We start from the raw sequence: 72,089 nt of genomic DNA, 5'->3' as shown, positions 1-72,089 counted from the left end.
CCATCTTTTTATTCCTCAATTTTTTAATAATTTTCATGTTATTTCTGATTGTGATGCTTGTGCTCATTCTAAGCACACATGTTTGCCTTTTTCCTCTAGTAATAATAAAAGTTCTTTTGCTTTCAATAGAATATTTTGTGACATTTAGGGTGGCTATCATACTTCTTCCATTTGTGGTTCTCATTATTTTCTCACTATAGTTGATGATTTTTCCCGCTCCACTTGGATCTATCTTATGCGTTATAAATCAGAGGCATATACCAATCTCATACATTGTTTTGCCCTTGTTCAAACTCAGTTCAGTACCATGGTAAAAAAAATTCGCACTGATAATGGACAATAATTTCTTTCGCAAAAATTTCAATCTTATCTTCAAAATCAAAGGCATTATTCATGAACGTACCTGCGTTGAAACTCCGCAACAAAATGATGCTGCGGAGATCAAGTACAGACACCTTCTAAATATTGCTTGCAGTCTTCGCTTCTAAGCACACTTACCTCTAAAATTTTGGGGAGAATGTGTACTCATTGTGGCATATCCCATTAACCATACACCGAGTCGCATTCTTCAAAATAAATCTCCTTTTGAACTTCTCTTCAATACCAATCCAAATTACAATCACCTCCGTGTGTTCGGTTGCTTATGCTACACACAAACCCTCCGTACTCATTGAGATAAATTCTCTCCCCGTGCCTCCAAATGCCTATTTCTTGGCTACCCCATTAACCACAAAGCATACAAACTCTACAATCTCAACACACAAAAAATCTTATTTTCTCGAGATGTCACATTCCATGAAGACATTTTTCCCTTTCAAGATCTTCCAGATATTTCCCATCCCTCCTTCCCCATTCTCCCCTTACTCATTCCCAAACCTATCCTCTCATTACCCATTCCCAAACCAATCCTACCAACCCCATCCTCTCCTCCTTCTACTACCACCACGGACTCTCCTCCTCCCTCTACTTCTCTTCATCCTCATCGCACTACTTCTCGCCCAGCTTACCTCCAGGATTATGTTTGTCCGACTTTACACGTAGGGCCCACGGCATCATCACTCACTACATCAACCTCAAGTACTGCTCACCCTTTATCTGTTTTTCTTTCATATTCTTGTTTCTCATCTTCTCATCTTACTTTTTACTTGCTCTAACCTCTTTTGTTGAACCTTCTTGCTATTTCACTGCCCTTCGTCATTCCCATTGGCGTGAAGCAATGTCTAATGAACTTCGTGCCCTTGAAGCCAATTCTACCTAGACACTTGAACCCCTCCCTCCTAGTAAAAAGCCTATTGGTTGCAAATGGGTCTTTAAAACCAAACTCAAAGCCGATGGTTCCATTGAAAGGTATAAAGCTTGTCTGGTTGCCAAAGGTTATACTCAAGTTGAAGGCCTTGATTATCATGAGACTTTTGCTCCTGTTGCAAAAATGACTATTGTTCGGTGCTTGCTAGCTGTAGCCGCCGCTCAGCAATGGATCATTCACCAACTTGATGTAAACAATGCCTTCTTACATGGTGATTTTGATGAAGAAGTATACATGACACCAACTCCTGGATATTTCCCTAAAGGGGAGACTCGTTTCTGCCACCTCCGTAAATCCTTTTACGGCCTCAAACAAGCATCCCGCAACTGGTTTTTTAAACTAACCACTGTGCTTCTTGATTCAAGTTTTACTCAATCTTAAACAGATCACTCTTTATTCACATTGGTCAAAACCACGAGTATCACCATTGTGCTTGTCTACGTTGATGACATTCTAGTTGCTGAAAATGATCTTTCCCAAATTGAGACATTCAAACATGCACTTTCTACCAATTTCGAAACCAAGGATCTTCGCCCTCTCAAATATTTTCTTGGTCTTGAAGTTGCTCGTTCACAAAAAGACATCTTCCTTAATCAATGAAAATATGCTCTTGATATTTTGATGACTGTGGTCAACTTGGTGCCCGGATCGCTTCCGGAACAAAACTTGAAGCTCACAAATCAAGATGACACTCTTCTTTCTGACCCTAGTGCCTATTGGTGACTTGTGGGACGCCTCATCTACCTGACCATCACTTGTCCTGATATTGTCTTCGCAGTGAACATCCTCAGTCAGTTTATGCATGCCCCTCGCTTTCTGCACATGCAAGCCGCCACTCGTGTTCTTCGATACATCAAAGGCAGCCCAGGCCAAGGCATTCTCTTTCCCTCTTCCAATAATTTACATGTTACTGCCTATACTGATTCAGATTGGGCTAGCTGTCCTACTACTCGTCGCTCCACCACCGGCTATTTCATTCAGCTTGGCACGAGTCCTATTTCATGGCGCACTCAGAAACAAATCACAGTTGCTCGCTCTTCCATTGAAGTTGAATATCATACCATGGTCGTCACTACTTGCGAGCTCACATGATTAAAACAACTTCTTGCTGATTTTGGTATTTTTCATCTTGAACCTTTCAACTTACATTGTGATAATCAATCTGCTCTACACATTGCTCATAATCTTGTACTATTCCATGAACGTACCAAGCATATTGAGATTGGTTGTCATGTTATTCGAAATCAGATCCGATCTGGACTCCTCACTGCAGTCCATACGTCATCACATGAGCAAATTGCAGACATCTTCACCAAAGCCTTAGGTCAATAACCTTTTCATCATTTCTTATGCAAGTTGGGCATTACGGATCTACATGCGCCAACTTGAGGGGGAGTATTGATACAATCAAATCTGCTCATTCTCAAGATTCTAAATATCACAAACTCAGCCATGGAATCATCACCATAATTCTAGGAATAGCCATTAATTTGTAAATATTAATTATTTCCTTATCTTTATTTATTTCCATACTTAGTCTAGCCTCTTGTATCTATTTAAACAAGAACATATAATTGTATTTAGTAAGACAAAGAAATAAAATCATTTTTTTGTTATTTACATTCTTGACAGAAATATCCAAACCTGACCCTGCATTTGTACTAATTGGTATGAGAAGAACGTACTACTGGAACTTAATATTTCAGAAAATATAGAAATTGAGAGCAGTGCTTCATCACCTGGGCATCCTTTCAACGCACCCGGCACCAAAACCGTTGAAAACTATTGTGACTTTCATGACTTTATCTGCAGTAAATTTATCATTGTGTCACATGCAGCAGCATCACCTGTAATCACAACATGGTCATATCAACATTAACAATGACAAATACAGTACCGAGAAGATGCTCTTTGTTTTACGTTTACGATTTCAATTGAGGTTAGGTTTAAAAATCAAAGGGGTGAAAAAGCTAAAAATTAAATAAAATATTATTAGAATATTATTTTTTAATATTATTATTATTTTAAAATTTAAAAATATTTTAATTGTTTGTTATATTTTATAGAACAATTTATAAAAATTATAATGATAAAATGATATATATGAAATGAGATGAAATGGATTAAGACTAGCTAGCAATCCAAATCGAGCAGGCCAGGAAACTTCTCAACTCAACTAATTATTACAATTTTCTCAAATTTTTATATAAAATAAAATAAATAATTTAATTTTTTAAATCCTTAAATAAAAATAATATTAAAAAATATATTTTAATAATATTTTATTTTATTTTTAATTTTTATCTTAATTCATCTCATCTCATCTAATTTCACACTACAACAGAATGTATCTTTTGTGACAGAGGAAACTGTCACCAAAAAAGGGCAAACCGTCACTAAATATATTTGGTGACGGTTTCAAACCGTCACCACGACCGTCACCTAAAGTGCATCACAGAAAACATTTGGTGACGGTTTACTGTTCAACCGTCACAAAAAATATTTTTAGTGCCGATTGGAAGTGTTCCATTCGGTACAAGGTTCGAATGTTCATGTTTTTGTGACGGTTATAAACTATCACAGAAAATAACGTTCGAACGCTATACCCGACCGATTGGCGTTCGAATGAGAGAATTTGACGTTCGCTGAATATCGTTCGAACGTATCATATTTACATTCGGACGTTAACCCGATCGATTGGCGTTCGAATGAGAGAATTTTACGTTCGTTTATTATCGTTCGAACGTAATATATTTACGTTCGAATGTTAATGCGTCCGGACGTTAATTACAATAAACGTTCGAATATTTGTTCGAACGTAAACGTAAATGTTCAAACGTAGCGCGTATAATGTTCGGACGTTATTTTGAATGTAAACGAAGGAGCGTTCGAATGCAAGTTCTTTGTTCGAACGTTAATCGCTTTACCGTTCGAACGGTTTGTTCGTTTTAGCGTGAATACGTTCGAACAATTAAATTGTATTTACGTTCGAACGTTTGTTAGAGTGTGAACCAACGTTCGAACAATTTTTATTTACATTCGAACGTACAGATCAGAAATACTAATTTCATAAAATTTAAAAACATAATACCAATGTTATCATATTACATACCCAATTAACAATAATAATGTCTTATAAAGCACAAAATTAGATATTAAAACTAGTCAGAAATATTGATAAAATTTATTTCTTCTTTTTCCCTCGCCCACGGGGATTCTGTTGCAACGACATAACACGCTCCATTTGCACCATCATCTCTCGTTGCACTTGCTCTTGCACTTCACTGCGTATTCTTTCCTCCTGGTCTCTCTTTTGGTCCTGCAAACGCGTCTCTAAATGAGACTGTCGTTCTAAGAGAGACTCATATACTCATTCTCACGCCGTGCAGCTTCTAAATCTGCCGTAAGATTATTAATTTGTGAAGCCGATGAGGTTGAGGATGAACATTTATGCTTGATAGATCGTCCCAAACCTCTTGCCATACTAGACTGCGGCCCGAGCACTTGTGTGAATATGTCTATGTCACTAGGAGAGGATTCCTCAGAAGCCGACTGCATCTCCATTATTTTTCTCTGCAATTTAAAAGGTAATGATCGTAAATAATTTAGTAACGTATTAAAAGAAATAGAAATAAGAAATAAACTATTAAAATGTTATATAAATAATTTATTGAACAAAATTAACACTGCTTACATAATTATCTGCAGCGACAGGATCCATCCACTCACTATGCTCATTAGTGTGAGCAGCATTATAGACATGAATGAGGGAAAAATTTTCAGGATCATCACGTTTCTAACAAAGCGACAATATTAGCAATTTTAAAAAGATAATGTTAGTACTTATCAGAAAGAATATCAGGAAAATAAATGAATTCTATAATTTTTTAATTACCATTTTTTCAGCAAGACGGTGGAATGACCTTGAACCGGCACGATAGTGGACAGTCAGAGCGGATCTATTATGTGCATTTGTAGAACTCAAGAGCTATAAAATATATTAAAAATATTAATTGTAATATGTATACATATAATATATAGAACGAATATGAATGTAAATAATTAAAAGATATAAATATAAAATACCTGATAATCTGGAGATGCGAAAAGATCACAACACTTTCTCCAATCATCTAACTTTATCTGCTGAAAAGGAGACTGCGTAGCCTCTTCCAACGTCTCAAACTTCATGAAGTGGTCATGACATCGTCCTTTGTGACGTTGGAATAGTGTAGCCATCAACTCATTCACGGTTCTCAAATCCTCGCTACGGCCAATGTCAAGGTTGAATTCATCCTAACAAAGGAATCAGGTCAAAAATATAATATATTAATCTAGGTGAAAAAAATGTACTGAAAAGTAAACTCACCAGCACATGACTACGAATGTGCTCCTTAATCTCATTCGGAACATCTCGCCATGAGCGCACATAAAATGGAGCATAAGCTCGAACTACTGTGCCAATATAGGAGGAAAGCGCTGCTGCACAATCATCCACTCCTCCAGTGGAATATCAGGAATTGTGACCTTCAGTTTACCGTGCCTTGTATTTTTTTCAAGAGAGATTCCACGTGTATAGCCACGACCGCAACGTGCAGATGCATCAACTACATGATAATAGATATACTATAATTAAAATTATATAGTTATTGAGAAAAAAGTATTAACTATATATATAATTATCAATGACAATATTTCCTTACTGGTAGGTGTCGACTGGCTGTTGTTCTCTTCTGTGTTAGATTGATCTTCAGGAACGGATTCCTCGAGTGGAGAGTCCTCAATGGATTCAGGACTTGGACTTGGCCGAGGCACATTTCTTCGTGCTCGTTTTGACAGCATTCTTGAAAATAATTAATTATATCAAAGAAAATTAATTAGAAGAAATTATGAAAATTGAAGATATTTTATAGTCACCTAGCTATATGAATAAAATATTTAGTACTTTTATTCTTCATTTTCAGATGAATTCTCCATGCTTGTTTCAGAATCTCCATTAGTAACATCTTCATCATCATCATGCACCTCTTCTTCATCGTCCTTATCCACCTCCTGCCCGGATTCTGATTCGTCTTCATCTTCTGACTCGTCTTCTTCTTCTTCCTCCTCACTTACTTGAATTAAATGATCATTTAATACAGACGGGTCGAGATGGACGGGTGGGACATCATCTCTACATAAGGGGAGTAACTCAAGTGCACCGAGGTCAACAAACAAGTTAATACCCTCTGCATCTTCCTAGTATGCCTCAACAATCGGAGTGTCATCTTCATCTCCACTATTCTCGTAATCTGCACTCGTTCCTGCTTCATATATATTTCGATGAATAAATTTTTGTACGACTCGCCAAGTTATCTCTCCACTATCTTCATCAGCACTTTTCATTGGATCAATCAAGTAATAGACTTGGGTAGCTTGACAAACCAGTACAAATGGATCATCTTCATACCATTTAGATGCAGTATTGACACTCGTAAAGTGATTATCCCTATGTATCAAAACCCGACCACCGTCTAGATCCCACCAATCACATTTAAAGACATATGTTACAGACCCACCCAGATATTTCAATCCGATGATATCACGTATGACACCATAATAGTCAATATCATCTGTTCCATGACTCCCCTCGACCAACACACCACAATTTTGAGTCTTTCTATTACGTTCACGGTCCAAAGTATGGAATCTATAATCTTGAACCGTGCATGCAGTATATCGAAGTGCTCTATTTGAGGGACCACGGGCCAATACATACAATTCAGAAGAAATTGATCCGAGATCACTAGCACGTTGTTCCAAAATCTAACAATTGAAATAGTATATATTTATTATTTCATTATCCAGAGTTAAAAATTTCACAATATAACATATATATAATTTTAGGTTCATACACATTCTTCAAACCATCTGGGAAATTCTTCCTCGTGTCTTGCCTCTATATTTTCTACGCCTTCCGTCCTAAGTTTGTCCATGTGGTCACTGTTATAACATGTTGCAAAAGAAGTATATTTTCAGCACAACAATTATAATTAATTTTAAGAAAACTATAATTATTCAAAGCAATGAAATGACATACCTAAGATAATCATCAATCTCTCGGCAATTATTTAGCACATACCACCAAACTTTACCCAACTCTCCATCAATTAAATCGTAACCTGTTTGTGCACCCAATGGTCGTACATTCTGGGAAAACACTGATAGCTCACGAGGAGGCGAAGTAGCAAGATCAGCATTTCGCTCTTGACAATTAAATCGTGTCTCAACACCACGAAGATATAGAGAGCAAAATGTTAACCATTCATCGTATATATAGGCCTCTGCTATTGAATCCTCAACTTTGGCTTTATTCCCAACAGTGCGCTTCAATCGACCCAAATATCTTTCAACTGGATACATCCAACGGAACTGCACCGGTCCACCCAGAAGTACCTCTCGCGATAAATGTATTGCTAAATGGACCATGACATCAAAAAATGATGGTGGAAAGATCTGCTCGAATTTACATAGTATAGTAGCAATGTCTTCTTCTAATTTCGACAACACATCTCGATTTACTACCCAAGCGCACAAATCCTTGAAAAACATACAGAGTTCAGATATGGTGACACGTACATTAGATGTCAGCTTCCCACGAATTCCCACAGGTAATAACTTCTGTAAAAATACGTGACAATCATGACTTTTCAATCCATTGATTTTCCAATCATCAGGACTCACACATCTACCAATATTTGAAGCATAACCATCTGGCAACTTCACACCTTGCAACCATTTGCAGAAATCCATCCTCTCCTCCCTCGTCATTGTAAAACATGCATGCGGCATGACCACCCTATTGCCTTCCACCCGCAAATACAGATTATGTTTAATTCCCATTCTCTCAATATCTTTCCTCGTCTTGATCGTGTCTTTCGTCTTTTTGTTAATACTCATCAATGTACCCAGTATATTATCACAAATATTCTTTTCTATGTGCATTACATCCAAACTATGTTGCAACTTGCATGAAGACCAATACGACAAGTAAAAAAAAATACTACGCTTTGTCCAATTCAATTCTGCTGCGCCTCGTTTTCTCTTGTTCTTTCCCCGAACCTTTGCCAAAATTGTTCACTCTAACATGTTGCAATTGTTCCACTTTCTCTTCTCCAGACAACTCTTTTGGTGCAATCCTATCCTCTACTCTCCCATCAAACTTGGCACATTCTCTTCTCCATGCATGATTTGCAGGTAAATAACATCGATGACCCATGAAACACAACTTCTGAGAATATTTTAGCCACTCACTAGCAGTTTCTTTATTACACGTCGGACACGCTAACTTCCCTTTCGTACTCCAGCGGGAAAGATTCCCATACGCCGGAAAATCATTTATGGTCCACATTACCGCAACATGCATCTGAAAAGATGTCGACTTAGATGCATCATAAGTTCTAACGCCTGTTTCCCATAACTCTTTCAGCTCTTCAATCAATGACTGCATAAATACGTCAATATCATTCCCAGGTGATCTAGGGCCAGGGATGAGTAAAGTTAACAAAAAGTTTGGCGCCTTCATGCACCTCCATGGTGGAAGATTGTACGGAATCAATACCACGGGCCAAGTGCTATAACTTGTACTCATATTCCCAAAAGGGTTGAATCCATCAGTTGTGAGTCCCAGGCGCACATTCCGAGCTTCTATCCCAAACTCTGGATACTGATTATTGAAAGACTGTCACGCAAGTGAATCAGCTGGATGCCTCATATATGCGTCATTCTTAACTCTTTTCTCCTCGTGCCACCTCATATCATGAGCTGTTTTCTTACACATATATAGTCTTTGCAACCTAGGTTTCAAGGGAAAATACTGCAACACCTTAACTGGCACGTTTTTCTTACCTTTTCACCTCGACTCTCCACATACAGGACATGTTTGTTTCTCCTCGTTCTCCTTCCAAAACAATACACAATCATTCTTGCATGCATGTATGGACTTATACTCAAATCCTAATCCCTTTCTCAACTATTTCGCTTCATAAAAGTTCTTGGCCAATGCAGACCCTTCGGGAAGCACCTCGTTAAATAAGTCCAATACCATGTTTATTGCTTTCGTCGACATCCCACACAATAATTTAATGTGAAGCAACCGCACAATAAATGACATTTTGGAATGTTTTGTACAACCTAGGTAAAGCTCACGCTTTGCATCTTCCCACAGTGAAGGAAAATTTTCACAATCAGTCCCTACTCCACCACTTGAGGCATTGTCGTTAACCTCATCCATAAACATCCCAGCTCCAATGTCACCCAACATCTCCTCCATCTCATCATGCTCATAATCATCATCCAAGTGTCGCAAATAATCCTAATGATCGACCAATACATATGTTGACCCTTCATACGGCTCACCATGCAGTACCCATCGCGTATACCCCAGATCCATACCGTTCACAAATATATGATGCTCTACTTCATCCAATCCTATCGCACCCAAATTTTTACACCCTCGACATGGACACTTAATGTAACCATGACTATCAGCAGAGGCCCGTGCAAAATCAATGAAGGTTCTTACTCCACGTGCATAGGGTACGTAATCCTTTCCAAGTCTATCGTCCAGAAGCATCCAATTTTTGTCCATTTCTAAAAACATCTATATATTAATAACACGTATATTGAAAATTCACATGCATGTCATGCTCCAATTCTCATTACTTTTTTTATAAGGTAGTTGGTCCTATCCCATTCGAGATTATATTCTCCATATTGCACAAATCTCGTCACTCTACTAATTTTCACGTTAGTAGAAATTTCGGCAGCACCTCCCCATAGTTCTCCAAGTATACATGTTCAAATGTCGGCATTCTAACCCTACGAACAGTATACCCGAAGAACAATAGAAGAAGACACCGAAACTTCATATTAAACATGGAAAGTAGCGAGTAACAAAAATGTGCAATACAGATAATATAATCTCAAACTGTACACACTGGACAATTCAGGAATCAGTGGACACATAAATGTACACTAATTCCCAAACGGGTCTAAGGGTATTTATGCAATGTCACACGCATCTAGCAAAAAATCATACTAACAATATCTCCTTGTTGTTTACATTAACAATGTCACCTTCAAGTAGTGTTATATTGTTAAATTAAAGAGAGATAGAAGATTATGTGACCCTAAGTTTCGTGTCTTGTACACAACGAGGGAGAATTATCTTGAAGAAATGTTTAAATTTTAGTCTAATTACTTAACCGTCACAAACTGTCCGACCTTGACAACTCTCAAGGCCGGAGAGACTATGACAGTCAAGCAATTAAATTGAAATTCCAACATTTCTTCAAGATAATATTCCCTCGTTGTGTACAAGATCATCATTCTTAAAGTATAATTTTAATTGTTATACTTAATTTCAAAAGTTATACTATAATTTTAATTATTATAATTAGTAAATAGTTATTTTAATTGTTATACTTAATTTCAAATATTATTATCACATTTTAGTTATGACAGTCAAGCAATTAGACTAAAATTTAGAGATTTCAATTGTTATATATAATTTTAAAGGTTATTATATAATTTTAATTATTATCATTCCACAATTATAATCTTAATTGTTATATTTAATTGAGTGAGTTATTTATTGCTTGTAGACAATAAGTATATGATTTTTATACCTACATCTATTTGATCCTTATTTTGTTTCTCTTTAGTTTATAATAAATAAGTATATTTACATATTCCAACTCTACTTATTTAGTAGGTTCAAGACTTTTTTATTGAAGAGTATTTTAAAGGTTATATTATAATTTTAATTATTATCATTCTTAAAGTATAATTTTAATTGTTATACTTAAATTTCAAAGGTTATAATATAATTTTAAATATTATAATTCTTAAAGTGTTACTTTTATTTGTTATTACTTAATTTCAAATATTATTATCAATATTTAATTATTACTATTCTTAAAGTTTCTTATTTTAATTATCATACTTAAATTTCAAAGGTTATAATATAATTTTAATTATTATAATTCTTAAAGAGTTACTTTTATTTGTTACTACTTAATTTCAAATATTATTATCACAATATTCAAATCCATATGACAACATATTCACAATAACTCACAAACTAATTACAAACTATACAAACAATAATCAGGATATATTCACAAAACATGTATTAACAAAGCTTAAGGACAATATATTTGTAACAATGTAAACATATTCAAACGTCATTCACAAATAATAATTTAAATTGCTCAAGTCCATATCACAATATATTCACAATAACACACAATATATTCACAAAATAATATGCCACATGTATTAACATATTCCTAAACTTGAGTAAGCAATAAACATGTATTAACAAAGCCTAATGACAATATATTTCTAATAATGTTTCTTCAAAACGTCATTCAAAAATAATAAACACAATATTTCAAATTCATATCACAACATATTTACAATAATTCACAAACTATTTACAAACTATACAAACAATAATCACATTATTTCAAGAGTAAGCATAAAATCACATGCAACAACATATTGATAAAGTTTAGAAATATACCTAGTACTCACAATGTCCTAGCCTCTTACAAATCAAAATCTTCCAACTTCCCAAAACAACCAATCCTTCAAAAAAATACAATACTAATTTATTAGAAATATTCTATAACAAAAACACAATATAAATATCATAAAATTCATAAAAAGACAATAAATCAAAATTTTTTCTTACCAAGACTCAACTCTCTCTCACTCTCTAACTCAACTCTCTCTCACTCTAACCCTCTCTCTCTCTCTCTCCTGCAGAGCCTCTGGCCGAAACAACTACCAACTCTCTCACTCTCTGTTGCGCGCATGGGAGAAGAAGAAATGATCCGTTTCTCCCGTGCGCGTACTGATTAAGTTCTAAAATTATTAGTTCAAACATTCGAACGTTTTAGTTGTACGTCCGAACGTTATATTCTAAAATTTTCCCGCCCAGAACGTTTGGACGTTTACAATACACGTTCGAACATAACCTTCTTCTGATATAACATAAAATCTAGCGGGAAAGTTCCCGCACTTTCCTCATATATGTTCGAATGTATCACAATTTTTCGTTCGAACGTTCGTAGATTTTCAGATGAACGTTCAAACATCTAACTTAGACGTCCGAACGTACATTTCATCAAAGTGTTACCATATTTGAGCGGGAAATTTCCCGCACTAATTTAACTAACGTTCGGACGTTAACAGATTTGGCGTTCGGATGTACATAATTTTCTGGTATTTTCATCAAATAACGTTCGAACGTATAGTATAAATGTCCGAACGTCTGAATAATCACACAGATACCTTAATCGAGTGGGAAATTTCCCGCCTCTTAGTTTAACGTTCAAACGTTAACTTGAAAGGTTCGAACGTACTATTCCTACTATACTTATTAAATGATAACATAAATCATGTATATGATATATAAACTATACCATATATATATAAATCAATAGGATATATATTAAATTGTTACTTATTAAATTCTTTATTATATACTAACTTATAATATAATATATATATTACATTGTATATATCTATAACTATATACTACATTGTATAGTATGATAGCAAAATACTTTAAATGAGAACATAAATGTATATAATATATAAACTATACCATATATATAAATCTTAAGATATATATTAAATTGTTACTTATTAAATTCTAACTTATATACTAACTTATAATATAATATATATACTACATTGTATATATCTATAACTCTATACTACATTATATAGTATGATAGCATAATACTTTAAATGAGAACATAAATGTATATAATATATAAACTATACCATATATATATAAATCAATAGGATATATATTAAATTGTTACTTATTAAATTCTTTATTATATACTAACTTATAATATAATATATATACTACATTGTATATATCTATAACTCTATGCTACATTGTATAGTATGATAGCATAATACTTTAAATGAGAACATAAATGTATATAATATATAAACTATACCATATATATAAATCTTAAGGATATATATTAAATTGTTACTTATTAAATTATTTATTATACACTAACTTATAATATAATATATATACTACATTGTATATATCTATAACTATATACTACATTGTATAGTATGATAGCATAATACTTTAAATGAGAACATAAATGTATATAATAAAGAATATTTATGTATTAAATGTATTAAATCCATATCACAGAATATTCACAATATTCTTACAACAATATTTATACACATATTAATTCATCAATAAACACCATAAACTCATAAACTATTCACAAAATTTACAAACAATAATCACAATTATTTCAAGAGTAAGCATAAAATCACAACAACATGTATAAACATATTGCTAAACTTTAGAAATATAACAAGTACTCACAAACGTCAAACCAATTAATTTAATTGTCAATAATATTATATAACATCTTAATATATAACATAAACATTTATAATATAATATATTATAGATATTATTTTTGAAATTAAATTGACAAACATTCGGACGTAATTATTATTACGTTTGAACGTTCTGTGTATATAAGGCCAAAACCGAACGTCGAAATGATGTTCTCATTCACGTAATTATCATCCGTTACGTTGCACGCCGCCACGCCTCCGTCACCGCAGCCGTCAACTCCGCCACAACCGTCACAAAAAGGTAGGCATTCATCTTTTATTCAAATAACATGTATTTTATTGAGATTTGGATTGAGTTTTGTTTAAAATCGGATAAGTGGTGGCCGGATTTTCAACTCCATTTTCCGGCACCACGGCCAGCCATTGGCTGAATAGTCACCGTAGAAATGTTTCTTGAAGTGTATACTTCATTTCTACAGTGACATTTCGGCATTTAGAACCTTGTAGAGAAATTTTCGAGATTCCAATAATGGCTGAGTCGACTCAACTCTGCGTCGAACGTTCGAACGTTCGAACGTTCGAACGTTCGAACGTTTCACCAAGACATTCGAACGTACGACGTTTAAATTACAGAGCCGTTACGGCTTCTACGTTCGAACGTAACCTTCTTACATTCGGACGTCATATTCATCAATTTTCATATCTAAACGTTTAATGTATACATCAGGACGTACTACTTTTTAAATATTATTAAACGACATACGTTCGAACATGAATATTTTACTTTCGCACGTAAATCACATACGGTCGGACGTTTAATTATAACGTCCGAACGTAGTGATTTTCTACGTTATTCATCCTTCGACATTCGGATGTTCGTATTTACGTTCACACGTAAAACAAATACGTTTGAACGTAAAACATAAACGTCCGAACGTACGTCAGCCAATATTTATTTAGTGTTTATGTTCGAACGTCTATGTTGTACATTTGAACGTATATGTTTTACATTCGAACGTAAATTTATTTACATTATTTTACGTGCGAACATATAAATTAATGTTCGAACTTTTATCTTTAATGTTTGAACATAAAAGACAAAATGTTCGAACGTTAATGCAGAGCAGCTTCAAATTAATACAAAAAAATGCATTAATGTAAATAATTTTTTTCCTTTTCTATTTTCAGGATATGGCTCTTCCACTGCATACTAGGAAACGAGGGAGGGAAGGAGCCACGTCGGACACTGCCCGTATCGGAGCTCGTACTGTTATGGTAGAGCGAGAGGTCCTGATTAATGAGTTCGACGAACTCTGTTGGCAGCAGACGAACCTGAGAGATGTTTTCCTCAGTAGAGGCTGGGGAAATATTTGCACATTGAGGGGGAAGGTGTACCCCTCAATGGTTCAAGAATTTTATATGGGGATGTGTGACATGCCTCAGGATGCATCCTCTTACACCATGACTGTACGCGGTGTTTCCATTGAGGTATCACCAGATGTCATCGGCAAGCGCCTTGGGATTCGTCGAGGAGTTGAGACATTTGCACACTCAACACCCCGTGAGGATGTAGGCACTTATACATCATCTACTTGCCAGGCATTTGAGCCAGCATCAGCCAGAGATGCAGGCCAGTCAGAGGCTGAGGATACTGGCGTCGAGGCTCAGGATGATGACCGAGACAAGGATTTCTACATCCTCATCGGGAGGGACCGCATGAAGATCGAGCGGAAGAACACCTTCAACCAGAACCATCTGCTGCATTTCTTCTGCATGTTGCACCTTATTGTTGCAACAAATGTCGATCTCGTGTCTCATAAAACCACATTTAGTCGGCTTCGGGCACAATTTTTTATACGAGTGGCACGTGGAGATCCTATAGATTTGCCATTGCACATCTTTGAGAGGATCCATTACAAGGCGAGCATCGTCTCCATGGATAATCTCCCATACGGTGTCCTAATCAGCCGACTATTACTTGCATGGGGAGTGCCGACCCAGCCAGAGGAGCGAGTCAAAGATCAAATGAGCCCCATCGACATGACTACGCATCGACGTAGCATTGGACAGGCTAGGGGACGTCAGCCACCCCTTGTAGAGGATCTAGTTCCTCCGACGTAGCCTGAGCCAGGTCATGTCGGGAGTAGTAGTCAGCATACGTCGAGCACATCTGCAGGAGATGTGCGGCCTGCTTGGGTTGATGCGGTCATCTCACAACTGACTGCGCATATCAATCATAAGATCGATCGATCGCTAGAGGCTATATCGGCGTCTGTTGCCGAACTCACCCATCGTGTAACTATCCTCAACGACAAGGTTGATACCTTGACTGAGGAGGTACAAAGTTCAACTTTTGCGGATAACGTTATCATCTAACTGTTGTTTACTACATTTTATTAAATCTTGTATTTTATTTTTAATATTTGTAATGAAAAATATTATTGAATATTTCTATCGTTTGTTAATTTCAATTTTTAATCTTCTTTGATGTTATATTTTTCAACTTTAATACTAAATCACTGCATTTCAAATATATATAAACATAAATATATATTTATATATTACAAATTGTGTATATATAAATATATACAATTCAATTTTTTAGACTTGTTCACAAATTATGCACAATAAAAACCACATAATTTTTAAATTAAAGTCATTTAATTTAAATTTACAATGAACGTTTGAACGTTATTACTTAACATTCGAACATTGGTGCAAACTTTTTACGTTCGAACGTTAATTAATAACGTGCGAAAGGTTGCGCCAAAACATTTTATGTTCAAACGTAAACAGACATAACGTTCGAACGTATATGTGACGTTCGAACGTATATTTCCCATACGTTGGAATGTAAAAAAATCTCATTCTATCTTTAGTGACGGTTTCCAGAAACTGTCATAGAAAATGCCTTTTAGTGACGGTCTATGGACTGTCACAATTTCCCAACCGTCACTAAAAAGCAATTGTGTTGTAGTGTCATTTCATACGTGAAAACAAAGAAGACGGTAATAAATACAGTACATTAATATTCAGTTTTTCGTACTTTTCAATCCATGATATTACAAATATCAAAACTATATATAGTAAGATGTGTTCGATTTAGAAACCAAGGTTTTGAGAGTCAAACAAAGCATATGGCTGGTGTTTGTACTTATATTAAAAAAAAATGACTGTGGTGCATATATATATATATAGCATGGCGGGCGGGTTAATGTTTATAAAAAGCAACATTGAAAAGTTTCTTACCAAATGATGAGTGCTGCATTAGGGACACAAGTTAAAGAAAAAAACAGATGACGACGTACTTTATCATGCTGGGAGAAGTAGTTGTTAGAGATGGTGATTGCAGTCGATGCATGGACTACATCAATGAGGCCGTCGGTGCAACGTGCGAGGAAGCAATGATCGATCCAAACATTAGAAGACGCAAAGATAGCAATGGCATCTCCGACGGAGCCTTGACGACGTCCAACATGTGTCGGACTATCCCTGACAAGGCTATCTTTCCCGGGCTTACAGTCATGGCAACTAATCCCATGTATGTATAATAACGTGGCTAACACCTTGCACCGTGATGCATGGGCCTTATGCAATCTCCACTTTAGCACCTCTGCCATCTATGGTCTTGAAACTATTCATAATAAGCTCGTTCTTGAGCTTAATCACCATGTCCTTGGCAAAAATGATCCAAAGTGGCTTTTCTTGGATGACACCATATCGAAGTGTACCTGGTTTAGGGTTCACAGGGTCATCTTCAGAGAACGCGCCCAATTTGATTTGGTGTGCCAGCATGCGTCTATTACGTTCAAAATGTTTGTAGTGAGCTTAGGACTGTTGGAGATTGAGCTCAAGGGTTGTGGGGTGTAATCGGCCGCTTCAGAAGTTGAAGCCAAGTGTGCTAGAAAACACGAAAGCAATATGATTATTCCTAGGAGATCAAAGGCCATGGCTAGCTTAGCTTTTGTGGGTGTGAGACAATTATGAACAGCATGAGTGAAAGATCAAAGAGTTTAAATAGGGGTTGAGAATGTGGTGCACACGATTCATTAATAGGGGTTGATTTTGCTTTTCGAGCTGTTATAATTTCGGGCAGGTTGACATTACTTGCCCTATACATGATCAGTGACATCACACGATATTGAACATTTACATAAGGCCTAGCTCAAGTACTCTCTAGGAGATGTTTAGATTCGAAAATGAGTTGAGATGACTTGAGATGAGTTGAAATAGATTGTGAATAGTAATGAATAGTAGTGAGATGAGTTGAGATGAGCTGAGATGTCCTACGAATCCAAACGTACCCTAAGAGTACTACTTCTGGCCTATTCAATTCCCTGAATATATAATAATAAATGGTGACATGGAATTGTTATTTGTATACTAATTAATTAATTTATTATATATGAATGTCAACGGCCTCGTATGCATGGTTGGGATCGAGCTGATCCGATTAGTTATGATCTCAACATGATTATCATTATATATGTCCACGTGGTGGTCATCAACCTTATTTCCCAGTTAATGTTTTTTTTTTCTCTAATCTTTTATTCTTTTTTTTTCACTAAGGCGCGTATTATAAAAAAAATTATTTGAGACGGATTATTTACTACGATGACGACTATTTGTAATAAAATAAATTTATTTTAATAAAAAATAATTATTTTCATTAGAAATAACTGATTAGAAATAAATAATTTTCTTATAAGAGTGGCACCGCAGCTTGTTTCTTGTAATTCTTTGAAAAATCAAATGATCAGACAGTCAGTATGTACTCGGCCAGCAGTGATGGATATGAGCACTAATAAATTATATATGCGGCCAATTTGCGTCGAGATTAATTACAAATAAATAACAAATTCGGTCAATTAGTACGGACCAACAACAGTAGTCGCAGTACTATTTTACATGCAAGGCAACGATCGATACCATGATCATCTAGCTAGTTCAGGCCGGTGAGGTCAAATAATTATTTGTTCATGATCTTCAGACAAATCAACACTGAAGTGCTAGCTTAATATATATTACACGGTATTAATTAAATTGTTATAAGCCCATAATTAGTATTAATTAGTAGATCAGTTGTACGTAATTAATATTTTCACTTTAGACGTTATACAAGTTAGTTAATTAATTAGCACTCAGCTATTTTCAAGGCATATACTTCTTCATTTCTCTCTCTAGGGAAAACGCTCTCTACCTAAAGCTCAAAAATCTTTTTTTCTCCATCAATAGGGTTTCGGCTCCACCCACCCACCCTTTCCCCATCTGTATAGTCCGACACTGCCCTACAATGTTTTTTCTAATTTTTCCTTCTTTTTCCGACTGTAGCATGGAGAAGCGCCAATTTATTACTTTCCGGTCACCCATGAGCGCCACGCGCTGCACCGCATGACTCTACAATCGCTGATCTTTCTGACGCAAAAGCAGATCGTCGAAAAGAGTAGCACATGCATTTCCCGTGCAGCCTAAAGCAAGCATAAGATCCACTTGCCACTACACTAGAGAGAGCTTGATGCCACTATGCGTGGCATCTTTGTGATCAGCAGCCTCAGATCTCTTAGATTTGACCAACCTCCACTCTCCTAGTGTGGCACGTGGCCTTCACGCGCCTCCACAATTCTTGGTAGTCGCTCGCTGGCAACTCGACGCTTCTTCCGCTTGCTATCTTCCAATGTTATCACTCTTCCTAACCAAGGATTGTGGGAAAAAGGTAGTGAAAGTCCCCTTCAGTCAGTCCAAATCAGCGACATGTAGCATAAATCTATTCGCTGTGGCTTCCAGTCATAATATTGCAATCCGTTTACCGGACTGTATCAAAACTGGTTCAGGCGGATTCCCCTTGTGAAAAATGGGTGGGGGTTAAGTCATTAGCCGCAGATCCCTTTCTTTTTTCTTTTTCTTGCAATATTGTACTAGTTGGTTTTGGATAAATGCCGGCGCCTCCCACCTTGTTATCTCTTGTATCATGTAACTGTTTTATATATTTAAAATATGTTTGCATAGAAAAAAAATATTAGCATAAGTTATAGTACTAGTTGGTTTGTCAAAATTAGAGCACTACTTATTAAGAGCAAACTCTGTTTGTGTACGTGTGTGTGTTTAGACTCGTGTACAGATTCATGATTTGATTTAATTATGTAGATCTCCATTTTTTACACTTCAATTAATCTAAATCATTTTTTTCTTCTAAATATTAATAGTTTCTTATATACTACTTTTGCATTTACACACATATATGCAATTAATCAAGAATTAAGAGAAAATGATCTGAAATATATAAAACGAAAAATGTTGAGATCTAGATATATATATTTATAACTAGCTAGCTACCCAAAAGTTACGAAATTCTATAAGGGAGAGTTCCTTAATTCATAACTTAATTTAGAAGATTTTGGTTCCTAGCTAATTCATGAAGTGATCAATCAATTAATTGTTAAGATCTAAATTAAATAATAAAATCTACCCGTTCTTATCAGTTTAAATTTTAAAGATAAGTGGTGATTTCACATGGTATTAAAGCAAAAATTCTATATTTGAATCTTGACTCTACACTTTAGTATCGTACACTACAAGAAATTAGACTTTTAGGGACGAATTAAATTTCATCCTTAAAAGTCATTTTTGGATACGAAATAAAATGCCTGAGCTACTAAATTCGTTCGAACAAAAATATATCCATTCGAACAAGATATTTTGTGACGAACAAAATCATCTCAAAAAAGGAAAACCGTTCAAACGGAACAAAATAGATTCGAATATGGAATTAATGTCGTTCAAACAGTACATAATCTATTTGAATAATAATATTGACGGGAAATTAATTTATTTTTCCCGAGGAAAGTTAATAACCATTCAAACTTAAATTTCTTTGTTCGATCGGAAATTTTTTTAATTAATTTTTTTATCAGTATTGATTTGTGCATATACTTTTTCCATTAAAGTAATAAATATTTTTTCATTAATTTGTTATCATTTCCAAAATATAAAAATGTGTATATATTATATATTATGATTTGCAGTGAGTTAAAATATTTATAAATTCATAAATTAATTTTATGTAATTAACTTCAAAACTTTATAGTGATTTCTTTTATGCTAAATTTATATAGATATAACTTTAAAGATAGTATCATTTTTTATATTATCATGAATAGCAAGTAAATTGAAAAACATAAACAAAGTAGTAAACACGAAAAATAAAAACCATACTAATAACTAAAACGGTCATTGGGTCCTTGGTAGATCAACATCCTCTTACAACATTTTAATAGATCCTTCTAGATCCCTAAACTTCTCCATGATGGACTCAAGGAACCCCACAAACAGAGCTCATACCTGATCTAAAGTAGCCCCAAGAGGCTGTCTCTCAATAGCAGCAACACTACTAGAAGCTGGATCTATGGGAAGATAACTAGGTTGTTCTGATGCAGTCTTCCGCAAGTGCCCTTTGCTCTTGCTGAATGTGATCTTGTTAAGGGGCCCTATCTGTGGTGACCTCCGCTTAGTGGCTGACACTGTAACCCCCGATCGGAGTAGGAGGTTATTTATCTGCAATGTAAATGGTAGACTACCTCCACTAGAAAAGCGTGACTCCGATCGAATGCGAAGGAATAAATACAAAGCTAGATCAATGGGATCCCCCCATGCTATTCACAGCAAAAATCTGGCTCGATCGATCCCGAAATCTGTTTTGTGTTTTTTCAGATCGATGTTATAGCCAACAATCAAATTAAACATTCTAAAAAATGTTATACAATCGGTCTGTCGGATCACCTTGCTCCCATCATATGGAGGAGCCGATGGGTCTTGCACAAGCTGACGCACCTGATCGTCTGTGAGACCATCATCAGGTTGATCCTCATCCTCACTACCATCTGAACTAGCATCCGAATCTACATTCAGGGCTAGCGTGGAGGATGTGGCCGGTGTGTCGGAATTAAATGGTGTAGCCGCTGGTCCCCGTGTAACCACTGCAAGATATGAGTCGACCACTCGCGGGATGTCAAGAAACTCAGCAATAATGCGGGGAGAGAAATTAATACTCACTCCCCAGACTGATAAGGTGTAGAACATAGCACCAGCGCTAAGTTCTCCCATGGCACGATAGAACTCACTGACCATCTCTGGATATGCAATCCCCCCGCTGCTCATAGATCGATATCTATCTCCGCTTGGTGAAGATCGATTGTATGCTCCGTCCCTCCCATGAAAGATCAGAGAAGTCAGACAAAATGACTGGATGCTCGACAAGTATAGGCCTTGTCTCCTAAGCATGAGTTGCTCCACTACTTTGGCTGGGCTGATCTCTCGTACATTTTCTTCAGCTGGATGCCATTAATATACTGGATGCTCGACAAGTATAGGCCTCGTCTCCTATGAATAGACTGTTTTGTTCTTTTGAACGTATTTATTTTGTTCGAACAAACTAATGCTATTTGGCAACTAAGTGTTCGAACGGACTAGTGTTAGCTCGACTGGAAAGAAGCCAAACAGCCATGATTGAGTTGACTCAGCCTCAAACTGAAAAACTTCATATCTAGATGTTATCATTTGTTTTAATTGGTAGAAATGATTAAGGAGTGAAGCCCAATCATTGGTACAGATTATTTTGATTTATTTCTACGGAATACACCAAAATGGGTGGATTTCGGATTCGAAATCCATACCCCCCAAACACAACCCCTTCGTGCAAAAAACTAAACAATAGAGGTGGAGAGTTGACCCATACCTCTTAGTAGTTCAAATGTGGGGTTGCTATGGTAGTTGAGAGGTTGTTTTCAAGGTGGAGATAAGGAGCGAACTTGGAGGCTCTCGGCGGTTGCTAGTTCGAATGGGAGAGTTTTGTGGAATTGTACTACTATGTCTATAATGGCCGTGGCGTCTCGTTCAAACTGGATAAATATCCGTTCGAATGGTTATTATATTACTAATAGTAGTATATAATAATATTAATATTACAAAGTATAAAAGTATAAAAATAAAACTAATAATTGTATTAAAAAACTTTTAATTAATATATTTAGTATATTATTTGTAAATATAGTTATTCTATTATACTAAGTACATACTAAGTACTTAGTATAATTACAATGGCTTAATTATATAGATACCATATATAAGTTATGATAACTATACAAGTTAATATAATTAATATAAATATAGATATAGTAACTATTAGTTATATAGGTACTACAGTGTAAGTATTATAAGTTATGATAACTAGCTATACAAGTTAATATAATTAATATAAATATAGATATAGTAGCTATTAGTTATATAGGTACTACAGTGTAAATATTATAAGTTATGATAACTATACAAGTTATCATAAGTACTATAGTTATTATAGTTACTATAACTACTACAATGCAAGTATTATAAGTTATGATAACTATACAAGTTATCATAACTATAGTAACTAGTTATTATAATTACTAGTTACTATAGTTACCATAGTTACTAGTTACTATTATATGTTACTGTAACTATACTTATTATATTTTATATTACAAGGTAGTAAGTTATATAGTATATAGTGAAAAATTAGAAGACCAAAAGTGTATATATATATATTAATAAGTAGTATATATTAATAGTTAGTATATTATATAAGTATTATATTAACTATTAGACTTGTAGTACATTATATATTATCAATTATAATATAAAATAGTTGCTATAATATATACTTATTATAAACTATATAATATTAAAATATTTTGTGATTGGTTCGAACCCAATAAAGTCTCATTCGAACGTTTTTATCTCGTGGAATGTTGTTGGAGGGAAACTTTGCGCCAAATACTCTAAATGTTTGTTTATTCGAACAGGAAAATTCGTCATTCGAACGCACTGGTCAAATAGTGTTACGAAAATACCTTTTGAGTTTGTCTACATTTGAAGAATATGCTAATGAATATTCAGATTTGTTAGTTCGAACAACAAAATTACACATTCGAAAGTGAAATAAATAGCAGCAGATTTGGCGCATATTCAAAATTTTATTATTCGAATGCATAAATGTCCAGTTCAAACCGGACTTCACAGACTCAAATACCTCAACCTCCAGTTCATTTTCACAGTTGATGAAAATTTATTTGGAGGCAGAGCACGGCATCCTATTTTGTGTGTGAGAGTGTTGTGGAGAGAGAGAGAGGAATAGACTTAATGGAATAAGGGATTCTTGAGAGAGAGAGGAGAGGTTTATAAAAGGTATTATTTTTTTGTTCTATTTTTTTTTTTTTATATTTCAAGTTTCATTAATGTTAGTTTATTACACATGATTAGGTTTTCTCATAATGTGTTTTATGCTTATGTAGGTATTGTGGATTGATACTTTTGTTTGGATTGCTTAAATTCAAGGTAATATTTATAATTTTTAGATTTTTGATAATTTATAGTTTTTAATTAATTATGTTAAGATTTTTGGTATATTTATGTTTGTGTTATCCCATTTAAAATTGGCACTCTACCAATATACATCTTATAAGATTGTGATTGTGAAAATTGTGTTTTGAAGCAAATCTTTTGTCTTTGATTTGTGTCTGGAATCTATGTTTGTCCCGTTCGAACGTAATAATTTTAGTTCAAACGGACCTTGTACTATAAGAATCTTGTTTGAATAGCATCCTATTAATTGCTTAAATTATAATATAATATAATTATATAATATAGTAATTGCTTAAAAGGAGTATGCACAAGGGGTGAAGTTTTTTATAGAGTTTGCTCGCATAAGTGTTGACAGTCATGGATTTATAAGATGTTCGTGCAAGAAGTGCAAAAATCTTAGTTCTTATAATTTGGTGGTAGTGGAGGATCATTTATTTGTAAATGGAATTTATCCTAAATACTCACCTTGGATTTTACATGGCGAACCATTTATCAAATGAGTTAGATTTAGCAGTCAGATCAATCAAATGGAAGAGGGTAACGATATCGGCATAGACGACATTAATGTGGATGATCCTGATGACAGTAATGATAATGGAGAGGATATGACTGAGATGTTAGGCGATCTGGGGGCAGGAATATTTGGGATGAGGGATGGAGAAGGAACATCTGTACAATCATTTGAAGGAAATGATAATTTTGCAAGACTGTGGGAGGATGGACAAAGAGAGTTGTAAGTGGGGTGCACTCGTCATAGCAAGTTGTCTTTCAGGTGAGGTTGCTTTATATTAAGTCTATTTGTCGTATTTCTGTCAAAGCCATCGACATGTTGCTAGAATTATTTAAAGAGGTTCTTCCTCAGGATAATGTGGTATCCCATAATTTTTATGAAGCGAAGCAATTGAAGCGAGAGCTAGGATTTGATTATAATATCATTATGCTTGTAAAAATGATTGTGTTCTTGGCAGCAATATGCAGACTTTGACTCATGCCCAGTGTGTCATGAGTCAAGATGGACATCCGATAAACATAATGTACCCAAAAAGTGTTAAGACATTTTCTAATTCCTTGACTTCAAAGATTGTTTACGTCCCAGTTGACTGCCAAATATATGTCTTGGCATCACACAGAAAGAATCCAAAATGAAAACGTCCTCTCGCATCCTGCAGATTTGTTACAATGGAAGAAATTTGATGCTGAGTATCCATGGTTTGCTGAAGAACCTCGCAATGTATGTCTTGGTTTAGCAACGGATGATTTTAATTCATTTGGAAACATGCGCACTTCTCATAGTACTTGGCCTTACGACTGTTCATCCGGGTTCCGACCCTGGAACCCGGGTTTCAAATCTGGGCCAAACCCGGGTTTTTGAAACCCGGAAATCCAGGTTATACCTTTTTTTTTTTTAATGCTAAAGGTTCATATTTAATGTTTTTTACTAAAGGTTCATACTAAAAGTTCAAACTCGGGTAACTCCTTTTCAAGTAAAAACCTATATTTTGTTAAAGATATTTCAAGAAAAATCCATTTGAAAGCACAATTCTTTTTATGCAAAAGCCTATATTTATTTAAAAAAATTCAAACCATAATTATTTTTTACATAAAGCCTTTATTTTATTAAAAACAATTCTAAGAAGTCATGTTGGAATGCATAATATTTGTGTTGTAAATACTAAATGCATAAATTCATCGATGCATGCATCACAATGCAATCTACTGCATATTACATTATTTGTTATTTATACATTATATTACAAAATACAAAATTATAATATACAAAATCAGTAGCATGTCCATCAATGATTTAATCTACACACCAAATAGCAAACTTCAAGTAATTGGACTGAAAGAGATCCAGCAAAAAATAAAAAGTTTTGAACCAGAATTATATATATATATATATATATTTATAAGAAAACAAGGATTATATACAAGAATTAAGAGAAATCCCACTTACTAAATTAATGATTAAGATGAGAACAAAATCAGCTTTACTCGATGCTTCTATACAAAAATAAAAAGTGCGAGTTAATGACACATACCCTTAAAATGAAAGCTTAATTATGAGAAATCATTGGAAATTATTTATTGAAATGCCATAACCTGTCTAAAGAGCTAATAGTAAAATCTAGGCATTACCTAATTTACCAAATCAGTGAAAAGATCAATCCAAGTCATGTTCATCATGTGATCCAAAATCTCACAAAATAGAATGAAAATGACAAATTTGAAAATATGGCTACAAATATATTTATTTCTTGTTCTGCTACCACTATGACTTTTAAAACATATATATATATATATATATTATGTTACTCCATGCTTAAGAAATATGTTAATAAACTTTATATATTAAAACCAAAACTCAAAGAAATATGTAGATAATCAAAGTTGAGAAGAAGAACATTAAGTAGTAGGAGATCCAGACTTGATCAGTACTCAGTTAAATTGAATTACAAGCATAAAGGTGCAACTTTGGCCAACTACAACATATATGTTCAACTATTACCTAGAATCTAAGTACACAAATGGATTCTCATTTTTTTTCTCCAAGTACACCCACACTAACAAATATTTTGTAGAGTTTTCATTCAAATAGATATCCCTAGACAGCCACTTCTCTTAGCAAAATTAATAAACAAAAACCTAAAACAGAGTTTAGATCCACCACAATAGATCAAGTTTGATCATTATATAATAAAGTAAGTTGTCATGAGAGCCACCTTGAATAGAAATTTTTTATATCTCTATTTTGGAGGTTTACCATTATCTTGAATCTCATGTTAGACCTTATGAAGCCCATTGAAAAACAGACAAATTTAGAAACTTTCAAACAACCATATCCAATGGTCATCTTTATTCAAAACTATATATGTTTTACATTGGACAGAAGCCACACTTCTGAAACATACTCAACATGATATTTATGAAGCCAACCCACCTCTCAATGGCCTTAAAACTTCTTGGATTCGATACCCACGGCTCTAGCATTTTGCAGCTAAACAGATCTAAACAAATTTGTTATTTATTTTTCCTTTTATGTACATGACAACAAACCCAATATTCAAGTGCGTAGAAAAATGTTTATTTATTTTTCCTTTGTTCAACTAAACAGATCTAACCCATAAAAATACTCCTCAAACATTCTCATCAAAACAAACCCAAAATCAACAAAGAGAGAAAAAACATACCCAAGGATGAAGTCGACGACATGAGGATGAAGATGATGCAGCAAACCCAGATAGAGCACCCAACAGTTGTTAGATCTCCCCGATAGCCACCAGCATCCACTGGTTTGGGACCCTCTTGCAAATCTGGAAACAAAAAAAATGTATTCAAAATCAAAAATTAATGCAAACATTTACCCAAGAGGGTCTCAGAAAACACATCTAGGAGACCAATCGGGAAAATATTTGCTGAAAGGCTAGCGGCGAGATAGATCGTGTCATTGTGGACCCATGGTCATTGGTGGGGAGTGAAGAACGAAAGAGAGACGGCAGTGGCTAGGGTTTTGCATGTGTGAGAGAGGTCACTGGTGGGGAGTGAAGAACAACACACAGTGTCGGCTAGGGTTTCGTCAGAGAGAGAGAGAGAGAGGGGGGGATGGGAGATGGATGTGAGAGAGAGGGAAGGGGAGAGACGGGAATGGGACTGGGGTTTGCATTTTACACTGTTTTTTTTTTTTTAAATCCGAGTTCCGGGTTTTAAATTTGGTACCCGGCCCGGGTATATCCGGGTACCGGCCCGGATTTATTCCGGGCAGGAACCCGAAACCCGGTTATTCAGGTTTTGGACTGGGCCGGAAAAAAAAAAAATCCGGCCTGGTTGAACAGGCCTACTTGGCCTGTCATATTAATGTCCTATATCTTGCCACCTTGGAAGTATATGAATGATCCATATTTTATGATGACTCTATTGATACTAGGGCTAAGGTCACTAGGGAATGAATTAGATGTATATCTGCAACCACTGATTGCAGAGTTGAAAGAGTTGTGGGATCAGGGTGTTAGTACATATGATGCAGCCTCGTTGAGAGAGTTCAAGATGCATGCTGCAGTGATGTGGACAATAAATGATTTTTCAGCATATGAAAATCTATCTCGGTGAAGCACAAAAGGTAAAATGGCTTGTCATGTTTGGAATAAAGATACACAGTCTCAGTAGTTGAGTCATAGTAGGAAATTATGTTTTATGGGAGATCGTCATTATTTGCCACATGATCATAGATGGCGTTCAAATAGAGCGATGTTTGATGAAAGGGTTGAGCGTAGGGCATCACCGCCAAAGTTATTTGGGAATGATATTATTGCGCAGTTGGGTGATGTTTCAGAAAATAGATTTGGGAAAGATACAAGGGTTCGAAAGAGAAAACGACAAGCAGTGGAGTTGAATTGGACAAAAAAAAAGTATTTTCTTTGAATTGTCATACTGGTCTACCTTAACAGTACACAACAATTTAGATGTTATACACATTGAGAAAAATATATGTGAGAATATATTGTGATATCAATAGAGGGGAAGACAAAAGATATAGCTAACTCTCGTAAAGACTTAAAGGAGCTAGGGATAAGACTGGAGTTGCATTTGTAAAATAATGGGTCGTTAGCTTATATGCCCATCGAATGGTATACACTTTCAAATGATGAGAGAAAGAAATTTTGTAATTGGTTTATGAATATCAAATTACCCGATGGCTATTTTTCAAACATGACCAGATGTGTTCGAACACATGATTGGAAGATAACTGGTCTTAAAAGTCACGACTGTCATGTATTTCTACAGCGTCTGTTGCCGGTTGGTGTGCGTGGAAAGCTTACTCAAGAGGTTCGTACAGCTCTTACATAATTAGGGAGATTTTTCATAGACATTTGTAGTAGAACGTTGAAAGTTGATGCATTGTTAAAAATGGAATCTGACATTGTAGTAATATTGTGCAAATTAGAGAGTTTGTGTCCTCCTTCATTCTTTGATGTAATGGTTCATTTGGCTGTGCACCTACCTCGTAAGGCTTTAATCTCTGGCCTAGTTGAGTATAGATGAATGTATCCTATTGAACGATTTTTGGAAAAACTTAAGCGATCTGTGGGAATAAAGCTCGTCCAGAAGGTTCGATTACAAAGTCATATATTGATAATGAGTGGCATACCTTTTGTTCAAAGTATTTTCGTGGGGCTGATACTAGATTTACAGGACCAGACCGAAATTATGAAGGTGGGTGAGAGATGGGAGTCTCATCGACATTTACTCTATTTTCCCAGACTGTGCATCCCATAGGCACACAAGGGGGCTACGATCTATGTGGGCGAGAGTTTGAAAGATTTCGATGGTATGTCTTGAATAATTGTGCAAAGATTGATCATTACTTGAGGTTAGTGATGATCATCTAAATCAACATTATCTTTAAGTTTATGTATAATAATATAATATAACTTCGTACAGATTAAACATTCACATGAACATGCACAACAAACATATACAACTACTTCGCTTGAATGGTGTAACTGATGTAGAAAAGAAGCACGAAGAGGAATTTGCCACGTGGTTTGAACATACGGTATTATTGTTAAGCCGCATTTTATAATATAAATTTCATACCACTAAACTCTACTTTTTTCTATATAATAATATTTATTAATATAGGTTGCATTGAAATATGGTGAAAATTCAGAAGAAATCTCACCAGAACTGTAAGCTCTAGTATGTGGTCCGTCTAGGCGGGTCATCCAGTACTCAGGATGTTTGATGCGTGAATATAAATTTCACACAACTGATAGAGAACGATATAGGAAAACTCAAAATTTTGGAGTCATGGTCAAAGGAAGCCATGGGGATGATAACATTGACTTCTACAGAATTGTGGAAGATATCATAGCGTTAAAGTACGTAGGAGGATATATGGTCCGGTTGTTTAAATGTAATTGGTGACATGTCTCAAATCCTAGGCTGGGAGTTCGTAACAATGATTATTTTATGAGTGTCAATACATCTCGCACATGGTATGAGGACGATCCTTTCATTCTCCCTTACCAAGCGAATCAAGTTTTTTATTTAGATGATCCAGATTACGGAAACTCATGGCGGGTAGTGGAGAAGTTTGCACCAAGAAATGTATATGATTACATTCAAGAGGTAGATGAACTACATGAAGAAGTTAATAGTCCAGCAAATGAAAAAGCATATCAAGAAAAGGAAGTAAACATTAATCTATTTGTTGATCTAAGCCAATATGATACGGTCCCATTGTGTAGAGAAAATGTTCAACCCGAAGTAATTGAGGGTGAAATATCAGAAGAAGATGAATCAACTGAAGTGTCTAGTGAGGATGTGGGCGACTGGTCCAGCAAAACGAATAGTGAATGAATGTTAAACATGAACTTTTGTAAGTAATATTAACATATAAATATCTGTAACGTTTGTTTGAATAATAATTTGTTACATTTCAAATAGATATGCCTCTCAAACGCAAAACAACACGTGTGCCATCTCCATCCATTGGTGACTCCTTGTGTGGTTCACATGTCATGAATAGTTAGCCAACATCACCAGGCCCAGAACAAGATATTTTATCAAATTAAATATCATATTTTATGCTCAATTTAAGTAATATATCAACAAAATAAATTAATTTAATTAAAAAGTTATGTTTTAATTACTGTATATATAGCTATTGTAAGCAAGCGCCGAGATAGAGGCACTATGAGGGGTGTCTGCATAGAGAGAGTATGGAAAGTTGGTAAAATCAAGATTGAGATTCCTGATAATCACATCGATGGCTACAGAGATTTAGCAGCGTGGCTTACTTCTTATGTTGAGACACTTACTCGCACGTATGCACCGATTGCTACATCCTCTTGGTCTAAAGTTTCCCAAGATGTTTGGTAATAAGCTACATCTCAAGCAACTAAGTATATAACATGTTACTTTCAAGTTACTTTATATTTATACTAATTGTTTATAATTTTTGAAATTATGAGTTTGAGCTTAATTTTGGCCGAAGAGAGGATCAATTAACGGTTGAGGAATTGATGTCGAATGCATTTCGGAGGTACATAGGTCGATGCCATGCATATTATAAGAAGTTCAGTACTATAATAAAGGCGCACCAAAATCCATTCCAAGCAATTCCACCAAATGAATGGGAGAATGTTTATGATATATTTGAAAATCCTGCTTATAAGGTAATATCGCTTCTATCTTTTTTTAGTCGTATATCACTGATGTATTAAACATATAGACTAATATTTTTTTAGCAACAGAGTACTGTGAACTAAGCAAATAGATCAAATTTAAAGATAAATCAACATACAGGTTCTTGATCTTTTCATCGTTTGTCTAACAAAATGGTAAGTTATTTTAGTGCCAGTTAAATATTAATATATAATACACATTTTCTAATTTAAGTTCTAATATAGATTTTCTTTTCGCAGAAAGAAAAAAGTCTCGTTGACTATGATTTGACCAAATTGTATGTTAAAACACTTAAAAATCATGATGGTGTTTGGGTCAGTCCTGAATTAGAGACAAATAATGTAAGTTTAAGTTTTTTTAATTCCATTGTCACATAATAATTTTGTTACTTACATAACTTTAATGTTTTTATTTTTGTAGGACAAGATGATATCTCTTAAGGAAACTGTTGCGAATCCATCTAATGCATCATCTGTCAATAATGCTCAGATCCTTTCTCAAGTTCTTGAATCACGTTCTGGATATTTAATGGGCTTAAGATGTTGCGTAAAACCATCCTCATCATCATCATCTCATTCTCGAGCCAGATCGAGTGACGACAAGACTAAGGAATTGGAGGAAGCAGCACTTGAGATAGAACGATTGAGGTCTAAGGAGAAATAGTTGCTGACCCGATTAGATCAAGCAGCGGATTTGGAGGCAAGATTAAAAGAGATGATGCAGTCGAATAACCAAAAAATGTTTGAAGAATTCCAGTCAATGATGTCCCAAAACTCTATGCCACCACCATAGTTTTCAAATTTATCTTTTCTTTCATTGCATTTATATTATGATGTTCAAAAACGTTTGAACAATTGATGTTTGAATTACAAATTGTGTAATATTAGTATTGTATTTTTAATTAAATTCTGATATGTATGATTAATACAGTTCAAATGGTAAATAATCAGTTTGAATGGTAAATTACCATTTGTAATTACATTCAAACCAAAACAGACACATTCGAACGACAAAAGAGAAATACGGATACTTGAACAATAAATTATTTGTTCGAACAACATTTATATGCAAAATCCCGTTCGAATGGATATAATTTCTGAAAATAAAATTTATGTTCAAACAAAAATAATTTTTGTTCAAACACAAGTCGTTTAAAATATTTATTAGTTCGAACGCATAAAATCTGTTTGAACACTCCGTTCGTTCAAACAGGATCAAATATGGACATTAGTTCGAATGAATATTTCATATTGTTCGAATGGACTTCTCGGTTCGAACAGAGAAATATTCCATTTGAACAATATATTAAGATGAAATCGGTTCATCTAAAAAACAATTATCCGTTCGAACGGTTTCATCTGGATCCACCCAATTTCGTCTCTAAAAATAATTTTTTGAGACGAAATTTGATTTTATTCTCCAAAAACTTTTTGAGACGGTCTTTCTGATACAAATCTTTTTCAACTCCAAATATAATTTGGGACGAAAATTATGTTTTTTGAGACAAAATTATTTTTCTCAAAAACATAATCTCTTGTAGTGATATATATTTAATTAAATATTTCACGTGTTGGGATGAATGGTGATGTCACACAAATTAGAGTTTTGCCTTGTACAAGTAAGTTTGCGTACCAATCTGCGTACTAATATTGTTGCCTTCATGTTTTAAATTCAAATTAGCATTGTTTTCAATAAAATTTACTTTCTGACCAATCATATTGAATGAGTGCACGTATTAGTGCTTAGAATCACTTACAATTAGATTTTTCCTAAGAAAAGATCTACTCATAAAACGATAAGATGCACTGCGCGTACGTTTACATCGAGAAAAATCTTAAGTAGCATACTACAATGATTATTTAATAACAATACTAATAATTCAAATTACATATTGAGACCCTATTTGGATACAGAAAGAGTTTCAATTTATCTAATCTCGTTATTACAATTTTCTCAAATTTTCACACAAAATATAATAAATAACTAAATTTTTTCATTTCCAAAACAATAATAATATTAAAAAATAATATTCTAACAATATTTTTTTTCAAATTTTAAATTTCATTTAAAACTATTTTATCTCATTTCACTATCCAAACTGGCATGAATATCTAATCAAAACTCACAAGTTTACAGCAACATGAAATTAACCCACATCATGTCACCAAGTCATCAAGAAATAACTACTTAATTAAGATTTAAAACGGAAAATAAATAAGCATATATATATATATTTATATATCTATATATATACATATGTGAGTTCTAGAACATAATAAATATTTGGTCCAATGAATTACTCAGTTAACGTTGAATACTCAATAAATATTATCGATCCATTTTATGATCGTGAACACATGCTTATATATGTCTTTAATCAAGTCCCAAATTGAGTTCTTACAAGAACTTTAGAAATGTTGAGTCCCTCATCCATTTACATCACAACGTAAAGAAAAGAATAATCAATAACAGGCAAAGCCCATCAAATATGATCGATGAGTGTTCGCCATTAATGTTACTAATTCACACGCATTAACAAATTCATAATATAAAACAACATATATAATTAACTACGCTTTGCAGGTATAGGAAGCGGTCAGCTCCGTTTGCAGCCATGCCAACTGATCCTGAACGCTGTGGAGTTGATTTCTTTCATAATTTACGCATAGCTACACATCCCGTACACACATAAACTCCCTTTCTTGCACTTGTTGCCGCAGCTTCCGCAATGCTTTATGTTGGACCTGGGGTTCACACACTGACCTTTGCAGCAAAGCTCGGTGTACTTGCATTTCTTCCCACATTTCCCACAGTTGAGTCTGTCTGTCATCACATTAACGCATTTCTTCTTGCAGCAATCCGGCCCCGTGCTGCCCTTGGCATGACAAACCCTAGGGTACTTGTCGCATGTCATAGGGACCCGGGGTTTGATCTGAGACAGAAAACGGATGGACCCTCGAAGAGAAGTTGGTTCTTGGCCAGTTTCAGCGGGAGAAAGATCATCAGAAGTTTCATCATTATAAGTAGTTTCATTGTCTTCCTCAAGGGACAATTCATCCTGAGATGGTATGGCTGAAAGAGATATAGCGGCCAAAGCCATAAGAATGACCAGCACAAAGCATGTCTTTATAGACTTCATGTTTCGTGGGTATGTGAACGTGCTTGCTAAGAAAGGAATATAGAATTTCAATCTGAAGGAACTAATTTATAATGTGAATGAATGAAATGTGGAGAAAAAAGGAAGAAGAGAATTTAATGAATATGGTTTGGATGGGAAAGAATGGAGGGAGCGAAAGAGGTATTTATAGAGAAGATTGGCGCTGGCCGAAAAAGGCGACGTGTTGGGTTGGAAAAAGTGTAAAATATTGTACATTCTAATACCGTTTACTGATAGTGGGGTGGTCTAATTCAACGGTCACATGCATGAGATTCAAGTAAACGAAGGTTAGGCTTTGGAAGAAATATTAAACTAAAAATTAGGTGATAGTGGAGAAGAAGCAGAAATCAGATATGAGATACATGCTGGCGGTTTGGTACGTACTTCATCAGGATCCTGTGACTGTCCTTTACGAGCATTAATTCAACGAGCGGGCAGGAGAATTGGATTGATTTTCTTCGGTTTCCATAGTACTGCTAGCTAGCCACACATCATTAGATGATCAGGCTTGGAAAGAGTTTGATCGATCGGGGTTTAAAAAAGTAAAATTTTGAGTATCTTAATTATCTGAAAAAATCTATTCATCATCAATTTCTCATCATACTCTTATCATCTCGATCATGATATGTCGTAGTATTAGATGATAAATTCACAAATAAGATAAAATAAATAGTTTCCAATCATCTAATACCATATCATGGGATGATGAGAGGATGATGAGAATTGAGATGATGAGTAGTATTATTCATAAAAAACACCCCCACTTCCAGGGCGACTCAATGGTAAGGTTATTTAGGCCATTTCCTAAGGCCTCCATCTTATGTAAGGCTTTCAAAACTAAAAATGAGGTGTTTTTTTTTTAAACCATTTCATTAAATAAAATTTTAAATCATTTTTATAGTTTTCAGTGTGTACAAGGCCCCATAATACTAAATTTAATATTTAATATAATGAATTATTTATATATTAATTTTTTTTTAAGATCTTGTCAAATTGAAGTGCAAAAAAGGCCTCATTTTAAGTTGTTATAAATATAAATTCACAAAAACTGTATTTAAAGATTTTAAATAAAATCTCATTTTATTAAAAATTTTGAAAATATTCTATATAGTATTTTATATTTTATTGTACAATAATTACGAATGACTCACTTAAATTTCGTCTAAAACTTCAATTTGTATTGAGACATCCCTGCTCACAATGATCCTATGAAAAACACCTCTACACCCTATAAAAAAGTTATAAATGTGGGAGTGTGAGAGTGAATAGTAGTTGATACATAACATTCCTCATATATATATATACGCACGCGTGTGTGTGTGATTTGGTATATTACATATATGTACTGTAACCATGCATGGGTCGTTTACAAACAAGGTTCAATCCATCATTAATAAAAAGTAAAACACTCATTCTTAGAGCTTGTTTTGGGGGTGACATAAAATAAGAATTTTGTGAATAATAGTAAGATAGTTTGAGTTGAATATTTTTTCAGTTTTGAAAAATGAGAGAGAAAAAATTGAATAAAAAAATTATAAAATTAAAATATTGTAATAATATAGTTTTATAATATTATTTTTATTTAGAGATTTGAAAAAGTTAAAATTATTTTTTATTTTTTATTTGAAAGTTTGAAAAAGTTGTAATGATTAGTTTGAAAATTTTATATTTAAATTATATTTAGAAATAAGATTAGATGAAAATTTTGTATCTCTGCCCAAACCTACCCTAATCTATCAATTTTCATTGCTGTCGAATCAGGATTAAGTTAAAAAAGTAAGTAGGGGTGTTCATCTGGGTTTCAACCCGGGAACCCGGGTATACCCAGATTGGAACTCGGGTTTCAAACCCGAGCCAGAACCCAGACCAGATTGGTCCGTGTCGGACCCGGGCTGGAACCTGGGTGGATACGGGTTTTTAAAACCCGGAAATCCAGGTTCCAGATTGTACCCGAAATTTTTTTTTTTAAATAAAATCCTTTACTTTATTAATTATGGACTCAAACTGTGGTGTTTATGAAAATTTTCTTGGACTCAAACAGGGCATGGATGAGTACATACAGAGAGTGAAAAGGACGAAGTAAACAAATTTGGTTTTTTTTCCTTCAACTTTCCCAACAACCAAACAGATTCATTAAAAAAGAGAATCAACGAATCCATAAACAAGTTGATACCCAATACAGATTAAAAAAAAAAAAAAAACAAGTTTCCAAACATTCCAAAAACCACACGGCCACCGGCAAACAAATGGTCAAAGCATCCATCCACCACTACACGACCCCATCTCAACAGTAAATAGTTCACACACCCAATGACCTTGTACTCATCATAGAAACATAGTTACAAGGGGGGAGGGAGAGAGAGAGAGAGTACCGGAACAACGACCTAGAGGCAAAGGTCAATGGCTACAGAGATGCAGCGACAGCGAAGGAGAAGCGTTGATGGGGTCATGATGGCAGCGGCTAGGGACCTAGGGTTTCTGCTTCTGCCGTAGCGCAATGAGAGAGAGCGAGAGACTAGAGAGAGAGAGAGAGAAGTGAGTTGGGGGGTTTACCGAAACAACAACTTAGAGGCAAAGGTCGACGGGGACAGAGATGCGGTGACGACGAAGGAGATGTAGCGACGGGGTCATGATGGCGGCTGCTAGGATCCTAGGGTTTCTGCCGCAGCGCAACAAGAGAGAGAGAGAGAGAGAGGTGAGTCGGGGGGGTTTACCAAACGAGGTTTTGTTTTAAAAGACCCGGTACCCGAGTCCCTAACTCGTACCTAGACCATGTTGGTCCGTATTACAATCCAGATTTCATATCCGTTTTTATCCAAGTCGGAACTCCGAATCGGAATTCGAATCCGATTTTCCGGGCTCTGGACTGAACAATTCTAAAAGTAAGAACCCCCAGGCTGGAGTAGTCCTATCCATGATTTATTTAATTTCCACAGTATACCAAAGTCGTACGTGCGACCTGATTGGCAACGCACGCCAGTGTTGCCTGATCAGTTGAATTTCTCATTTTTCTTGTTTAAAGCCACGAGAGAAAAAGCAAGTTTCATGCCCCTTGTTTTTGCAGACAAAAAAAAAAACCCGTTTCACTTTCACATGCAAGCACTTCGCTAGCTAGCTAGCAAGCTAATTAAGAGTCTTTTTAATTAATATATTATAAATATATCATAATATATATTATTTTATGATTGACAAGATCATCATTGCTACGTAATTACTTCCCATGATTGACGGATCACCTTTAATCTATTGAGGAATTCTTGGCATCAGCCCGTAGCCGCAGCATATTTGCGTGGTATATATATATATATTTTTTTTTTTACACTCAATACAGTGAAGTGTGTTACGGCTGCAGCGCACAGTAAGCTGCCATTTATATTTTCTGTAATCTATTACATGTAATATATAAGAGTATACATTTTCACATTAATATATACTGATGATCAGGTACGTTGTATGTGACTGTGGGAGCTAATGGTTGCAATTTGCATTACGCATGAGATATACGTTAATTAGAATATAATATAAATAATTAAATTTATTTTTTTTATTAAGTTAGATTTTTGAAATAAGTGATGATTTTATATGATATCAATAATACGCCTACAATTATTTTACAATTTATTTTATATGCAATCAACTAATATAAACATTTCATTTCATTAAAAATAAGTTTTAATGGTACAAAATTACCATTCATTTAATATAGAATTATAAAAGATGAGTTGTAAATTAATCATTCTCCGTGCACGTGCGGAGAAGGGATATATGTTCTTATATCCTTCAGAAATTAGACGGCCGGTACAGAAGCACTTCCATGGAGTATATATTTTGACCTTAATTTTCTTATATATTTAAAAAATAATACGATTCTCAGCATTGACTATTTGATCTTAATTTAACCAAATACTTGTCACTAATTAATTAATTCCCAACAAATCTTCTTTAAATATTTAAAATTGTTGTTGTTACAGCTAAATTAACTTGTCAATATGTAACGAAGTTGGGTTAGATTAACGGATAAGATAGATAAGATAGATAGATATAGATTTTAGACTTAATTTTAATATTTATTATTATTCGTATAAAGTTTTAATATTAAATATTATGAGATTTACATATTATGTACAACGTTCATTTATGTTTTAATTATAAAAAAAAAAATATTTAATAGAAGCATGTTTTAGCGTTAAATTAAAAAAAATGTTTTAATTATATAGAATGTTTTAGCGTTAAATTAATTTTAATAGAAGCATGCAAATGGAAATTTGTACACAGCTATATATAGACAATACAACACAGGTCGAATCCACGTGTGTCAGGTCACATGCGCGCAGGGCGGTCAATAGACGAAAAGATTTCGGAAGCAGCTGTGGCGGCTTTATTTTTTGAAATACTACACTATTGCTTTGACCGTAAATTTTGGTGACCCAGCCCTATCAGTGCTGTTACAAGAAAGAATTATATAAAATAATCTTATAAATTAATATGATTTTACGAAATTTATTAGATCTATTTTATAATAAAAATAATTTTACAATCTGATGTATCACATTTAGGGCTGAGTTCCGACTCCGACAGAGTCGGAGCAACGGATTCGAGCTCCGACTCCGACTCTGATCGGAAGTCGAAGCTCCGACCTCTGATCGGAATTCGGAGCTCCGATCGTCTATTGGACTAAAAAAAAATTAATAATAGTAGTTGTCAATTTCTTTTGTTAAATAAATTACATGCATGTCTTAAATTTAATCCATTACATGACATAGCACTATTAATAGAGATTGGTGTGTCTACGACTTAGGAGAGATTTTGATTTAGAGATGAGTTAAGATGGGTTGAGAGAGTTTGTGAATAGTAGAATATAAATTAAATTATTTATTATATTTAATATGAAAATTTAGGAAAGTTGTTTTGAGATTTGAAAAAATTGAACTGTTTATTATATTTTTTGTGGAAATTTGATAAAGTTGTAATGATGAGATGAGATGAGTTGAGGTGGGTTTTGAGTCCAAACACTCCTTAATCTAAAAATAAATATAAGACATTAAGACTAAATTGACTAATATTTTAAACAAGTCCAAACCTGTAAAAAATTAAAAAAAAAAAAAAACTAAAATTATAAAAAAAAACAAAAAAAGCTTAAATACAATAATTTAAAAACCAAATAATATGTATGATGTAACCATAAGTTATAATAGTCTCATTTATAATGTAATAACAACATTGACATAAATATTAAATGCTCATGTCACTCAAATCTTAATGGTCCATTGATCATGCTTGAAATGAAGATAGAAAGTTACAATCAATAAATGAAAAAAAATTGATAAAAAAACTAAAAACGGTAAAAGTAGAATTTAATTCTTACCAAAAAACGGGGTTCTCTCAACTCCATCCCAACTCTCAAGGGGCATCCGTCTCAGACTCTCAGTCATCGGCAATTATGTTAGGGTTTACAATTAGATCTATAAAATCATAAAAAGTAGAAGTTATAAACATTAAAAATAATTAAATAATCATTTAAAAGCATATAAACTTACCCGATTCAAGCCTATAGCTCTCGGCATCAACGCCAACGATATCTAGTCCAATGAGCGTTTTACTTATCCAATTCTGTGTGCAAACGAGGGTATCCACAGTTGACGGTGACAATGAATTTCGATAAGCATCCAACACGTGACTTCCAGTGCTAAATGCCGACTCTGAGGCAACCCTAGTGACAGTAATGATTAGCACGTCTCGGGCTACACGGAAAAGGCTCATAGTTATGTACGGTATGCTCAGCAGACAACATATTTATGTATGTTGCTCTCTAGCTATCATGTGCATTAAACCAGAGAAGACCATGCATGATAAGAGTTTGCACCAAATATAACCTTTAAAAGAGTTTGCACCAATTTCCCTTTGGGAATTATACTTGCAAGTGTTCATTAGTCGGAGTTAACATCACTTACATATTTTATCAAACACTATGTATGCATACAACAAAACTTTCAAACACATCCATTTCATTAAACACATTTCCTTACTACAAATTTATAAAATCAATTCAGAAGAATCACAACAAAATACCAATTCACAAGAGAGTGAGAGACGTGAGACGTAGCACAGTAGCAGACTGCGGACGTAGCAGACGAGAGAGAACAGAGAACTAAGAAGTGAGAAGGAAGAAAGAAGAAGGGAATTGGGGGGGCTCCTGCATTTTGGCCCCCTCCGCGTGATAAAATGACGCCGTCCCACATTAATAGGGACGGCGTCGTTTATTTTTTAAAAAAATCCAAATGTAAAACGACGTCGTTTTACATCTGAGGTCTTTTTAAAAAAATTCGGAGTCGGAGTTCGGAGCTCCAAACTCCGACTCTGACTCCGAACCCGAAATCGGAGTAGTTCCGACTCCGACTCCAAATTCCAACCACTTCGAATCCATTGGAGTCGGAATCGAAGCGGATGTCGGACGGATTCGGAAATACCGAAATTTTGCCCAGCCCTAATCACATCAAGCCACATCATCAATTTGTAAATTTATTTTTGTATAATTCTTTTGTGCCTAAAGTATTTTTCCTTTTGAAAATATGTTTTTGTGAAGCTTTACTTGTGAGGGTTGCCACATCGCCTTGAACATGTAAAAGAAAGTAAACCACTTTTTTTAAAAAATAAAAAATAAACTATGTTTTTTAAAGAGTTCTGGCGAACACTCTTGTGATATCCTATACTAAGTAATAAAGATAAATGGTATATAAGATCCCGTATTACTTGAGAATAAAATGTTTTTATATTTTTATAATGATTTCAATAAGATTCTAATTGTATTGTTGACTAGTCCTTTTAAAGTATAAGTGATTCTTAAATATGTGGCTTGGATAAGTTAATTGGGAGTTAGCCTCCCAATTTGATCCAAAAAATCCAAATGTAAGACAGAATTCAGGGAAAAGTAGAAGAAACACAAGATGGGTACGTACGCACGTATTTCGTGATTGACTAATATATATGCACTGTAGCAGGCGTTTAGGAAAATACCCTTGATCACCCAAACAGGGGGAAAAAACGCAATCGTTGTTGCTCCTTCTACGTAGAATTCCATGCCTATATATATTTGGCCACTAAAATTGCATTCATGTGGTACTCAGATACTTCATTTATAAACAAAATATTATTTACGAGCATGTTGCTTAGAAAAATTCTACTTATGATCATCCCTATGTTACACACTTACTTTTCTTTTTTATCTTTTTGTTTTTTTTTCTTACCAGATCATGTGTGGTGTAAAGATGATGAGTAGAAGAACTCTTGTTGCTTATTAATATATATATATATATATTCGATCGACACACTACTAAATATACATTAGATAACATAAATAAGAATAATGCTAGATACAAACATGGGTTATGCAAGCGTTGTGCATTCTATTATTAAAAAATTAATTTTTTCATATGAGTTACATATTTACTCACTTTTTCAAAATGAGTATGCGGTATTTGCGTACTCTATTACTGCAAATATCATTTCTCAACTTTTATTTCTACTTTCACCAACTTGAAATAGGCTTGACAAATGTCATAATTTCAAAACAAACGATAGAAAATTACACTTCTAAATGTATATATAGGACGTATCAAGGTTCTCTTAAGTTTAAACAATGAGAATATCTTCCTAAAGACGCTACCGATTTTCCCCAAATAACAGCATTCAATGGTGGCTTTCCTCGTAGACACCACATTCTCTGAACGGTGGACCGCATTGCGGAGTAAAAAAAAAATTCCCATCTCTCGTGCCACACTCCCCGCCCCCCTCCCTCTCTCTCTCCTCTCCCTCCCTCTTCCATGAGACCCCCTTATCGAAACAGTTTCGCCCTCCGTACGTTCTTATCTTTTTTTCTTATTGTTAAACTCTATTTGATTCACAAGAAAATCCGGAGGAAATGGCACATAAATGAAATTCTTCACTCGATATACACCTTCTGTTATGGACTTATGACTACTTGTTTTCCCCTCAATGATTTGAAATGAACATACTTGGGTTTTTTAATACTTTTATAAAGTTTTATAGTCTCAGAGGATGAATTTTGGTGATTATATGTGTTTGTATTACTTCGCAGGCTACGATTACAGATCTGCAGGCCAGCAAAGTAAAGGCGGGATGTGGTTCACTTCTTGTTAGACTTTTTATGCAGGCCTTTAATCTGTGTTTTGCTAATTAGTTTAGCTACGATTGTTTTGGAAGAAAAGTGTTTCCTTCCACTCATGCACGGGTCTTGGTTCTAATTTTATTGTCGATTCGAGGAAGACACAAAATTTCCTTATTTTGTGAATGTGTTTATAATTTCTTATACAAACTGCATATGTTGATCTATTAAGGAAGAAACAGGTCCCACGACACAGTCGGCCTAATATCTGGCTTCTGATATATTCATAAGAGGAAAATAAATACACGGGTGCAGGAGTTTTGCTTTTGTAATCTTGTGATGCGGTGCAGAAGCGTTCTATTGGGAGTCCTGATGTGTCAACTCTTTATTGGCTACCGTTAAACTCAACACGTCGGAATTACCATTCCAAAGAGACTAGCTTGAGAGTTTCAATTAAGATAGATAAATACATAAATAAAGTGAACCTTATAAAATTTACTATATATTTAAGATTGCTCAAAATATTTATTATGCAGATAGCTAGTAATAAATATTATAGAATTGAGAAATTCAATTCTCAAACCGGTGTCTAGAACGTCACATGACCTACTAAAATGTTTATATGACATAATTTAATTTGAAAGATAAATTTTAATATTTGAATATTATCTATTAATTTCTCTCATACCTTCATCCTTCATAATGGTTTTTTTTTTTTGTATGGAGGCGACGTTTACATGCATGACAGAGGCAAAGCCTATAGCCCACGTGGATAGCTAATAGTAAGGCCTTCGAATTGATCATAGCTAGAATTCGAATATGTTACAAAATCACTCAAAAGTTTACAGTTTTGCAATAACAACATGTCGATTTGCGTTGCACGTCTCTTTTTGGCGAGAGCTTTTGACTTGGAGGCGAGAGAACTGCTTCTCTACCAGCTGGGAGTCCAAGTCATGCGGCAGGGAGGTTTGGCTATTTTGCAGTGAAAATCAAAGCAACTCAATCTAGTCCACGGATTTTGTTGACTCAAAATTAAAATAGGGGGCCGATCACAATATCTGAGAGGGACTTGTCGCGCTGCTAATATTGATTACCCCCAAGCCCATCCTCTACTTGTTTGCAAGATGTTTCGACTTGGGCTCGCTTATAATATCATGGGCTTGGAATATCCAAGATGGGCCCATTAACCCGAATCTATAGAGTTACTGCATGTGGAGATTTTTTTTTTTTCCTCCACCATAATAGGGTGTGCAACCAGGCCGGATTTTTTTTCCAATCCGGTTTGGAACCCAGAAATCCAGGTGAATCTGGACTGTTATCTGCATAGATTGAACACGGGAGGATAAGATGAACCTGGATCTGGTATGAACCTGGTTACGGAATCGATTATATAACTGGTTATCCGTAACCGAGTCTTATTTTAAGAAAACATAATAAATAATTCAATTTTTCAAATTTTAAAATTTTAAAATAAAAATAATATATAAAAATTATATTTTAATAATATTTCAACTTTATGATATTTTTAATATTTTTTAAGATAATGAAGTATTCCAACAAGTAGGGTTGAGCACCGACAATGTCGGAGTTGGAGTGCCCTACCTCCAACTCCGACTGCGACTTTGTCGAAGATCGAATCCGACTTCGATCCGCATAGCCTCTGACTCCGACTTGTCAGAGCAGAGTCGGATTTAGGCTTTTTTATTATTTTTTTCTTAGCCCATTTGAAATTTCAATTTGACAATTTCGAGCTCTCACTAATATGATTCGGGCTTCCAGATTTCAATTTTTTTTAAAAAATAAATCATTGTACAAATTAATATTATTATACATTAGTATTATATGTTATTGTTTACACATTAGTATTACATGTTATTATATATTAATGATTATTAGTATTACACTAATTATTGGGGAGAGGGCATTTTTTGTGGGGTTCTAGGGTTTTTCATTTGGGTGTAATTTTGAGTTACAATGGTGATCAGGGGCGGCTCAATGCACACGGTGGCCTAAGGCCAGAATTTGAGACGAGATTATTTTTATAAATTTTTAATATAATAATTCAATCAATTCTCCAATTAAATATAATACAAATCAATAAACATTTCGATTGTACAATATATCATTTTTTTCTTTGTGTAAGTTTTAAGATCAAAATTTTTTTTTTTAATTAAAGGCATGTGACTGGATTGTCATAACATTCAGCCTCCAAAATAGAGATCTGAAATTCAAAACCACCTCCCCAAATTGAAAAAAAGAGGATCATAAAACTTTTCTTTTTTAGATCATGATTAATATTATTTAAAGTTGAGATTATAATCTAAATTTTATATTCTATTCTTAATTACTGTATATCTGAAATAACTATGCTTTTATGTTATAAGATTTTTATTAAAAATATTAATTATTAATTTATTTACAACTCATAGCAAAATATTAAAAGAATATCTAAGATGTGTTGGTTACAATACTAACCTTTTTTAATATCTATTTTTTATCAATTTTATTTTTTAAAAGAATATAAATGATTTATGTCAATTTTTTTGAATAAACAACGTTAGCCATTAGGGGCTTAATTAAGGAGTGGGGCCTTAGGCAAGCGCCTTAGTCGCCATGCCTTTGAGCCGCCCCTGATGGTGATGTTTGGTTAATTCAAAAGCCTAGGTTGTGGTAAAGCTTTCTTTTGTTCTTCATTGCTTTTTGGATTTTCTGTTGTTTCGATTGCATGCCTTACTTTTTCTGAAATTGAATTCTGGAGAGGGAAGTTTGATGAAATCTCTTGTTCTTGTTCTTGCTCTGTTGTAGACACAAGACACATCAGAACCTTGAATTAATAAAGGATTCCATCAGCTGCATGTCATAGTAATTTTGGTGGATGCTTAGTGAGGATATTTTAGTTTTGGTACTGGCATACTTATTTTGAGTTTATATTTATCACATTATGTTTTATTAACACCTTGATTGGGTTAGTAAGAGGAGTGTAATGCCCAGAAAACCTTGTAAATGGTGGAAACAAAGGATGTCTGAAACCTTAAACCAAGTGTTTGTCAAATTGATTTTGTGAACTTATTGATTTTAGCTACTGATTAGTAATTCTGTTGTGTCTTGATAAAACTAAAATTACATTTTAACATCTTTGGAACCATTCTATTTTTAGAAATCAAATTGTGCATGATTTAATTCATATTTTAGAGCAAAGTTATAGATCCGAGATCCTCCAAGCTCCACCATACATTCCATTCGCAACAAATCATTTACTGTGTACAAACTACTTTTTATCTTTTCAAACTGTTTTACTAAACATAAAAAACCAAAAAGAATTTTACGTCACCATATTTTTATAATAAGCCCTCACAAATACTTTGAGAATCAGTTGTCCCTGTGGAATACAATCGTGGACTTATCCTTGATAAAAACTTGACACTTTTACACTTGGGAGCACATTTGAGACCACGCCAAGTTTTTAGCGCCCTGCCGGGAGCAATTGGTGTCATCAGAGTATTTTTCTGAACGTTGAAAGGGTGTTTATAGAGCTGTGAATGTCTTTACCGCCTTGGTGATATCTACTTCGTCTCATTTAACTTGTTTGCTTTTATCTTTTATTTTCTATGTTTTATTGCAATATATTTTGTTTTCTTTTATTTTGCTGAGTTTTGTATGTCTGGTTGGGCTAGAGATAGCACATTTAGACTTGTTAGGACAAAATCATTAACCTCATCATCGGGTGCATCTGTTTTATTTGAATAATCATCTAACACTCATAGCAACATGGCTAAAAATGAATATCATGATAGAGAGATGGAAAGCCATAACAGAACCCTTAGAGAATACTCGTAGCTTGTTAGGACCAGCCCACCATATTGCATTATTTAGCCTTCGAATGCAAATAATTTTAACTTTAAACTTGAGATGAATCCATTGCTACTCATTTCCATGGCATGGGATCTGAAAATCTCTATTTGCATATCAAAGAGTTTAAAGAAGTGTGTTCCACATTTATGGATAGAACATGCACTGTGGATGTGATAAGATTAAAATTGTTTGCATTTTCCTTAAAAGACAAGGCTAAGACATAGTTGAATTCTTTAAGGACAAGATCCATTGGGACTTGGCAAGAAATGTAAACTGAATTTTTAAAGAAATTTTTTCCCATGCATAGAACAAATGCCTTGAAAAGACAAATCATGAATTTTTGCCAAAAGGATGTGGAAACATTTTATCATTGTTGGGAACGATTCAAAGACTTTTTAAATGCATGTCCTCACCATGGATATTAGAATTGGAGGGTTATTAGTTTTGTCTATAAGGGGTTGCAACAAAAAATGAGGCAATTTTTGGATATCCCTACACATGGTTTCTATAAGGAATCTCTTCAACTTCCACGTTAGAAAGTTAAACAGATCTTCCTTGTGTCCAACTTTGACAATTTTAGAAGGATGACCTAGAATGTAAAGTTCTTTCTATTGAAGAATGAATGGATAGTTTTTAATTTGGATATAATTCATGTGCCTAAACTTAAAATAAAATTACAAACTATAAGATAAAATGAAATATGAGACACGAATTCAATTACTCATGATACATGAATTTAAAATTAAATTACAACGTACCACAAAATAAACAATCATTCAATAGAGCTAATGTAATGCCCCGTTCCCGAGGGTCTGGAGAGTTAACTCATATCACTTAAAAATCATTTTTCCTTCCACATACTACATATTCTAATTTTTCTCTATCGCACAAAATACTCATATATTTACATCAATTACTCCAGAATAACTATTCTAAGACAATACAAAATTTAATATAAACATCAATCTCCCAACAAATCATCAGAGCACAACAAGCTTACTGAATGAAAATCCTCAATACCCATATAAACATTCTATGCTTAAATCATCATTCTTAACTCTTCTCACCCATGCTCCATATCCTTGATCCTCAACTGAAACATTCAAATCATCTGAAAAATATTGTGGAGATAAGGGGTGAGTTATCAACAACTCAGTAAGCAGAGAACATATACTGGCATGTAAACATGAGCATTTTCAGAAAGTTCAATATGCAGAAACAAAACATTTTATTTTTATATCCAGATCTCAGAAAACGTGTTATCAGAAAATCAGAGCGACTTTTCAAATATTTCATACTCAAGTCAACAATTCATATTTGAGGATCCATTTCATATTCAAAAACGCTTTGGCATAACATGACTGAACATCTTCATCTTATCATATCATATCATATACTATGTTTAACCCCCGTGGTAGGGTTGTGCTATCCCCGGTGGCCAAACCAGGCAGTATCATGTGGTGAACTTCCCCTTTTACAATCTCGGAGCCCCAAGTGTGCACACAGGAAAGAATACGTAAAAAGACCACTTTGTTTCCAAAGTGGGTGCACTCTATCATATCATGGTGGTACCAACCATATCACGTGAACCAGTATCATCATATCAGAACCATATTCAGAACAGATAAGCATGCCAAAGTTTTATCATATCCATGTCATATCAAAACACGTGCGAAATATATTCATATCATTTCCATTTGATCAAAAATAGATCAAATATCACATGCATAAAAATCTCAATGATATCATATTCGCTCTTTTGCATATTTAAGAAATATGTCAAATATTGCTCATGTCTACACAATGCATGTCAGAAAATATTTTCTCTTTTTCGTACAGGTTTCATGAGTGTTGCAAATAAACGACCAAGGTTGATTTTTCTCAAGTTTTCATTTCATCACAAATTATGCAAAGTTTTCAGAAAGTCAACCTCAGTATCAATAATTCGTATAAAACCTAGCATAGGAACCCCGCTTACCTGGACGACTTAACTTTTCCAGAATTTTCCTCAAATATGTCGAGTAGACTATAAATCGTCACCTATAATGATAATCACGTAATTTCCGTAAGTTTCCAATCAATCATGTATTTCGATATTTAAGCTAAGCTTCTTAAATAACCTATTTTAAATTTCTCAAAACTTAAAACCTTCATAATCCCAAAATATATCATCACTTCCTAAAATCACCAATATCCGCCACAACCCACGTCATACACAAAACACCAATATTTAAACCCGAACCGCCAACAAATCTCATAGTCTAAACCAATCATGCTAACAACTCCATCACCTAATCCAATCAACCCCGCTTACTCCTCGGACTCAGTCTGGCAAAACCAATCAGCAATTAAATGCAGTGTAATGTGCTAGTGCAAAAATACATTAAATTCACGAGAATTCTTTGGAAAATACTTACAATGCTAAATAATAATTTATGGAGGATCACGGAGGTGCAAGAAGTGGAAAAACAGCTGCGGAACAGTGCAAAATACACTGTGGCCGTGGGTCATAGATACCCACTTTTCAACGTGTGCAAATGAAGACCCGAGATTGATAGGGTAGGGCCTAGGGATGTCGGTGAAGCTAGTGGTGGTGATGGTTGGCCGTGGGTGGCGGCGCAAAGGGTGGTTTAAGGCCAAAAATACCAAAAACGGAAATATTGATGGTGGGGCTTCACCGGTGACAGATCGGAAGTGGGGTTGGGTCCATTGGGTTGCTAGGTGGTCGATGATGATGTGGTGAGAAGATGGTGGCCGGAGGTGGCGCGACGGCAGCTCGCGAGCGAAGAGAAGGCTGCGGCTTCGTGTGGCGCATGGGGGCTAACGGCGGCGCGGTTGGGGCTGAAATTGGAGGGTGGTGGTCGCCGGCGGCTGGGGAAGCTGGGGAGCCGAGCGGTGTCGCGCACGGCAGCGCGACGTGGCGGGGCTGGGTGGACGAAGAATAACGCACGGGAGAGAGGGAGGGCCTGGGTCGCATGGGAAGAACCAGGAAGAAACAAAAGAAAAGAAAGAAAAGAAAAGAAGAAAAAGAAAAAGGAAGAAAAGAAGAGGAAAGAGAAAATGTAGAGAAATAAATGAGGTCCAATCCTCACATCTTGGGTCACAAAAATGATCTAACGGAAACGAATTTAAAACAGCAAGTGAAATAAAATAATTCAAACGCAGTGATTAAAATGAAAATAAACAATTATACCCGATAATAAGTTAATTTAATTCGAGAAGAAATTTAAACACATAACAATAATTAATTTAAAGAAAGCACTTCAAAAATAATTTTTGTAAACTAAAAAAAAAATCATAAAAAATATTCCAATTAAAAATCCAATAATTTTAAAACAAGAGAATAAATTTTGAATCAATAAAAATAATTTCTTCATTAAAATTACCCTAAAATACAGGGTGTTACAGCTAATAATTTTCAAACCAATTACTAATCAATCTATTGCATAAATATGAATCTCCATTAAAAAAAAAAAAAAAATCTATTGCATAAATATCAAGATGTTATCAATTATTAGTCGTTAAAACTAGAGGTTGCAAGATAAGATGTATTATGGTTTAACTTCATAAATAAACTTATCATGAGGTTTGCACCATATATATATATAGAATCATTTTGATACATATTAATAAATTATAACAAACCCTACTTAAAACATGAAATGTTGAACAGACGTCACTGAAATTGGCATCATCATCAATTGATAAAAAAAGGTGGGAAAATAAAAATAAAATCAAACCTAGCTACTTCTTGTCCACAGCCCCACTCATGAGAACCAAAGAAGATTGAAAAAAGAAAAAGAGCTTCAATTGTGTACTTAGAGTCTAGAAGATAGAAAAAAGCTTTTGTCCTACCGCCACACTAAAATGCGGAGACAAATAGAATCGCCTTTCATTATTACGCCTTGTACATGACTCTGATTTTGCCTTCTCCGATCTCCAAATGTAAGGTGAGGTTTGGATAGTAAGATGAGATGAGATGATTTTAGATAAATGTTGAAAGTTAAAGAAAATATTTTTTTAATATTATTATTGTTTTGGGATTTGAAAAAGTTGAATTGTTTATCATATTTTATATGAGAATTTGTGAAAATTATAATTATGAAATGAGATGAGATGAGTTGAGATAGTTTTGGATCCAAACTCAGTTGTTTGCAATCTTCGGTTGGAGCCAAAACCCCCCCCCCCCCCCACCAAAAAAAAAAAAAAAAACAAGGTGATTTGAATTTGAATCTCTCTGTTAATGTGTACCCATGCATCTATTTTACTTTGTTATGATAGGACGTTTGGAGATTGAGATAATAATTTTTGGTTTTAGATGAAAGTTTAAAATATTATTTTTTTAATATTATTATTATTTTAGGATTTGAAAAACTTGAATTGAGATTTAAAAAAATTGAATTGTTTATAATATTTTGTGTGAGAGTTTGAAAAAGTTGTAATGATGATATGAGATGCGAGGTGAATTTTATGTCTCGTCATATATTCCATGCCCCAAACATATACTTTTCTTGATTATGTTTGTATTAAAACCGAAAAGTGAAGAAGCAATGGCCAGCATCCCATTCACGCAAACTTTTTTGATTGGCCCTACATTATGAACCAAAAGAAATCCCAATCTTGTGATGTGAATAAAGATAATTAAAGTGACAAATCAAGCTGCATCTAATTAAAGACTATTAAAAACTACTTATTCTCCACAAATTACGTATCTCTTGCTAGAATTTTCACAAGTTGATCATGCATGCATCATGCTTCAAATTAACTTTCTTTCAGGCAAAGATAAAGTACGCAAAAATTATTCTCTAATCTTAAAAGAATTTGTACCAAACTTGTAGTCTAGAATAAAGCTTTTTCACACACACACACACATGCCAATATATATAAACAAAAGTGTACTTCTCTTGGTGCATTTGATTAACAAAGTAGTACTTAAAAATTTCCAATAATAGAAACACTCCTAAATTAATCGTCAAACCAGATCTCTCAAACTTTCTATTGTGTTGTTGAGTGCATGCAAGCTTGCTATGGTCGGAACGTCGACGCCTTGCATGAAGGAAAGGTTCGAAACGGTAATGGCGGCCGGAGAAAATGAGGAAAATCAACCCCAATCGGCCCTAACACCAAAGCTGCAGAAGGTTATCTTCTTGCTCCGTGATAACAAGAATTTTTCAAAGTATTACGAGCCAAGAGTTGTATCTTTGGGTCCGATCCATCATGGCAAGGAAAGGTACCGGTTGGGGGAGACATACAAGCTCAAATTGACCAAAGATTTTGTTACAGAAAGTTGCGAGAACGTAAATATAGACGATTTATACAAGAAAATAGAGCAGCAAATCGAGGAACTCAGGGAATGCTTCGAGGAAGAGGTGACGAAGCCCTACGATAATGGCGCCCTCGCCTGGATACTGTTCGTGGACGGCTGCGCAGTACTGCAATACATATACTACGCTGTTAACAACAAGTTCAAAGAGAAGAATATAAAAGACGACAGCGTAACCTTCTTCCAACAGGATTTGTTCCTGCTGGAGAACCAACTTCCGTATTGTCTCCTGAAGTCGTTGATGAGCCTGAGCAAGATGAGAGAAGAGTTCATGAGTTCGATTCAGAATTTCATTAAAAGAAACCACAACATGGTACTAGAGGGTGGTCAGCAATTATCAGGAAATGGAGAAGGATCAGGGCCCCAGCCGCAGACCCATCTTCTGGATCTTCTGAGGACAAGCCTCTTGGGCCCGCCAGGGCGTCAGACACAAACTGAGAACGTACAAGAAAATAGAACGAAGGATCCAGAATGGCAATCCTACCGCAATTTGCAGGAGCTTAAAGCAGCAGGAATCATCGTGGAAAGGAGTTGTATTAAAACCGGTAATTACTTGAGAAGAAAAATGGATTAATTTGTTGCCAGGAAAGTACTTCAATTTGTACCCAGGACACATTTCGCTCCCACCCATGATTGTAGATGACTCGACAGGGCCAAAGTTCTTGAACATGATAGCCTACGAAATGTGTCCGGACTTCTACAATGACTTCGGCATCACCTCCTACATATCCTTCCTCGACTCGCTCATCAAGGAAGACGGCGACGTCAAGGACCTGAGAAAAGCGCGAGTGCTGTGCAACGTCCTTGGCAACGACCAGGAAGTGGCTCATCTATTCAATGAGATGGGGACAGACTTGGTGCCAGACCTCGAGGCATACAAGGATGTCAAGTACAAGATTCAGGAATGCTACGACCACGGTGCTTGGAGGAGATTCACAATTGAGTTCTTTAACCATCATTTCCGCACCTCCTGGACGGGCATCGCTTCTTTGGGTGCATTGTTTGTGCTTTTTCTGGAAGTCACTCAGACTTGGTTTACAGTATTCTCCCCTGACCATTGCGATGATTTTTGCAAGAAATTTACACAAAACTTATGAGTGGAAATTAAGGTAATGACAAGAATGAATCTGTATGATGTTTCCTTTGCCGTCTCCATGTATCCATCATCATCATCCTGTTAGCTATATAATGGGCATGTATGCATGGCTTCTTTGCCTCAGGGCTTAGGCCGTTGTTTAAAATAAGGTCATTCTTTCAAGACCACATCATTGTTTTAGTCTTTTTTTTTTTCTTCGGTTTTGGTGTTCGATCTTATGCGCGTACTATAAGTTGGGGCAGGTTGTATGGGATAATTTGAAGTAATGTGTTTGAGATGAAAGGGCTATTCGAATGGCTTTTTGTTAGGAAAAAATCATTTAAAATTATCTATTTTTCGTCGCAAATGACTATTTGCAACTGTTATAATATTATCACACCTAGAAGATATTCATAATATTCAAGTAAATATGGTAATATGACCTATTCTCTACCATATTTAATTTATTGTATAAATCAATCGATTAAATATTGTATTTCCATTCTATCTAGTCTCATTCCCCAATAAATAGGGACATATTTTATGTATTCAAGAACACTTTCCGAATAGCAAGGATGTAGCTTTAAAAGTCTCTCTTTGATCCGTCTCAATTTCTCATCTCTTTTTCTAATTCATGATATTCTAAAATGTAAGGTAATATTTTAACATATATAATATTCTAACAACAATAATGATTTTTATTTGTTGAACTATTGTCGCAAATAGCATGTGGGCAAAGGCTAATCCCAAGAAAATATTTTCACGTTGCAAATGGTTACCTTTTGCAACAAAAGTTCATCGATGCAAATTGAATTTAACGTCATTTGTAAGGCCCAGGTGACGTGAAGCCCGGACCCATGCGTGAAATTGTGGGGCCTCCAATCTCCCTTATATAAAAACACGGGGATCGAGACATCAGGATGTTGACAATACGGTCACACATCCCAACGAAGTGCCAGTGTGTGTACATACAACGGTGTACAAAAAAAATAACGCAGCGAATCGTCAACTAAGTACTAGAATTTATTTACAATCAAAACATCAGTAAAAATAAAAATAGCAGTTATACAGTCATCCATAATAAAATATAATACAATAGTTTCAGATAAATAAACGAGTGATCCCAGATCACTCCTCGGGCGGAGCCGTCTCCTCAGGCTCGCCCTCCTCCTCCTCATCTGCCTCAAAATCTGCGTTAACACAAAATGGTATCGCAGGTAAGTATAACCCAAAATAACAACGTAAAATAAAATGCATCAAATGCAACTAACATGCATGCACATGAAAAATATGCATTTTACTCAACACATCATTTTCCCCGAAAATGATTATTTCAACACACGCCACAATATCCGTAAAACATTTTCCCAAAAAATGATTTACACAAAAAATCCAACACACACTATTTTCCCAGAAAATAGTTTAGTAATTCCATATGCTCCATGGCCTCCCATATGGACCATCCGCACGTCCTGGCTTTGTAGCTGTGCTCAGTTCCGCGCCCGGCGCGTACATGGCCAAGCATCCACACTATGCAATGAGCGATGCTCAGTTCCACGCCCAGCGCGTACGTGGCCAGACATCCTCTAGTCCCCGCCAGCAGAAGGACCACGGAGTCGGCACGAGACCATCTCGCCCGATCCCAATGTCGTCCGGCGACAACCCAGGGGACGTTACTCAGTATATTCCGCTCCCGAGTAACCAGATGAACTCCACTGAGTTAATGTCCCATCTCGACTTGGGGTCGTGATACACACGCACCCAAAAATATTATCACATAAAATCATAACTTTTCAAATCACACATGAGTATGAATGCAATACACGAAAACCCAATTTTCCTTTACAAACATGATCATGCATGAAATAATGAAATGCACATGTACCAACACCAATCTAACATCCATCAATAACCAATCACAACAAATCCAATCAAACATCTCATCAACAACCAATAACCAATTCAACCAAACCAACCAAACAACTCCAGTCACAAATCCATCCGACCCCCGAACTCCTCGGACTCAGTCCGGCATGTCAAATAAACACAGTGAAATGAGTTAATACAAAAATACATTTAAATTACGAAAGTTCTTTGGAAAAATACTTACAGTGTAATATAGCAATTTTCGAAGGATCACGAAGTTGAAAAAGGCGACGTCTGAGCAACACCACAGTGTAAAATACACTGTGGCCGTGGGTCACAATTACCAACTTTTCAACGGGTGCAAACGAAGACCCAAGATTGATAGGGTAGGGCCTAGGGAGGTCGGTGAAGCTAGTGGTGGTGGTGGTTGGCCGTGGGTGGCGACACAAGAGGTGTTTTAAGGCCAAAAATACCCAAAACGAAAATGGAGTTGGATGTGCTTCACCGGTGATGGATCGGAGCTAGGGTTGGGTCCAATGGGTTGCTAAGGGGTCGGGGATGAAGTGGTGAAGAGATGGTGGCCAGTGGTGGCGCGACGGCGGCGCTAGATCAAATGGTGGCCGCGGCTTTAAGCCGTGCGTGGGGGTAATTGGCGGCGCCGGAGGGGCTGAAATTAGAGGGGGCTGATCGCCGGCGGCAGGGGGAGCGGAGGAGCCGGGCGGTGTCGACCACTGCCGGCGCACGGCTGCGGGTTGGGGGAGAGACGATTGCACGGCGAGAGAGAGAGAGAGAGTGTGGCGCGCGGGAGAAACCAGGGAGGAGAAAAAGAAAAAAAAAAAGAAAAGAAGAAAAGAAAAAGAAAAGGAAAAGAAAAATAGAGGGAAAAGATATGAGGTCCAATCCTTATAACTTGGGTCACGAAAATGATCTAACGGAAACGATTTTAAAACAGCTAGTGAAATAAAATATTTCAAACACAGTGATTAACATGAAAATAAATAATTAAATCTAATAATAAGTTAATTTAATTCGAGAAGAAATTTAAACACATAACAATAATTAATTTAAAGAAAGCACTTCGAAAATAATTTTTGTAAACTAAAAATCATAAAAATAACCCAATTAAAAATCCAATAATTTTAAAATAAGAGAATAAAATTTTGAATCCATAAAAATAATTCATTCAGTAAAAATACACTAAAATACGGGGTGTTACATTCTCCCCCCCTTAAATAAAATTTCGTCCTTGAAATTGGCAAGATCAACATTAAGACTATGACAGGAATAAGATTCAACTAAGAGCAGACTTAAGAACATACCGCCAAAATAGTCCGGTAAGGCCACTCTATAAGCAACCAGCCAAACCTTCCCTATGATCTGAAAAAGGGCCAACATATCTTAGGCTAAGTTTTCCTTTCTTATCAAAGCGCTTAACGCCTTTCATAGGAGAGACTTTGAAATAAACCCAGTCACCTACTTCAAAGGATAAGTCTCTTCTTCTCGTATCTGCATAACTCTTATGGCGACTTTGCGCTTTTGCTATTTTAGTCCTTATAAACTGAACTTGATCATTAATTTCTTGAATTATCTCAGGCCCAAACAATTTGCTCTCGCCAACTTCATCCCAACACAAGGGCGATCTACACTTCCTTCCATACCAAACTTCATATGGGGCCATCTGAATGGAGGAATGAAAATTGTCATTATAAGCAAACTCAAATAGCAGCAGATGATTCTCCCAACTTCCATGAATTTCCATGACACAAGACCGCAACATAACCTCAAGAGTTTGAATAGTATACTCTGATTAACCGTCTGTTTGAGGGTGATACGTAGTACTAAACTTCAACTTAGTGCCTAAGGCTGCCTGCAAACTCTTCCAAAAATGGGACGTAAACCGCGGGTCCCGATCCAACACGATACTCTTGGGTACTCCATGCAAACGCATTATCTCATTGCCATATAACCGAGTCAACTTACCCAAAGAGTCAGTATTATTAATGGGCAAGAAATGAGCACTCTTGATCAACCGATCAACAATCACTCAAATTGAGTTCTTCCCACTAGGAGTCCTCGGCAAACCCACAACAAAATCCATAGAAATATCACCCCACTTCCACTCAGGAATAGGGAGAGGTTGAGGTCTACCTTGATACTCAGCCTTAACTTGACGGCACGTGGCACTTTCCTCAATGAACATGACATTATCCAACATACTCATTTTAGTCCCCCAATGACACATCACGACCAGTATTCCTAGAGTGACTGCTATCCAAAATCTCATTTCCTCGAGACCCTTAATACAACATCCAGTAAATTCCGATGATCAATAGCCCTTATAATACTATGTGCCAACCTCAATCAACTCTTATGCTACAACTTCTAAACCTCCATTGAATTCTATTTTTTTTTTGTAACCTAATAGCCACTTCCAAAGTTAACCATCAATAACGAATTGCACAACCAAATGATTAATCTCCAATTACAAGTATCTTCTCAAAATTCAAGTCACCAATAATTCTTCAAATCAGCACAATTTGAACACCTGACTACAACAAAAATACCACGCTTCTGCTGTGCACTCTGATATTCGCCGCATGCATAAAACTTACGTCCTCATGAAACTAACACCATCGAGTACAAGGTGGCTCCATTCCTACTAACCAAAACTCTTATCACAATTTGGTAGAAACATACTCTCTCTCCCAAAACCACGAGTTATAACTCAATTCCTCAATTAACTCCTGCTGCGTTGATCAAAATCAAATTCCATAAAATACATCCATGATCATAGACATAAACCCAATATCAAACAACCTTAACATCCCAAATTGGAAATAAGCAACCTCAACCCAAAATACACTCATCTCATCTAAGATAAGAAACATACTTTAAAAGACTCAATTCCAACCTAGCGAACCAAAAAGAGCGCCTAGAGACTTCTACCTAACGACCTAAACCGAAAAGCTCATCATCTACATTATGAACAACATCTAATCTAGCGATGACTAAACTCACTACGAACCACCATTGAGTACACCAAAACATTATCGAAACCATCTCGGTAACTCGCCCACCTATTTCTACTCCTCCAAGCTAACATTAACACAACTAGTTCCTTCAATAGTACATCACTATTAAACCTCAGGGCAACCCATACTGATCAAATCTTCAACCTACCAAAAGCCATTGCAAAGCACCCAAGGATCCTAATGCTTATTAACCCACATACTTGATCATATTATCCACTGTTGATGCCTAAGCTTCAACTTCGAAGATCTTTTCATCCACCATACATGATGTCCCTACAATCTCTCTTCAAGTTAAATAACAATGTCCTTAATTCAACCAATTGGATGCTCAACCTCCAAAGGTAAATATAGCCTCAAGATAAAAATGAAAAATAAAAATAAAAAATACCTAAGTAACCTCAAGTCACAATTAATTCCTGAAAATAATCACAATAACTATTATCAACCATGATTCCATTAAGTAACCCACTCGACTACACAATTCGATCAACTCACCAAAAATTCTAAGCCAAGGTCTCGTGACTTAGTACTATTGTGTTGACTCCTCTTCAACACTTACCAAAGTCACTTTCTCCAAACCAAAATAAGACTAGAACCTATACCCTCCGAAATGCTTACACACACCATTTCTACGCATCAATCTCATGCACCTCAGCCAAAACCAATAATCCTCCAATCGTGCAAGTGATCATCCTTACCATTTCCATCACTAGACCTACAGCCTCGAAATCAGAAAAAATCATTTCCTAAACCCGCACCATCTATTATCCTTAAAATTAATATGGATTAAATCATTAACCTGCACTGTAACATCAAGCTAAAAAATAATTATTTAACCAAACTAGATCAACATCTTCAATCCCGAGAAAATACACGAACTAGATCATTACCTTCCATCTCCAAAGAAAATTCTCGCCTGAAAAAATTATTCTCATATTAGTAGCTCAACTCTCATCAATCCTATTTTAATTCAGCCCTTCAACTCTGCAATTCTAAAACCTTAACCCAGATAAAATCATTTCCTGAAATCCTCAAGATCGATGGTCTTAAATCTAAAACATTCGCCTTATAAAACTTGTAAATTCCAAAACCCCAAATGTTATCAAATTGCTTATCAAGGTCGGCAATATCAAAAAATTTTAATCTAAGTAATCCCTTAATTGCTTGTTGAACCTACCAGCTTAAATCCCATTAACTTATTTCCTAAAAACTATGGGGCTACAAACCTTAGATGAACTTCTCATAAATCTAACATTAACATTCGTTGAACTTACAACCTCCTACCCATAGACTCACTACATAAATTCTACAGAACCTAAAACCTCAATTATTCTAAGCAATTAAAAGCTATTCCCCTCCTTAGCAGCAACTTGAGTACCTAATCCGAAGAGTTCACCCAGACCCTGATGTTCGAGCCTCGATATTAAAACAACCAAGCACCAAGAGTTCAGGCCTACTACACCAAATGTTTAAGCCTAACAATGGCCTTCTCAGTCGTACCATCTTCCTGTCATAACATAACCTTAACTCGCATTCAATTTTGAACAAAACAAAATAAAATAAAATTCCATAAATAAAATAACATACGACAAAATGCATAAAACCAAAGAAGTAGTTCACAATAAAATAATTAAAACAATAAAATAATCCGCCATAAAATAAAACAAATAAAATAAAATGACATACAATAAAATAAATAAACAACAAAATTATTATATAATAAAATAAATAAAGCCAATAAAACCATACTCTAAATTAAACAATTTCAATTACAACTTAGAAAAATTTCTAGTACCTCACCATTTTCATGTTAAGAGCAATACTAAACCCTGCTTAAATCCCGGACAATTCAAACACGATCCAAAAGCAACATAATAAAAATATAATAACATGAAATAACATAAATACGTTCATTTAACACAAAATAAAATAATCATAAACTCATAATATAAAATAAACAATTTAACTTACAACCTTTAAAAATTATTTTTAAAATAGAAAATAATTTCTGGTACTATCCTAAGGGACATATGGTTTTACCCAGAGCCGAACTGCTCTGATACCACCTGTGGTGCTCCCAATCCCCCTTATATAAAAACACGGGGATCGAGACACCAGGATGGTGACAACACGGTCACACATCCCAACGAAGTGCCAGTGTGTGTACATGCAACGGTGTACAAAAAAAATAACACAGCGGATCGTCAACTAAGTACCAGAATTTATTTACAATCAAAACATCAGTAAAAATAAAAATAGCAGTTATACAGTCATCCATAATAAAATATAATACAATAGTTTTAGATAAATAAACGAGTGATCCCAGATCACTCCTCGGGCGGAGCCGTCTCCTCAGGCTTGCCCTCCTCTTCCTCATCTGCCTCAAAATCTGCGTTACCACAAAATGATATCGCAGGTAAGTATAACCCAAAATAACAACGTAATATAAAATGCATTAAATGCAACTAACATGCATGCACATGAAAAATATGCATTTTACTCAACACATCATTTTCCCCGAAAATGATTATTTCAACACATGCCAAAATCTCATTTTGGCCCAAAATATCCGTAAAACATTTTTCCAGAAAATGATTTACACAAAAAATCCAACTCACACTATTTTCCCAGAAAATAGTTCAGTAATTCTATATGCACCATGGCCTCTCCTATGGTCCATCCGCACGTCCTGGCTTCGCAGCGGTGCTCAGTTCCGCGCCCGGCGCGTACATGGCCCAGCATCCACACTACGCAACGAGTGATGCCCAGTTCCGCGCCCAGCGCGTACGTGGCCAGACATCCTCTAGTCCCCGCCAGCAGAAGGACCACGGAGTCGGCACGAGACCATCTCGTCCGATCCCATTGTCGCCTGGTGACAACCCAGGGGACGTTACTCAGTATATTCCGCTCCCGAGTAACTAGAGGAGCTCCACCGAGTTAATGCCCCATCTCGACTTGGGGTCATGATACACATGCACCCAAAAATATTATCACAAAAAATCATAACTTTTCAAATCACACATGAGCATGAATGCAATACACGAAAACCCAAATTTCCTTTACAAACATGATCATGCATGAAATAATGAAATGCACATGTACCAACACCAATCTAACATCCATCAATAATCAATCCCAACAAATCCAATCAAACAGCTCATCAACAACACTTAACCAATTCAACCGAACCAACCAAACAACTCCAGTCACAAATCCATCCGACCCCCGAACTCCTCGGACTCAGTCCAGCATGTCAAATAAATACAGTGAAATGAGTTAGTGCAAAAATACATTTAAATTACGAAAGTTCTTTGGAGAAATACTTACAGTGTAATATAGTATTTTCTGAAGGATCACGAAGTTGAAAAATGCGACGTCTGAGCAACACCACAGTGTAAAATACACTGTGGCCGTGGGTCACAATTACCAACTTTGCAACGGGTGCAAACGAAGACCCAAGATTGATAGGGTAGGGCCTAGGGAGGTCGGTGAAGCTAGTGGTGGTGGTGGTTGGCTGTGGGTGGCGGCGCAAGAGGTGTTTTAAGGCCAAAAATACCCAAAACGAAAATGGAGTTGGATGTGCTTCACCGGTGACGGATCGGAGCTGAGGTTGGGTCCAATGGGTTGCTAAGGGGTCGGGGATGAAGTGGTGAAGAGATGGTGGCCGGTGGTGGCGTGACGGCGGCGCTAGAGCAAATAGTGGCCGCGACTTTAAGCCGTGCGTGGGCTGAAATTAGAGGGGGGTGATCGCCGGTGCAAGGGGAGCGGAGGAGCCGGGCGGTGTCGACCACCGCCGGCGCACGGCGGCGGGCTGGGGGAGAGACGATTGCACGGCGAGAGAGAGAGAGAGAGTCTCAGGCGCGGGAGAAACCAGGGAGGAGAAAAAGAAAGGAAAAAAAAATAAAAGAAGAAAAGAAAAAGAAAAGGAAAAGAAAAAGAAAAATAGAGGGAAAAGAAATAAGGTCCAATCCTCATAACTTGGGTCATGAAAATGATCCAACGGAAACGATTTTAAAACAGCTAGTGAAATAAAATATTTCAAACACAGTGATTAACATGAAAATAAATAATTAAACCCAATAATAAGTTAATTTAATTCGAGAAGAAATTTAAACACATAACAATAATTAATTTAAAGAAAGCACTTCGAAAATAATTTTCGTAAACTAAAAATCATAAAAATAACCCAATTAAAAATCCAATAATTTTAAAATAAGAGAATAGAATTTTGAATCCATAAAAATAATTCTTTCAGTAAAAATACACTAAAATACGGGGTGTTACAGAAGTGGCCCAGCCATTTTGTTATCTTGAAGATTTTCCGCACAACATCGTTTTGGGAGGTAAGTGTTTCTCCTCTGTTTTTCATTTCTTCCTTCCTTCTCGCACGTTCAGTTTCCATTTTCGGTTTCATATCTCTTCCGCATCCCGCTCTCCCATGTTACTCCTTCTTGTTTCTACTTCATTTTATTTCTTTCCTTTCCATCGATTTCTGTTTGTATTGCTGAAACACTTGCCCTAAATTTCCTCATTGTTTCGGTTTCTCTCTTGCGCTGCATCTTATTCCAGTGATTTGCCATCTGCTACATCTCTGTTTCTCTCCATTTTTTCTTATGTTTTGGTTTTCGCTCTACAACACGGCGTGCATCACTCCATAGCTCTCCATCTTCCGACTGGTAAGAGTTCCATCTTCAAACTTTTGATTTTTGGTCTCCTCTGCTGTAGCGTAAGCTTTCAGATGCTTCCTCGAATTTGGTTTGATTTATCCTCATTTTCTGCAGTTTCTGTTTTGGCCGTGAGGTTTGAGTTGCGTTTTGTGAGTCTGGGTGTTGCGCGTGGTGAGTCTTCGGGTTTGTGTGTTCCGTGTAGTCATTGAAGCCTTTGCTGGAGTTTCTAGTTGCCATAGGTAAGTTCTTGCCTCTGTTTCTCGCACACACTCACACACATTTCCACCTCTAGTCTTTTTCATGGGAATTACGAGCTACTGAAATAGGTGTGAGTTAGTGAAAATTGGAGTTGACATTGGTTTTGATGCTTGTATTGGACAATACTGAGATTGGTATAGAATATTTTGGGTCGAAGTGTGGGCTGTCTAGATTGTTATTTGGTTGGTTGAGTTTGATTAAACTTGCCGAATTATGGTCTAGAAATGGGGCCTTAAGATGTCTAAGACAAATTTTGTGTTGTTGGACTTTAATTTTTAGTTTATATTATTTTCATGAATAGGTGACGAGATGGATAGAGACCGTATTCAAGTCATAGATAATACGCTGCAAGAGTCAGGTAAGCGGGGTTCCTATGCTAGGCCTTACACGAATTATTGAGACTAAGGTTGATTTTCTGAAAACATTGCATATTTTTATGATGAAATGAGAACATGGGAAAAATAAAACCAACCTCGATCGTTTATTTGCATACTCATGAAATCTGTGTGGAAAAGGAAAAATATGTTCTGACATGCATTGTTTAGACATGAGCTAAATTCTGTCATGTGGTTTCAAAAATCTGAAAAAGGAGCGATATTGAGAATATAAAAAGTTGTGCATTTATTAGAAAGATGTTCTGGCTTTTGTGTTCAGTGTGGGTAAACTGTCTGATTCTGTTTTGGTACTCTGTATTATTTTGATATAACATCTTAAAACCTTTAGCATGGTGTACTGGTTTTCGTATCTGACTCTGTCTCTGCTTTGCTCCGCTCTGCTCTGTTATGCTCTGCTCTGTTTGGGTTGGTACCAACTTCTCTGTCTCTGAGTGCACTCACTTTGGAAACAAAGTGGTTTTATTGTGGTCTTTCTTGTGTGCACACTCGGGGCTTCGAGAAGAATAAAGGAAAGATTTCACCTCCGTCTCTGCCTGGTTTGGCCACCAGGGATAACTCTGGAAAATACTTTGTTCTGCATGCTATACTTTGTAAATGCTCATGTTTGCACACTAGCATATGACTTCTACTTACTGAGTTGTTGATAACTCACCCCCTATCATTATAATATTTTTCAGATGATGTGGAGAGTCCAAATGAGGACCTGGATTAGATTGGTGAACGTGTTTAAGCTGAGGAAATGTGGTTAGAAGGACTTATGATGTTCTTAGTTTTAATGTCTTTGAGTTTTATTTATATCTTGGGTTTAGTAAGATTTATGAAATTATTTGTTGGTTTGTTATGACTACCGGGAGGTTATGGACTCCTTAGTTTATTTTGCTGCAGTAATGACTTTTTGGAGTTTTCAATGTGGTTATTTAGAACACTTGGTATTGAGTTTTGCCATTAAAGTTTTGGAGTATTATTTTAGTTGTGTTGAGAATTAAGTTCTTAAGAGACATGTAGTGGTTCTCCAGATCAACCGGGTTTGGGGCGTTACATTTTGGTATCAGAGATAGGTTTGAATTCTGCATACTATAAACTTTGGAAATTTAGATTTCTGTGGGTTCATAGGATGTAAAGATTTTAGAGCTATAGATAGTGTTTAAGAAGTCATGTTCAGACTTATTATGATAGTAAAGCGAACTATAGGATTGAATATTGTTGATGTGGGAAGTCTTAGAATTCGCAGGGTTTAGGAGTATCTATGAGGTGTGGTATTTCACAGGACTATGAACTAAGTTCATGTTGATTAAGGTTTAGTTTAATAACGGAGCCTTCTTAAATAGTTAAATGGGTTAAAGTATTAGTTTTGGAAATTGACTATTACTACGTTTATCTTGAACATGGGCTCGAGTGAGGTGTCGAGCCAAGGACGAGCGCATGTTGTCTTCTGAAATAGTCGAGCGCCACATCGAGCGCACATTGAGTGAACCACTTTGTTTGGTTTCCGCTCGAGCGCTGAGTCGAGCGCAGATTGAGCGAACCTCCCTGGATGGGTTCTGCTCGAGCGCCACATCGAGCGCACATCGAGCGAACCACTCTGTTTGGTTTCCGCTTGAGCGTTGAGTCGAGCGCAGATTGAGCAAACCTCTCTTGATGGGTTCTGCTCGAGCGCCACGTCGAGCGCACATTGAGCGAACCACTCTATTTGGTTTCCGCTCGAGCGCTGAGTCGAGCCCAGATTGAGCAAACCTCTCTGGATGGCTTCCGCTCGAGCGCTAAGTCGAGCGTACATTGAGCGAACCTCTCTGGAGGTTTCGCTCGAGCACCAGTCGAGCACCAGTTGAGCCATGTTGAGCGAACTTCAATATTTTTCACATTACACTGCATCAACACTTGTTACAACTCAATTTTACACAGGTTTTTACAAGAATATGCCAATTAACTAAATTTTTCCCTCAACATTATAAACTCTATTTTTGAAACGATTATTAAAAATTCAAGTTATTTTATCAGGATGCCACCTCATCGTAATGAACGAAGCATGTCGGATCTGAATGCAAACGATAATGAAAGAGAAGCAAACCCGAGTGCTTCCGAAGTACTACAAGCGGCTGCACATCAATTAATTGATGACCTTGTGCAGAATCCCGCAGGTCGCCAGCGTAACTTCAATGAAGGGGGTTGTACCGTGGAGCAATTCAATCGAATGCACCCTCCTTTATTTGATGGGAGAGGCGATCCAACTCTGGCAGAGGATTGGATTCAAGACATTGAGGAGATTTTGCGAGTCCTAACCTGTACCGATGAGCAAAAGGTGGCGTACGCCACATTCAAGCTTACTGGAGAAGCGGAGAGGTGGTGGATCTCTGAGAGAACCATCAGAGAAGCAGAGGGGACAGAGATAATCAGTCGGCTGCATTCCAAGCAGATCTTTCTTGAGCGCTTCTTCCCTAGCTCATTCCGTGAGGACAAGGCTATGGAATTTGCCACCTTGGTTCAGGGAACAATGACTGTACATCAGTATGCTGCTAGGTTTACTGAGTTATCCTGTTTTGCTACTTATCTGATTCCCGAAGAGGAAAAGAAGGCACACAAATTTGAGCAAGGACTGAATGAGAAACTGTATGAGCGTGTGGTGGGTTTTTAGATTCAGAACTTCTCAGAATTGGTGAATAAAGCAACAGTGTTTGAAAGAACCCTTCAAAGAAGTGCTGCATTGCATGAATAGAGGAAAAGGACTACTCCTACAGGGTACCATTCTGGCATGGACCAGGGACCGTGGAAAAGGAGGAGTGAAGGTAGTAGTTCGGGAAAAAGGCCGGTTCAGAGTAACCAACAGCCCTATCGGTGTAGGACATGCAATCAAGTGCACTCCGGTGAGTGCAGAAAAGGGGCAAGATTGTGTTTTCGTTACGGCAAATCAGGACACTACATTAGGGACTGCCCAATGCAATATGGAAGCAACCAGAAGATCATACCGCCACCTCAGAGGAATGAAACACCAGCTCGGGGCAGCAACCAACGTCCTACTACGCCTGCTCGAGTTTTTGCATTGACACCTGGAGAGGTTGAGGGTAGGAATGACGTGATCACTGGTATGACTCTTTTGTTTTGCTTTAAGGATTTTTATTTACTATTATTTCTTTTGATTGGTTTTGGTTAAGACTTTGAATATTCTTGGTTCATGGATGAGTTCGAATGTGATCACAGGTACCCTTTCTTTGTTTTCTAATAATGCTATTGTGTTATTTGACTCGGGTGCAACACATTCTTTTGTTTCCACGGTGTACTCTAGATTTTGCACTTTAGATACTGAAAGGTTGAGGAACAAGTTAGTGGTTGCAACCCCAACAGGGAATTCGGTAGTCTGTAGTGAGATTTTACCTAGATGCCCTCTTTCTATTGAGGGAAGACTGATGCCAGCAGATTTAATAGTTTTCCACATGGGTGGGTTTGATGTGATTTTGGGCATGGATTGGCTGGCTTCCTACCATGCCAGTATTGATTGTGCTAAAAAGGAGGTGGTGTTCAGACCCCCTAATGAAGGTGAATTTTGGTTCACAGGGTCGAAAGTGAGGTTGGCTCCACCCATCATTTCTGCCATTCAGGTCAGAAAACTGTTGCGTGATGGTTGTCAGGGATTCCTAGCCTGTGTGGTAGAAGCACCAAAGGAGGAGTTGATGTTGGAACAGATACCTATTGTGAGGGATTATCCAGAGGGCTTCCCTGAAGATTTATCGGGACTTCCACCCGAGCGGGAGGTAGAGTTTGCTATTGAGTTAGTCCCAGGCACGACACCCCTTTCGAAAGCACCTTATCGCATGGCGCCGTCTGAATTAGCGGAACTCAAAGAGCAGTTACAAGATTTGTTAGACAAGGGTTTCATCAGGCCCAATGTTTCACCTTGGGGAGCTCTAGTTCTTTTTGTAAAGAAAAAGGATGGATCGATGAGAATGTGTATCGATTACAGGGAACTTAATCGGGTGACCATAAAGAATAAGTACCCGCTACCCCGTATAGAAGATTTGTTTGATCAACTCCAGGGTGCTCAAGTATTTTCAAAAATTGATCTTCGATTGGGGTATCATCAATTGAAGATCAGAGCAGAAGACATGGCTAAGACTGCGTTCAAGACCCGATATGGCCATTATGAGTTCTTGGTCATGCCTTTTGGCCTGACAAACGCCCCAGCAGTATTCATGGACTTGATGAACCGGGTATTCCATGAGTTTTTGGATAAGTTTGTTGTTGTCTTTATTGATGATATACTGATATACTCCAAAAGCAAGACCGAACATGGGGAACATTTGAAGTTGGTACTTGGGACGCTCAGAGATAAGCAGTTGTTTACTAAGTTGAAGAAGTGTGAATTCTACCTTGATTCAATCACGTTTCTGGGACAAGTAGTTTCGAAAGATGGTATTTCAGTGGACCCAGGAAAAGTGGAAGCAGTGGTTAATTGGTCGGCACCGAAGAATGTTCATGAGGTTAGAAGCTTCTTGGGATTGAGGGGTTATTACCGTCGATTCATTGATGGGTTTTCCAAGATAGCAGTTCCTCTCACTGCACTCACCAGGAAAAATAATAAGTTTGAATGGACAGCAAAGTGTGAAGAAAGCTTCCAGGGGTTGAAACAGATATTAGTGACAGCTCCGGTGTTAACAGTTCCCACAGCTAGAGGCGGATTTGTTGTGTATAGCGATGCATCTAGGCTTGGATTGGGATGTGTACTGATGCAACATGGGAAGGTTATAACTTATGCCTCACGCCAACTGAAAGTATATGAACAGAATTATCCCACACATGATCTGGAACTCGCGGCAGTCATTTTTGCACTCAAGTTTTGGAGACATTACTTGTATGGGGAAAAGTGCAAAATTTATACGGATCACAAGAGTTTGAAGTATTTCTTTACCAAAAAAGAATTAAATATGAGGCAAAGGAGATGGCTTGAGTTGATCAAGGATTATGATTGCACCATTAATTATCACCCAGGCAAAGCTAATATTGTAGCCGATGCTCTAAGTAGGAAGTCAATCGGACCGACAGTTGCAGTCATCACCACTCAGCATAGGTTGTTAATGGATTTAGAAAGAGCCAATATTGAAGTCTTTTCTAGTGATACAAATGCTTTCATGGCCAGTTTAGTGGTTCAACCTGCTTTGATAGATAGAATCAAAGCTACTCAGAAAGTGGACTCAGGGTTGGTGAAGTTAATGGAAGGGATCGGAAACGGGGACAAACCTAATTTTTTTGTTCCCAAGGATGGAGTGTTGAGGTTTAGGTGTAGAGTATGTATACTTGTTGATGATGAACTAAAAAGGGTAATTCTTGAAGAGGCACACCGTTCTTTGTACACTGTTCACCCAAGGAGTACCAAGATGTATCGGGACTTGAGAGAGTCCTTTTGGTGGAATGGCATGAAAAGAGAAATTGCTAAATTTGTAGAACAATGTCTAACTTGCCAACAAGTGAAGGCGGAGCATCAGAGACCTGCAGGGTTATTACAACCACTCCAGATTCTAGAGTGGAAATGGGAACATATCTCCATGGATTTCGTGACAGGTCTACCAAGGACCTTAAGTGGACAAGATGTTATATGGGTAATCGTGGATTGCTTAACAAAGACCGCCCATTTTGTGCCCATTAAAGTTTCTTATAAATTAGAGAAACTAGCTGAACTGTATGTGCGGGAGATAGTGAGGTTGCATGGAGTACCGGTATCCATTGTGTCGGATAGAGATCCTTGTTTTACCACTAAGTTCTGGTGAAGCTTACAAGAGGCAATGGGTACTCAGTTAAGTTTCAGTACTGCTTTTCACCCTCAGACAGATAGACAGTCAGAAAGAACTATTCAGATTTTAGAAGACATGTTGAGGGCATGCTTGATGGATTTCAAGGGATCTTGGATGCAACATTTACCATTGGTTGAGTTTGCATATAATAATAGTTTCCAGGCTAGCATTGGGATGGCACCTTACGAGGTTTTGTATGGCAGGAGATGTAGGTCTCCATTGTATTGGGATGAAGTAGGTGAAAGGAAACTTCTAGGGCCAGAGATTATTCAGCAGATCACAGAAAAGATAGACACCATTCGGGCTAGAATGAAAGCAGCTCAAAGCCGATAGAAGAGTTATGCAGATAAACGCCGCCGTCAGTTAGAGTTTGCGATTGGAGATAAGGTATTCTTGAGGATTTCACCAATGAAAGGAGTTATGAGATTTGGAAAGAAGGGTAAGTTGAGCCCTAGATACATTGGACTGTTTGAGACTCTTGATCGGATTGGACCAGTGGCGTAAAGGGTGGCTCTACCACCGGCATTCTCGGGAGTGCATAACGTGTTCCATGTGTCCATGTTGAGGAAGTATATCCATGACCCCACCCACATAATAGATCATGAACCCCTTCAGATTCAAGAAGATATGACCTATACCGAGGAATCAGTGCGGATTTTGGACAGGAAAGAGCAAGTGTTACAGACTCGAACTATTTCTTTGGTTAAAGTATTGTGGAATAATCTTGCTATCAATGAAGCATCATGGGAATTCGAGGAAGAGATGCGAGTCAAGTATCCTCACTTGTTCGAAAAGAGCTTTTATAGCTTATAACAAATTTCGAGGTTGGAATTTTTGTAAGGGAGGGAGGATGTAAGGCCCAGGCGACGTGAAATGGCCCAGCCATTTTATTATCTTGAAGATTTTCCGCACGACGTCATTTTGGGAGGTAAGTGTTTCTCCTCTATTTTCCGTTTCTTCCTTCCTTCTCGCACGTTCAGTTTCCATTTTCGGTTTCACATCTCTTCCGCATCCCGCTCTCCCACGTTACTCCTTCCTGTTTCTACTTCATTTTATTTCTTTCCTTTCCGTCAATTTCTGTTTGTATTGCTGAAACACTTGCCCTAAATTTCCTCATTGTTTCGGTTTCTCTCTTGCGCTGCATCTTATTCCAGTGAGTTGTCGTCTGCTACATCTCTGGTTCTCTCCATTTTTTTTTACGTTTCGATTTTCCCTCTGCAACACTCCACAGCTCTCCATCTTCTGACTGGTAAGAGTTCCATCTTCAAACTTTTGATTTTCGGCCTCCTCTGCTGTAGCGTAAGCTTTCAGATGCTTCCTTGAATTTGGTTTGATTTATCCTCATTTTCTACAGTTTCTGTTTTGGCCGTGAGGTTTGAGTTGCGTTTTGTGAGTCTGGGTGTTGCGCGTGGTGAGTCTTCGGGTTTGTGTGTTCCGTGTAGTCATTGAAGCCTTTGCTGGAGTTTCTAGTTGCCGTAGGTAAGTTCTTGCCCTCTGTTTCTTGCACACACTCACACACATTTCCACCTCTAGTCTTTTTCATGGGGATTACGAGCTGCTGAAATAGGTGTGAGTTAGTGAAAATTGGAGTTGACATTGGTTTTGATGCTTGTATTGGACAATACTGAGATTGGTATAGAATATTTTGGGTCGAAGTGTGGGCTGTCTAGGTTGTTATTTGGTTGGTTGAGTTGGATTAAACTTGCCGAATTATGGTCTAGAAATTGGGTCTTAAGATGTCTAAGACAAATTTTGTGTTGTTGGACTTTAATATTTAGTTTATATTATTTTCATGAATAGGTGACGAGACAGATAGAGACCGTATTCAAGTCATAGATAATACGCTACAAGAGTTAGGTAAGCGGGGTTCCTATGCTAGGCCTTACACGAATTATTGAGACTGAAGTTGATTTTCTGAAAACTTTGCATATTTGTATGATGAAATGAGAACTTGGGAAAAATAAAACCAACCTCGATCATTTATTTGCATTCTCATGAAATCTGTGTGAAAAAGGAAAAATATGTTCTGACATGCATTGTGTAGACATGAGCTAAATTTTGTCATGTGGTTTCGGAAATTTGAAAAAGGAGCGATATTGAGAATATGAAAAGTTGTGCATTTATTAGAAAGATGTTCTGGCTTTTGTGTTCAGTGTGGGTAAACTGTCTGATTCTGTTTTGGTACTTTGTATTATTTTGATATAACATCTGAAAACCTTTGGCATGGTGTATTGGTTTTCGTATCTGACTCTGTCTCTGCTTTGCTCTGCTCTGCTCTGTTATGCTCTGCTCTGTTTGGGTTGGTACCAACTTCTCTGTCTCTGAGTGCACCCACTTTGGAAACAAAGGTGTTTTATTGTGGTCTTTCCTGTGCGCACACTCGGGGCTCCGAGAAGAATAAAGGAAAGATTTCACCTCTGTCTCTGCCTGGTTTGGCCACCAGGGTTAGCACAACCCTACCACAGGGGTGAAACATGGTCTCTGCTCTGTTTGATGCTCTGTTTTAATTTGATGATGATACTCAGTTTATGTCGTCCCAAAGTACTATGGGTTTTTACTTGTTTTAAAACCGTCGCTCTGTTACTTTTGAAAATATATTCTGTTCTGCATGATAACTCTGGAAAATACTTTGTTCTACATGCTATACTTTGTAAATGCTCATGTTTGCACGCTAGCATATGACTTCTGCTTACTGAGTTGTTGATAACTCACCCCTTATCATTATAATATTTTTCAGATGAAGTGGAGAGTCCAAATGAGGACTTGGATTAGATTGGTGAACGTGTTTAAGCTGAGGAAATGTTGTTAGAAGAAGGACTTCTAATGTTCTTAGTTTTAATGTCTTTGAGTTTTATTTATATCTTGGGTTTAGTAAGATTTATGAAATTATTAGTTGGTTTGTTATGACTACCGGGAGGTTATGGAGTCCTTAGTTTATTTTGCTGCAGTAATGACTTTGTGGAGTTTTCAATGTGGTTATTTAGAACACTTGATATTGAGTTTTGCCATTATAGTTTTGGAGTATTATTTTAGTTATGTTGAGAATTAAGTTCTTAAGAGACATGTAGTGGTTCTCCAGATCAACCGGGTTTGGGGCGTTACATCATTGATACTATCTTAGCAATAATTTGAGAGGGCTTTGCAATTAGGTAATATTTTCCCAAAGATAGTATATATTTTCCTTTGCAACCAAATTATGGTCGTTGCAAATGTGTTTATTACTAAGGATAGGTTAATGGAATATAAGTATATGCAACAAAAATAAAACTATTTGCAATAA

At 36.1% G+C, this 72,089-nt stretch overlaps 3 protein-coding genes, 1 non-coding gene and 1 pseudogene across 4 annotated transcripts; 2 read left to right on the top strand and 3 right to left on the bottom strand.

The window, feature by feature from the left end:
• The window catches only part of LOC109020977, a 20,414-nt pseudogene extending 2,917 nt beyond the window's left edge, over positions 1-17,497 (bottom strand).
• Positions 17,498-33,671: 16,174 nt separating this feature from the next.
• Positions 33,672-34,421, bottom strand: LOC109020980 (stigma-specific STIG1-like protein 1). The gene has a single exon (XM_019003522.2). The coding sequence runs from the start codon at positions 34,419-34,421 to the stop codon at positions 33,942-33,944; it is 480 nt and encodes a 159-aa protein (XP_018859067.2). The 3' UTR covers positions 33,672-33,941.
• A 12,305-nt stretch (positions 34,422-46,726) lies between these two features.
• LOC118348833 lies at positions 46,727-46,834 on the bottom strand. The gene has a single exon (XR_004801840.1). It is a non-coding gene; the product is annotated as a small nucleolar RNA R71 (small nucleolar RNA).
• Positions 46,835-51,488: 4,654 nt separating this feature from the next.
• Positions 51,489-52,833, top strand: LOC109020978 (UPF0481 protein At3g47200-like). Its single transcript, XM_019003520.2, has 2 exons — positions 51,489-52,281; positions 52,376-52,833. The coding sequence occupies exons 1-2, from the start codon at positions 51,489-51,491 to the stop codon at positions 52,831-52,833; spliced, it is 1,251 nt and encodes a 416-aa protein (XP_018859065.2).
• A 12,222-nt stretch (positions 52,834-65,055) lies between these two features.
• LOC109020979 lies at positions 65,056-65,661 on the top strand. The gene has a single exon (XM_019003521.1). It carries the CDS (start codon positions 65,056-65,058, stop codon positions 65,659-65,661), a length of 606 nt encoding a protein of 201 aa, XP_018859066.1.
• Positions 65,662-72,089: the final 6,428 nt, after the last annotated feature.

The sequence above is a fragment of the Juglans regia genome, chromosome 6 (genome assembly GCF_001411555.2).
Source record: "Juglans regia cultivar Chandler chromosome 6, Walnut 2.0, whole genome shotgun sequence".
Taxonomy (NCBI): Eukaryota; Viridiplantae; Streptophyta; class Magnoliopsida; order Fagales; family Juglandaceae; genus Juglans; species Juglans regia.
The sequence above is the reverse complement of the archived record's forward strand: the minus strand, read 5'-3'. Positions and strand labels throughout refer to the sequence as shown.

Excerpts from the sequence above, each read along its gene's own strand:
- LOC109020980 (XM_019003522.2), bottom strand. The coding sequence starts at position 34,421 with ATGAAGTCTATAAAGACATGCTTTGTGCTGGTCATTCTTATGGCTTTG.
- LOC109020978 (XM_019003520.2), top strand. The coding sequence starts at position 51,489 with ATGGCGGCCGGAGAAAATGAGGAAAATCAACCCCAATCGGCCCTAACA. Across the intron at positions 52,282-52,375 it reads AAGGAGTTGTATTAAAACCG|ATGACTCGACAGGGCCAAAG; the intron begins GTAATTACTTGA and ends CCATGATTGTAG.
- LOC109020979 (XM_019003521.1), top strand. The coding sequence starts at position 65,056 with ATGTCGGATCTGAATGCAAACGATAATGAAAGAGAAGCAAACCCGAGT.